The sequence below is a fragment of the Salvia splendens genome, chromosome 2 (assembly GCF_004379255.2).
Source record: "Salvia splendens isolate huo1 chromosome 2, SspV2, whole genome shotgun sequence".
Taxonomy (NCBI): Eukaryota; Viridiplantae; Streptophyta; class Magnoliopsida; order Lamiales; family Lamiaceae; genus Salvia; species Salvia splendens.
In genome coordinates, this window is record NC_056033.1 from 34,468,319 (window position 1) to 34,532,669 (window position 64,351).

The following is a 64,351-nucleotide window of genomic DNA, read 5'->3' on the forward strand; positions in this document are numbered from 1 at the left end:
GCTAATTGATTACTACAACTTTATATCGTCGTGTACAAAGTACCAAAGTGAGCATTTTTTAATTTGTATTCCTATTTTTTCCTTAATATTTTGCGGCCCAATACTCAAACTAAATGTACAAATAATAAATCGAATGTTTACGTAAACTAAATAAAAAGTGGTACAAATGGATACTAATCATATGAAGGATTTTGGTAGCACATTTAATCTTTTGATAAAAATTAAAAATTTTAATTAATATCCCATACTACTTTTTTTATCCACTTATTTTGTTTTTCCTATTGTTTTCTACTTTATTCTACCATATATATTTTTTTACAGGCGGAAAAAGTATTATATGAATTGTGTAGATGTATAGAGATTGGGTATGTAAATTGTACTACGTTCTCTTGTCTAATTTGTTCAAATAAGCATATGAGAATGCAACTAGCTGCCCAAATCTTTCTTTTCTAACACACACTTAGTTGTTGGATGTATTTTTATTTATAATAATCACAACAAAACGCATTATGCATTTATGCTTGAGCTACTTTCTGTGTCGCTTGTCTGCGTGGGCTTTGAAATGTGATGTTTTACTTTTTAATTGACCAACCATTTTTAAAAAATAGCAATTTTTGTTTTTAAAAACGTTGAAGCATGATGAAGATCACTTTATTGTTTATCTAGTTGAACCCAAAATATTTATTCCATTTTCAAATTCCTAATTAAATTGCTCTCGCAATATAGTACTAAGAGTTCCGCAACTTCTTTTAATTGATACTCTATATCATTAATTTTCATTGATAAATGATAATAATATGCTACAAATTAATTTCACCTAAACCAAAAAGTTTTAGGAGCAACCAAGCAAGCAAAATTGATAGAAGAGACAATCTGAAGCAGGAAAAATCGATACGAAACTGAAACTATTAGTAGAGTTAACAAAAAAAAAGACAAAATTTATCACTAGTTCCTAAGGCCGGAGTAGCAAATAGCAACTCAAAAGGAGATGGTGTTGGGTTGATTGTGTCGGATTAAATATTTTAGGGACCCATTAATTAGTCCCACCGTAATTAACCATGATGGGAATAGTCCAAATTGCTGATATTAAAGGCATCCCTATTAACTTAGCATGAGACAAAACGGTTAATTGCTTTTAAGAATCTTGGCTTAAATGTCCCACTTAATTGCATTTGTCCAGCAAGGGAACCATAATTTTATTTAAAAAAATAAAACAAAATGATCTTAAACAAGAAATTACGTTTATAATGCTACACTGTAAGATAAACTAAAAATAGCTAAAGAGAAAAGTACATACAACTGCACTCGTTGATAAAGACCTTTATTGAATGATTCTACTTTTATAGTAGTAGTTTCTTTTTACAAAAAAATTACACCGGCTTAAAAAACTAGAACCGGGCAAAGCAATCTGAGATTGTGAGTTCTGACAATTTTTTGGATTGTTTAGCTGCTTTCTCTTTATTTGTATAAACATGGATGATATGCAGTTGTTGAGTAGATCATCTAATAATCTTTGCTATTCCTTTCCTCCTTTACCCTCCTTAAACAGAGCTAAGGAATATGAACATATATCCCTTTGTACGGTTTCCTTGGCCTTTTCAAAGCTGGAATGCACGCTGTAGACCTCGTATACGAGCAGCGTGAGAGCTGAGAAGTAGCCGAATCGGAGAAACATGGATATGGAGGGGATCCAAGGGGACCCCCCAGTTCTCGGGCTTCCCGACCTGAGGAACCAACACCTGCAAGAGAGCAGCACAAACTCCGAGCATCACGAGCCTGGGCTTTCCGGATGCAAGTGAGTGAGAAGCATAACAGGAAAGACAGAGTCGGCCATGGATTCATCGTCCCTATGGCCACATAGCGCCGGTATATCACTGCATTCGCCACCATGTAGAACACGAACAGAGTCCCGATCGACACCAAATCCAGCAGGATATCTAGATCAGTGATTGCTGCTGTCAAGACCCCTGCAAACCATCTTATTTATCAGTTATACATCATAATAATCCTTTACAAATTCCTTTAAAAAATAGTCAAAAAGCCACTACTAAAAGGATCCCTCGGAATCTGCATTGATGATCATATTAATCAGCTAAATCATCATTCCAAAATGCCCACACCAATAGTTTCATCGAACCAAAACCAAGCAGTGGTCCCTAATTGCAAAGATGTGCAGTTGTCAACGTTTTTACTTTGCTAGTTTTCATAAGGTGATGACATTTATAGCAAATTTAATCTCCAGTTCCATATTTCAACATCAAACATGAGGCCCCACAAATACAAGCAATACAGTTTTCATTATCTGAAAAAAGCATAAATGCATCAAACCGAAAGCTTTTTCTAAGTGGGACCATCCTTTCTAAATGATTTAGGAAGTCTCCAAATCTTGGGGGAAAATGACGTAAATCTTGACCCAAAAAGAAAGAATTAACATCATTTGATTCGTCAATATGACATTCCTAGTTGGGAAGCCTGAGCCTCACAAAGCATGTGAGCATCAGCAACCATAAATTGTTTTGGCTTGTCTTATATTATCAGTAAGGTATGGGGCTTAAACCACAAGAAAACAAATCACATAGAGGGTATCGAACTTGGATGATGATGATGACACGTCCATTCCATATAGTGATAAAAACAGTTACAAAAAGAGAGAGGAGAGAGAGTACCGAGAAGGCAAGAGGCGTTGAGAGGGGTAGCATTGGAGCGGTGGACCTGCGCAAACCAGGAGGGGACCACGCAAGATCTCCTGATGACACACATGTAGCGAGCCTGGCCCAGCATCGCCACCAGGAGAGACGTCACTATCCCGAAACTGGCCCCCACCCCGATCACATTCCCCCGAAAACGGCGCTTCCGCATCGATTAGATCATATGGCAGAAGCGCCGACATCGATGCCGCCATCAAGCAGTATAATACCGTCACCATCATCACCAGGGGCGTAGCCACCTTATGAGGACATGGGGCAATTGTCCCTCCTCATCCACTCATTCTCTTATATATTTATACATAAATTTTTAATTATGTACTTTAACCATACTAAATGCCCCTTCTTAAATACCATTCTCTTATATATTTATACATAAATTTTTAATTATGTACTTTAACCACACTAAATGCCCCTTCTCAAATACATAAAATTTTCCTATGTATTATATTTTTACCCCTTCTCCAATAAAATCCTGGCTCCACCCCTGATCATCACCGACCCCGTCACCCCGATCGGAATGTTCCTCGCCGGATTCTCCACCTCCTCCGCCATCGTCGACACCGCGTCGTACCCGATGTAGCTCATGTACACCACCGCCGCCCTGTTGAACATTCCCGACGCTCCGAAGGGGAAGAAACCGCCTGCGCTTTTCGGATCGCTCGGCTCCGTGAAATTGACGAGCTTCCCTCTCCAGAACCCCATCGCGATCACGAACGCGATGAACAGAATGTGCAGCGCGGTGAGGGACATGTTCACCCACGAGCTCTGCTTCGTGCTGTAGCAGATCACGATTGTGACGAGCAGCACTACCACCACCGCGATCAGGTCGATCTCGTTGTATCCTCTCGGCAGGCTGTGGATTGTGAACCGCAGCTGCGCGTCCGCGGGGAGGCCTAACGCGGTGCCGAGGTAGGAAGTGAGGCCGCGGGTGACGGCGGCGTTGGAGAGGACGTAGTCGACGATGAGGTTGGAGCCGGTGAAGAAGGCGGGGAGCTCGCCGAAGGTGACGCGGATGTAGCTGAAGGAACCGCCGGCCACGGGCATGGCGACGGCGAACTTGGTGTAGCAGAAGGTGGAGAGGATGGCGCAGAGGCCGGCGATGGCGTAGGAGAGGACCACGGCGGGGCCGGCGCAGAGGCGGCTGGCGCGCAAGGTCGTGATGAATACGCCGGCGCCGACCATGCCGCCGACTCCGAAGCAGATGAGGTCGTGCCAGCCGAGCGAACGCTTCATTTCGGAGCGGAAGAGGGAGCGGTCATTTCTTGCGATGAAGTGGAGACGGAGCAGGCGCGGCGGCGGAGGCGGTTTGGGGTGTCGGAGAGGGCGTGGAGGTAGGATTTCAAGCTGGAGGACTGATGAGAACGGCTTGTCATTGCACTATGTTTTTAGCAGAATGTATTAGATTGTGTGTGTGAGTGTGTCTCTCTATATCATACTGTATATATAAAGAGAGATGGATGGAGAGAGAGAGACGAGGAGGAGAAGGTGCGAAAAGAAAAAGGGAAAAGGGAGAGATAGAAGAAGAGAAGATCAAACGGCAGCCAATTTTATTGTAGAAACCGGAATTATCAGGTGAAGCTTTTTCGGTATCACCTTTGACTTTATGGAATAAAGAGGATAAATTTTTTTTAATGAAATATGACCCGACTTTAATTTTATTACTTAATAACTAGTATCAGTATAAATTAATGACATGTACATTTAAAAAAAAGGGAAATAGTAAAATATTTATTGAGATACATCCAAATAAGGAAATATAAGATATTTAATGAGATCAATAAAAATAATTACTAAATAAAGGCAATGTGTCAACATGTCACTGTACAATAAATTCATGCTGATCCATAGGATTAAAATCAAGATTTTTATGCAATAATTCTGAAGAAGAGAGATAAGAGCATCCACAACGGTGGACGGCGGCCCCGCGTCCGTCCGTGCCAGCGGCGAGGACGCATACCGCCGCCGCGCTCGCGCCGTGCTAGCGAGCAGGCGACGTGGCGGCTTACGATTGGGCAACGGCATAGCCGTTGCCTTTGAATTATTATTTTTTATTTTAAAATTCGATTTTTAATTATATAAAATGATAAAAAATAAAAAAAAATATTTTTCAAATCCCAAAAATATGGCCGTTTTTTTTCACTTTTTCTGAATTTTTTTGAAATTTTTTTTATTTTTTTTCCCCCAAAATCATCTATAAATACACACATTCATCATCCATTTATCACATCAAATCATCTGTCATTCATAATTCTCATACAAACTATCAACACATTCATCCCTCACTCAAAACCTCAAATAGATTTCACCCATATTATGGCGGAAGCGGAGCGCGAAGAACAAGAATACTACGAACAATATCGTGCCGCTTACGAAGCATACGTCGCGGCGAATACCCCCGCTCCTCCTCCTCAACGAACCAGATCAAATCGCCGCTACATCCATCGTGACCGGGAGGGAGCCCACGAAAGGCTCGTTGCCGACTAGTCTACTTTGCCGACCAGCCGCGGTTTCCGGTAGATTACTTTAGGCGCCGTTTTCGCATGTCAAAGCGCTTGTTCATGCGAATTGTCAACACATTGTCCGCACGTGTTGAATTCTTCCAAACAGGTCCAGATGCAGCCGGCCGGCAAAGTATCACGCCGTTGCAGAAGTGTACGTGTGCCATCCGACAACTCGCTACTGGGCAAACGGCCGACATCTTTGACGAGTATTTGCATATCGGTGAGTCCACTGGAATCCTTTGTCTAAAGAATTTTTGCGAGGGCGTTCGTTCAGCTTTCGGGGATGAATTCCTTCGGGCACCCACCACCGATGATTGCCAACGGTTGCTTAGTCTTCACGAATCAGTCCATGGCTTTCCCGGAATGCTTGGCAGCATTGACTGCATGCATTGGAGGCGGAAGAATTGTCCGACTGCTTGGAGGGGGCAACACTTGAGCGGTCACAAAGGCGGCGGCCCAACGCTTATCCTTGAGGCGGTCGCCGACTACCGCCTATGGATTTGGCATGCATATTTCGGCGTTGCTGGATCCAACAACGACTTGAATGTGCTATATTCTTCACCACTCTTCAATGATGTGATGAATGGTGTAGCACCGGCGATCGACTTCACCATCAACGGAAATAGATACCACATGGGTTACTATCTCGCCGATGGTATCTACCCACGGTGGTCGACTTTCGTGAAGACGTTCAACAACCCCCACGACCCGAGACGGGTTCTTTTTGCGCAGCGTCAAGAGTCCACACGGAAAGACGTCGAAAGAGCTTTCGGAGTCCTTCAAGCCCGATTCAACATTGTTAAGTCCCCGACTCGGCTATGGTACGTGAATAATATCGCCGACATCATGTTCACGTGTATTATCTTACACAACATGATTATAGTCGACGAAGGGCCGAGGGCGGCTAGCTTCTACGACGAGGACGAAGCCGAAAGCTCAATAGCGAGGTTTCCCCCACGCCGAGGCGAGCATACGACGGTTGGCCAGAGAATCGAGACAAGGCACACAAGGCGCGATACCCGAATCCACAATCAACTACAAGAAGACCTAATTAAACACATGTGGGCGAAATTCGGCAACGCTTAGTAGTTTTTTTAATTTTTAGTATTTTAATTATGTAATTTTTAATTTTTAGGATTTTAATTATGTCGTTTTTATTTTATTTGTCATTTGTAATATTATTTAGGTTTTTTTAATGAATTTTAGTATTATTGAAATGTTTTTGTTTAATTGAATTTTAAATTAATTGTGCTCGTCCTTGCGGAAGAGCACAGCTGTGGGTGTTGTGCTCTTGCTAGAGAGCATGCAGAAAAAGTGGGGCTGGGCCCACAACCGTGCCGCTGGCAAGAGCACGGTTGTGGATGCTCTAAGAATAGTAGGAGGAGGAGATACGGAAAATAAATGGTACAAGGAAGAGATAGAAGAGAAGAACAACAGCAAATAAGTTTATGAGAGGAATTGGAAATATCAGATGAAGTTTTTTGGTATCGCCTTTTCGAGGTAGAGAGATTGTAGTCTTGTCTCATTTTAAGAAATTATTTGATTTTATAAAAAATAAAAAAGAGTAAAAAAGTTAATGAAGTATGATCTCTATAATAATAATGAATAAAATAATTCAATGAAATGTTAAATTCACTTACTAAAAAATAATAAAAATAAAGTGAAATATTTAGTTAAATTTATCCAAATAAATAAATATAAGACATTTAATGAGACCGCGTGAAGTAATTATTACCGGATAATGTCAATGTGCCAGCATGTCTCTGTCCAATAAATTCATGCTGACACGTAGGATTAAAATCAAAATATTTATGCAATTATTATGCTTTCAATGTGCTTTAAACTTAAACCTCGTATATAAGAGTATTCATTATAAGGCGAACGTCCTCAATAGCCCCGCCCCCTCTTTTGTCCACAACCCCAATTTTTTTGTCCGCCTAAAAAAAAGGTTTCCGCCACTATAGGTGACACTGCCAATAGCCCCGAAAATTTATAACCAATTTTCATTTTAATTTTTTCCTTTAGTTTACCGCCATATCCCGATTCGTGCGAGCCGGGTGATTCGTCGTCTCCACCGTGCATTTTTAGAGAGTGAAAGTGTAGATAGTGAATGAATGGAGAGTGTGTGAAAATGGTATAAATGGAGGGTGGAGAAGTGGTATTTATAGGGATATTTTCGAAAAAAAAATTGAAGGGGGGGACCGGCGCGCCTATAGGCACAGCAATGGGTGACCTCCGCATCCTCACACATCTCGCCGCTCGCCCTTCCGCCCCGTTTATTTTCCACTTCGGGGCGGACGTCGCCCCCACTATAAGCCGCCCCGCGATCCCCCCCCCCCGGGCAGAGGTCCCCAATCCGAACCGAACCGGACGAACCGGCCCGGAACCGTCACCGGCGGTTCCGAACCGTAATCGGAACCGTCTGCGGCGGTTCGAACCGGCACCGGAACCGCCGGTTCGGCGGTTCCCCGCACAATTTCAGGCCTACTCCTAGCCTTTTCAGAAACCGGGCCAGCGGCCGCCGGATTTGACCAAAACCATGGGCGGAAACCGCCGGTTTCCACCGGCAAAACTGCCGGTTCCGCCGAAAACCGGCTGTTCCGGCGGCAAACCGGCGGAAACCGCCGTTTCTTCCAAATTTTGAAAATTCAAACGGACGCCTAAACCGCCGGTTTCCGCCGAAAACCGGCGGTTCCGGCGGTTTCCGCCGTGTTTTTCAATTTGTTTTTTTTAAATCACAATTTTCCCCTATAAATACCCCCAATCCTCTTCATTTCTACTCACCCCATTCTTGTGTAACTGTGTTAATAAGAATTTCTCTCACAATCTCAATTTCTCTATTCTCCATTTGATAAGTATCTTATTGGTGAAAAAAGTGGGTATCTTTGGGGCAGATGGTACTGGAACACAAATTTATATATGGAATCTGGATGAATGAGGATCAGATTATAGTTTAAAATGGGAAGCTGGGTTCACTGGCGGGAGTTCGTTTCATCAGGCCATCAGGGTGGTATATTCATCTGAGTCCGACGATGAAACGAACTCCCGCCAGCGAACCCAGCTTCCCATTTTAAACTATAATCTGATCCTCATTCATCCAGATTTCATATATAAATTTGTGTTCCAGTACCATCTGCCCCAAAGATACCCACTTTTTCACCAATAAGATACTTATCAAATGAGGAATATCTTTTAATGATCTTCTAAGTCTTTTTTGTCAACACTTGTAAGTTGTAAATTTGTAATTGTTGTAACTTGTAATTGTTGTAACTTGTATTTAAATTTTTCGATTTGTAATTGTTGTAACTTGTATTTAAATTTTTCGATTTGTAATTGTTGTAACTTGTATTTAAATTTTTCGATTTGTAATTGTTGTAACTTGTAATTGTTGTAAGTAACTTGTATTTAAATTTTTCGATTTGTAATTGTTGTAACTTGTATTTAAATTTTTCGATTTGTAATTGTTGTAATTTATAATTTTAAAGTTAGTAATTTGTAATGTTAAGTAATAAGTTGTAATTTGTAATTTTAAGTTGTAATTTGTAAATTTTAAGTTGTAATTTGTAATTTTAAAGTTGTTTGTAGTTTGCAATTTTAAAGTTGTAATTTGTAATTTTAAAGTTGTTTGTAGTTTGCAATTTTAAAGTTGTAATTTGTAATTTTAAAGTTGTAATTTGTAATTTTAAAGTTGTAATTTGTAAATTTTAAGTTGTAATTTGTAATTTTAAAGTTGTAATTTGTATCAATAAAATTGCATTTGAACATCGCTTTATTCTATTTTTATTTATGCAAATATATCTACATATTTTACTTGAATTACAAATTTAAAATGCAAAAAAAAAAAACCGCCGAACCGGATGAACTGGCCCGGAACCGGGCAAACCTAGGCGGTTCCGCGGTTCACGTTTTTTTTCGGTTCCATTTTTTTTCGAACCGGAACCGGCGGTTCCGAACCGTGGTGATGTCTACCTCCGGGGGCTATAGCCGCGGCTATACTATAGTGGATACCCTAAAGTTTTTTCTTGTAATTTATATATATATATATATAGAGTTTTGATCTATGCAAACGCATTCTTAATACAAAAATGCAGAACCAAGCATACAAAAGTCATTTTTAGGTCATTGTAAGATTATTTTTACGTCATTATAGTAAGGATGACATGAAATGATCTTAACATGACCTCAAACTCAAAGTTTATAATATGACCTAAAACTGCTTTACAATGAGCCTCCGTGTTTTTGTTTAATTATTGACCATCGGATATCAAATCCCATGGTCAGGATTTGGTCTGGATTTTGTATTGAGATCAAGTTTTGTATTGATCATTTTCCTATATATATATATATATATATATATAGGGTAGTGATCTATGGCAAACACCCCTTAACCAAATAACTAGAGAACAAATCATAACCACAAGATCAAGAAAATCAAGGGCTAGTATTAATACATGTAATTTTCTAATTTAAGGAGAAATTAGTTCCCTCAATCATAAAGTTACTCCACAATAACAAGGCGGGGGTATAATTGTCACTTCACATACAAAATTGAAATGGCGTCGGTCGCTCAATTCCAGGCTCTCTTCGTCCCCTCAAACTCGATCAAAAAATCATCCTTGAATGGCGGAAACGCATTCTTCGGCTCATCAATCTCTTTGCGCTGTGAAATTCAGAAAATCAGACAGAGAAAGCAGCTGACGGTGGTCGTTGCCGTCGGAGATGTCTCAGCCGACGGGGCTGTGTATCTAATAGACGGCGCCGCCGCGGTTGGAGAGAGACTTTCACGGATTGGGAGAAGTGCGTGGAGGAAGGGGAGAAGAACAAAGAGGATATCGTGGAGAAATGCGTTCAGGCGACTTCGGCGTTGAGGAAGTGTATGGAGGCGCATTCCGATTACTATGCGCCGCTGCTCGATGCGGAGGAGGCGGTGATGAAGCAGATAGAGGAGGAAGAGAAATCAGATGATTTTGAGAAGAAGGAAGCACTTTGATTTTGACTCTGAGATTGATTTCGATTTTTAGCGTTTCGTGATAGGAAATTGCTCTATCTAGAATAAACAACATTGGATATTTGGGTGCGAAACTGTTGATTTTCACATTGATTTCTTAATCTTTGTGATGTTTTGTTGTTCAATGAAGTGCCTATTTCTTAAACAAGAGTGAAGTAAAATCTGAGTAAGAGTGATGTGTTTTGTGAACAAGAGTGAAGTAAAATCTGAGTAAGAGTGATGTGTTTTGTGAACAAGAGTGAAGTAAAATCTGAGTAAGAGTGATGTGTTTTGTGAACAAGAGTGAAGTAAAATCTGAGTAAGAGTGATGTGTTTTGTGAACAAGAGTGAAGTAAAATCTGAGTAAGAGTGATGTGTTTTGTGAACAAGAGTGAAGTAAAATCTAAGTAAGAGTGATGTGTTTTGTGAACAAGAGTGAAGTAAAATCTGAGTAAGAGTGATGTGTTTTGTGAACAAGAGTGACGTAAAATCTGAGTAAGAGTGATGTGTTTTGTAAACAAGAGTGAAGTAAAATCACAATAAGAGTGATGTGTTTTGTAAACAAGAGTGAAGTAAAATCACAATAAGAGTGACGTGTTTTGTAAACAAGAGTGAAGTAAAATTATGATAAGAATGACTTTTTTGTAAACAAGAGTGAAGTAAAATCACAATAAGAGTGATGTGTTTTATAAACAAGAGTGAAGTAAAATCACAATAAGAGTGATGTGTTTTGTAAACAAGATTGAAGTAAACCCATGCTAAGAGTGACATGTTTTGTAAACAAGAGTGAAGTAAAATCACAATAAGAGTGACGTGTTTTGTAAACAAGAGTGAAGTAAAATCATGCTAAGAGTGACGTGTTTTGTAAACAAGAGTGAAGTAAAATCACAATAAGAGTGATGTGTTTTGTAAACAAGAGTGAAATTAAAAAGTGAAGTGGAACTGTGTTGGCATGTGATTAACAAGCACACATTTTATTTCTAAAATAAGGAAATGCGGAGTAGTTAAAATGTGAAGTGGATCTTAGCAAAGATAAAATACGAGTAACTGTGCATTGTAAAATTAGTAGTAGTAGTAGTAATAATTTATCTAATTCACTATCAATATATACGTACAATTCCCACAAAGTTATTCGATTTAACCACATCAAAAGCAATCTCAGTTAATCTATTCCCACGGCCTCAACCGAATTTTTGTACTCCTATTTAAACTCTCTGGTGAGATTATCAAGTTTAAGAAATAATTAAGCAAATTCCCAATTAATTACAAAAATCGTGAATAGGAGGGAGTTGAATGATTGACACGAAATGGCTGCATTGGAATTTGAAGCCAACGTATCTAATTCAGCTTCAAAAGAAAATTTCTTATCCTATTAATCCTTCAAAGTACCGATCTCCGATCTCCACTGTGAATCGGCATCTTCTTCCACCGTCAAGATCTTCGCCGTAAAACACCAGATAGACTTCGCCGCCGTGAATCACCATATCTACAGAGAGAAGGAGCTTCATAGATGAGATTTCAGATCACTTTCTCTCCGGCTTGTTGATGAACTTGCTGCGTAATTTGATTTAAATTTCATAAGGTAATTTCCAAAAATACCCTTGCCCTATTTTATATTATTAAAATAAATAATATTTGTTCCATTAAGATGTGTGGCTGAGATTTGTTCTCTAGTTATACACTTAAGATTAGTTATATCTTGATCACTCCCCTATATATATATATATATATATATATATATATATATATATATATATATATATATATATATATATATATATATAAATTATTTAAAAAATAATATCGCACCCAATGCAAGTAGTTTGAAATATCAGATTGAGTTTGAAAGGGACAAGCTTGCTGTGTTTGCTGTGAAATGTGAATATATATACACTTTCTGGTATTAAGCATTATACACTTTCATGTGTTTGCAGTAACATGTGAATATATAAACCATGCCCTGATCTGCAATAACTGAAAAGTGTAGTAAAAACCTGTTTACTAATATTTTTAGGCCAGTTCTCAACAAATGCAAAGAGAAACAATTCCAAATACACCATTCTCCTAGCTCACAAGCTCTTTATAGCTCCTTTGAAATTTCAGATCTACCTTTGATATCAAGATTTTAGTTGTTTCTTACATAAACATTGTCGTCGCACTAGTGGATTTCAGAACAAATTATGGGATAATGTGACAGGAAACACAAAAGAAGGCTTGGCTTTCCTGCAAAATTGTGAGACATAATATCTGAAGAGAAGTCGAGTTAAACTGGAAGAAACTTGATCAAATATACATCCACATTGGAACAAGACTATGTATCATAAGTCCATGAGCAAAACCAACAAGTCATATAATTTCAGTACATGAGCCATAGCCTCAACATGATATGATCCAAGCAAACCAACATATTTATTTTCAACAAACAAACCAGGAGAATTGCTAGTGAACTGACATCCCATTTCAGCTCTACTTGTTGTCTTCGGCAGCCTTCAATTAAAACACAAATAAGTTCAATAAAATTTCCCTTTCTTAAAACATCAAACTGAAGCTAAAGACCAAGTGAATCCACTACGCTTTGCATATTCAACCTCAACTACAATTCTCTGATTCATTACTTGGATTCACGTTTAGAAAAAAGAAACCGAGGTTTAAAGTAGATCAGAACAAAAATTTCAATATGCTTAGTTTTATCAGTGATTACAGCCCGTTTCCAAATGCTTAGTTTGAAAAGAACTAAACAAATCCAAAGTGTAAATTATGTCTGACACAGGATCAATCATAAGAAAATTAGGTTATACTAATCCAGATTAAATAGAAAAAAAGAAAGAAATGCATTTTCCATTGAATTTGAAAAACAACAAGATGAAATTGGAGTTAGTATTTTCACCTTGTCGGATTTGCCCTTGTCAGCTTTCTCGAGCTCCGCCTTCTTCTTCTGCTTCTCCAACCTTTCCCTCTCCATTTTCTTCAATACAATTGAAAATAGATACACATCAATTATCACAATCTAGCTCGATCCAACAGAGAGAGATAAACCTGAATGTAAACGGTTTCCTTAGCGCGCTCTTCTTCACTGAGGACACGGCCTTTACCGTCACTAAAATAGCGAAGAGTGTAAGTAGATGATGCCAAGTTCCCCTCCATGATCCGAATTAATCCAGCGCGCGACGCGAGTGATGTCAACGCCATTGTTATCGTTGTTGTGGAAAGGAGGAATGGAGATACAATCACTGAATCAACTTACTTAACCCTACCCACTGTTTCCAATCACTTCGCCGCCTCGGGTCGGGTCAACATAATTAATTTTAAAATTAACTAATCTTAAACAATGCATTTCAAATCTATTTTATCAAAATTTATACTAGTTTTGTGGAAAAGGCTAAATTATCCTTCCTTTTACTGATAAGACTTAGTTTTCTAATACAGTACGAATTATTTTTACTCTTCTTCTAATATTATTATCAAAATTTTTAAAAAAATAAATATTATCAAATATTCTTGATTTAATTCTGTTTTTTAAGTTTTCTTTTAAATTAATAAATGTCAATTAAATAGTGAGAGTAAAATGTCTCTTTTATGTTTATTTTGAGATATAAATTTTAGGTGGCATATATTTTTAGGCGTTATATTCACATTCTTGTTTTTTCTAATGTCGCGTAGGTCGGATCGATCTCATCCAACTTAGCTCAGGTCCGGTTCACCAAAAAAATGAAGGGGGTTTCAAACCAAGAGCAATGGATGCCCAAACATTAGAAAACAATCAAAATAACACAATAGAGACAAGTTTTCAAAGAGGTTGTATGGAGTAATATACTTGAACTACATCTGGCAGGGGCCGCGCGCACGCAGGCCCCCTCTGGCACAAATTATGACGTAGGTTCGACCACTTGGGCCGACCTTAGGCGGGCGCCCCTCCTGAGTGCAATGGAGGTCGCCAACTTAGGCCATTGGTCTTATGGATCGCTCATCGACCCCGTCCAGGTAAGTATGTTTCTTCTTTTTCTTTCCTCAATTTATCTAACCTCTCTTCTCATACTTCATCCCATACCCTTCCGATGTGGGATATCTACTTTCTTTCCTGAGTTGATAACTCATTAATTGATTACTACTACTATGGTATAGTCCTAGTTTTTATAGAGGGGATTGAATAAGTGGAAGTGATGGAACTCATTTCAGCGATTAATTGCATTGTCGAATAAATTTATTGTTGGAATGGAGCAGAGTAAAATGAATCTGTTGGTCATAAAATGAAATTTGAAGAGTCGAAATTATTCGATTGGCTCTTCAACACATAAGAATAGAGTAGAAATTGAGTAATAAAAAATTAGACTATAATTGTTGTGGTTTTATTATAGACTAAATACCCTCCAAAAATGGCATATGCTACTTAAGAAGTGACAAACGCACGGTATTATTTAGTAAAAGATGAAAGAATACTTAACTATATGCTGGACGCGCAGCTGCATGAATTAGAAAAAATAGAAGTAACCCATATTTATATAGGTTGGCGAGTAGCCTTGTTCCATATCACAGCGATGTGGGATGACAAAATGTAATGTATTTGCTGCTTCTGTGTGAATTGGTAGACTGCTTGATCAAAATGATATTTCAGTTCTGCTTATCGCCACCATTAGGTCATTCAGTTCTGCGTATCGCCACTATTAGGCCATCCGCATCCTTGTCGCTTATTCGTCTTTTAACCGTCTCATCTCTCCACTATTCATGGGTCTCACTGTACTTTTCACCCCATCTCTTAACTAAGAGACAGGACCTGCATCCCTCCATCTCTTAACCGTCTTTTAACCATCTCATCCCTTAACTATTCATTCAATTTCATTTCTTATTTTTATTTCCAACAAATTCAATTAATAAACACACACTTCATTAAATAAAATAAAATTACAACTTACAATTCTAAAAAAAAAACACATAATTAAAACCCTAAAAAAAATAAAAAATACATAATTTAAAAATCTTCCGCTCACTCTCTCTAAATTCAAAATCTCAAAACTCAAAGAAGCAGAAAAAAGAGTTGTCTAATGACAATCATGTGCTGGTTGTCAAATTTTGCCCAAATGTGCTCCATTAGATCCTCCTGGAGTTGGGCGAGGGCGGTAGAATCACGTGTCCTTCCCGAACAGACAGCCGCTCTTGCAAAGACGGATGCACTCCACTGCGAGGCGGACTACATGCGGTAGAGCTTCCCGGGGTTTCAGGGTCGAACCAATTTCCCGCCTCAGGTCCTTCGTCTGCGACAATCATGTTGTGCAAGATTATGCACGTATACATGATGTTGACCATATTCTCCATAAACCACGTACGAGCCGTAGCTTTGATAATGTTAAATCGAGCTTGGAGAACCCCGAACGCTCTCTCCACATCCTTGCGAGCAACTTCTTGCTTCTGCGCAAAAGGAGCATGTTTTTTGTTCATCGGCCTGTTGAACGTCTTCACGAAGGTTGGCCACTTCGGATAGATGTCGTCGGCAAGATAGTACCCCATTTTATAGCGCTGGTTGTTAGCGGTGAAGTTGATGGTCGGCGCTTTACCATTCAAAACTTCGCTGAAGAGGTCGGATTGGTTGAGCACGTTGACGTCGTTGTTCGATCCGGGGACCCTGAAATATGCATGTCAAATCCATAGCCGGTAGTCTGCAACGGCCTCGAGTATAACGGTGGGGTGGGTGCCTTTGTGGCCGCTGGTGTATGACCCCCTCCACGCCACAGGACAATTCTTCCATTGCCAATGCATGTAATCGACGCTGTCAAGCATCCCGGGGAATCCGTGCACTTGTTCGTGAAGTCGGAGCAGAAACTGACAATCTGCGGTGCTTGGCTTCCGGAGAAATTCGTCGGTGAAGGCTGCCCGGACGCCTTTGTAGAAGTTCATCAAACACAGTCTCCCAGTGCTTTCCTCAATGTGCAGGTATTTGTCAAACAAATCCGCCGTTTGTCCAGTAGCAAGCTGACGGATTGCTGCAGTACATTTCTGGAGCGTCGTGTGACTGGGAAGGCCAACGGCGTCGAACCCTTCTTGGAAGTACTCTTCCCGGGCTGCCAATGTATTTGCGATATGCATAAATAGCGGTTTCCGCATGCGGAAACGGCGACGGAAGTAGGTCTCTCCCCATACCGGGTTCTCACAGAAGTAATCGCGAACCAACTTTGCGGTGGCTTCCTCCCGGTTACTATGGATGTAAATCCGGGATCGCCTTTGAGGCGCTGCGGCCTCCTCCTCCTCCCTACGTCGATCTTCTTCTAGCGATTCTTCTATTATTCGACGCATTTGCTCAAATGGATTCATGAATGAATTAAATTTGGGAGAAGAATAATGTTTTGAGATGAAGAATGTAGAGTGTTTGAGTGAGAATAGCGAGTTTTTTTATGGTGGATTAATTTGTGGGAATGATTTGATATTTATAGAAGTGATTGGGGGCTTAAAAAATACAAAAAAAATAAAAAATTTATAAAAAAAGGCTATAAACTACTATTATATTTTTGGGATTTTTTTTCGATAAAAAATAAAAAAAATACATTTTCAACGGAAATTAAAGACGACCACTCGCGGGCCGGCGAGTGGGCGTCACGGACGAACCAACGCTCGCCACGTGGCCAACGCGCATGGCGAGCTGTCTCGCGCGCTGCCTCTCCGCGGCGAGACAAGGGACGGGCTGGGGACGAGACGGAGCCCGCATCGCTATCTCGATGCGGTCTCGTGTCTCCGAGACGAGATAAAGCCCGCATCGAGACGCGATGCGGGTGCTCTTATGTTTCATCATATATCCCATCCCAGAAAGGAATAAAACATGAGAAACTCAGCTCTGCCAACTATCATCATCTGCCGCAGTTATGGGTGACTTTCGTTTCGATCATAACTTCAAGGTGGTTGTCTAGTATTGCTGTCATGATACATACACTAAAAAGTGCTGTTTTCTTTGCATCATCTTATCAGATGGAAAAGCATGCATCAGTATAACAGAGTTAAGAGTTACTCAGTTAATTATAAGCCTGATTTATTTGTGCTGTTTCATTTTTAAGTTAGTATTACAAGATTTTGATTCCAATCTCCCCCAAGAGTTCTTCTTTAGGGTTGTTTGTGAAGCATCCGTTGATGGTAGATGAGAAAGAATTTATATGTCTCTTCCATGTCTACAAATATTTTGCTGATAGATCTCAAAAATAGTAGTGAAGGAAAAAATTTTGATGGAAACATTTCAGAACCTGAGCATTTTTGTCACACCAACAAAAATTAATTACCTTGGAATAATCAGAACAATTCTACATTTCAAATTAAGCAAAACAGATTCAACCACATCCACCACGTCTCAAGAGAAGGGAATGTTAAAGTTATGTTTACATATTATAGATGCTGCAGCAATTTGTAGGAACTTTTGTGGGCCTGTCACGGTTACAATATAGCGACAGATCACAGTGCTAAGCTCCTTCAGCCAAGGTTCCCTTCGATGTGCTGATGTAGAGTACTGCAAAATGAAGCAATACTTTAGGATCAGGGAAAAAGATGAATGCATATGAACATCAGATATAAAGCCTATCTGCTAGTTGTTGCTTACCATTATTTCCACGAATGAAGGCATCTCCATATTTGTTCTTCAGCTGGCCATTCACGTACTCCTCTGTTTGTTCCATTGCAATATTCATGTATCCATCCAGACAAGCAAGGATACCTGGATGATAAAATTAAAAACGACGAAGAAGCTTGTGAGTTTTTGGGCATATTAAGCAAGAAGCAAATGAACTTGCTTCAGTTCAAAACCATCTTACAATCAAACACATTCATATACTGACTACTGAGCCAATTCAAGGTACAAGAATTATAAAGCGAGAACAAGTTTGCCAAATAACTTCAGATTATCATTCCACAGCAAACTACAAGCACCATATATAACTTCTCTTCCCTAAGTTTGGTGCAAGATATTATTTAGCCTGCCTTTTATTATATAAAATTACTTGAAGGATACAAAGCACCCACCATGAGCTTACTCCAAAACATAGAGCACCACCCATAGCATCACCACACCCCCCTCCTCTCACCCAGCACCAATTCATTCACCCTACCAATTCAGCCCACTTTGAGAGCAATCCAACAACCATATCACATGAACGGATATTCTGTTTAGGTGCATCAAGGCAGCCGGTCACATCACTTAAAGAGCATTGGCTTTCTATTTCCCCCCTAAATGAGTGGATCTCTAATTAACTATCAAACTTCATGAATTTGGACCAAATTTTAAACAGAACTAGGATCTCAAAGTCTTGGTTTTGGAAGTTACAAATTGTAAATAGCAAGCATAAACAATCAATGGCATGCATCCTAAAAGACTTACTAGAGCAGCCGGATTAAGGTACAAAAATAAAAAAGGCAAGAACATGTTTGCCAAATAACTTCAGATTATCATTCCAGCAAACTATATAGTAGTATATAAGTTCTCTTCCCTAAATCAGGTGCAAGATATTGTTTAGCCTGCCTTTTATTATAATAAAATTACTTGAAGGGTAGCAAGCACAGAGCCATGAGCTTACTCCAAAACACAGAGTAACACCTGTAGCATCAACCCTCTCTCTCTCTCTCTCTCTCTCCCTCTCTCCCTCTCTCAGATACACGTACACACATTCACCCCACCAACTCAATCCACTTTGAGAGTGATCCAACAATCATACCAAGGACCCGGTCAATTCACTTAAAGAGCATTGACTTTCTATTTTCCCCCCTAAATGAGTGGATCTCCAACAAACAACCAAACTTCAAGAATTTGGACTAAATTTTAAACAGAACTAGGCTCTCAAAGTCTTGATTTTTGAAGTCACAAATTGTAAATAGCAATGTAAACACTCAATGGCATGTCTACTGAAGACTTAATAGAGCATCCTAATTAAGCAATACAAGGATCGAGCACAAAAATAGTGAATATAAGCAAATACGTCAGAATGCAATTGGAGAGAGAAGGTTAATTGAGATGAAGTTCACCTCTGTAATCGACTCCGGAGTTCAATTTGACAACCACAGGTCGCCCACGTATAGATTTCAGAAAATCTGCAGGAGTTTTAGTGCCCGACAGCTTCTCCCCGGTACCGCTCATTTTTTTTTCAAATTAATGCAAAAACTGCTGCCCACAAACATCACATACACGATTAACATATCCTCAAAACGGAAATAAATGAACAATTCTTTGCTAAAATCTCGTGGAAACAAGAATTTCGAATATTTAGGTATATTTATCACCACAGCCTCAGTCGAATTAAAACAGTCTAAACAGAAATCTCGACTTTCTTTACAGAGAGTAAAGAAATCACCCAAATTATACACGGTTTTCTATACACAGACAATTTTGCATAAATCGTATGAACGGCGAACAAGAAACTCACCAAGAAAAACCTGCAGAGGAGAACGACGGAATTCGGTGCGGCCGGAGATTGCAGTTCAGATATAGAGGGAATAAATAGAGTACGAACTAGAAATAATTTTCCTCTTCCTTTTTCTTGCCTTAATTCTACTTCAAATTTCAACTAGGAATAATAAGACATGAATTCAGGGTTCTTTCATAAATAGGGTTTTGAATTTATGTTTGTTGGACTGGGCTTGATGAAACGGGTGGGCTCTGAAAATTTGCCATTTTTCACGCAATATAGGAGTTGTGGTATACTGCACTTTCTCTCTTTTTCTCTAATTATGTCAACTTTTTTAACAGAAAATATAATTATGTTAACTTTTATCTTTTCCAAAAATTTATACAAAAGGATTAAGGATCAAACTTTTACTTATTCCATTCCAATATAATTTCTCTCTTGCACACTTTCTCTATACTATTTGTAACGTAAATAATTGTGTTAATTTTTAAGAGTAAAACTTTACTTATTTTGAAATATTTCTATAAAGGGTAAAATTTTGACATATTGCAAAAATATGAAAGGATCAATTTTTTTTATTTGCTTGAAACAATTTAATTTTTAATATCACGAAAAGATGTCAATTTATATAAGATGTGATTAATGACAAATTTCATGATTTAAATATCTATTATCTTAAGAAAAAAAATAGTAGTATAAATATATATGATTTCTATAAAAACAATTGCAAAATTTTAATTATCGAATAAGTCACGCATAATAAAGTTTGTAGTAAAAGTATTTATTGCAAAAGTTTAGTTATCGGAAAAATCATGCATTATAATGTTGTATATTAGTTATAGTCAATTGACATTTTTAATAATATTAAAAATCAATTTATTTTAAATAAGTAAAAGTTCGATCATTTCATATAATACATTTTTGAAATAAATATAAATTTGACACAATTATACTTTTTGTTAATGATTATTTAGATTAAAAATAATTAAGAGAAATAAGGAGGAAAATAATACTCTACTAGAAAGATAAGAGAATATGTAGCTTGGCATGATGAGAGGAATTCATAAAGGTTCTACAATCTCAATCCGAGAATTTGCAGGTCGGGTTAAAGAAGGTAAAGTGGGGAACTGTTGTTCAGTTCACTTGCTATAAGCATTATTAACTTTTATTATCTTCAATGGATAAGCAAAAATGATATGCATTTAATTTTGTAGGTTACAATTTGCTAAGATATAGCCACTAAATTCAGGAACCATATGATTGGTCATCACATTGTGGACTCTGCATTCCACTAGGAGAACCTCAGAAAATATATATAGTTTATCAAGACTTTGACAGTGTATAGGAAGTAGTTTCTAAGTATCTCCATAGTTGCGTTGGTGGGGATTTCAACTGGAAGGAGATTATTCGGTTCGTTAAATAAGATAATAGTGAGATAAGCCAAAATGAGGTTTATCTAAGATTAAACTAGTCATAGGGTTGGAAGTGAGATGGATAATCATGAGATACAATGTAATTTAGATTTTGGTGAAGAGCTGCAGAGCTTCCTCTACTTCTCGACTTTCCCTATATTACTTCTTTTGAAATTCTCTCTCTCTCTCTAATACTGGCACCTGCTGTTTGGTGAAGAGCTGCATAGCTTGATTTTAAGGAGGCAAAACAGGTACATACAAGCTTAAATGCCATTATACATGGGAACATTGTTTTATGCTCATTAATATGTTGATTATAATATTCACACAAGTGTAACTCCTATGTTGCAGATTTGTTTAAGAATTCAGTTAGACTATCAATGTGATCATTTTGTATACTTGTCATGAATGCAGCCAAAAGAGTAGTTGATGAGAGGAGCTCTTGATGTTTTTAATATGATGAGGAGGAGAACATTGTTTTATGCTCTGATTATTGGTGTCTTTGAAAAGCGTCAGGTACATATTACTCATTGGCATGCATATTGGTTCTTTCAATATTCTCCGTCTTGTTGGTTTTAGTTTAAGCATATTAGGAGTATCGAACGTAGCCACACATGTTTGCATTTTGTTTAACTATATAGTATTCATAGATAGAGAAGGCCAAGGATATATTAGATGAGAAGTTGCTTTCTGGCATTAGTCTCAATTAGCACACACACATCCATCAGGCATGTTTACGCCTCGTTAGGCGATATTGGAAAAGCATTTGGGTAGTTTTCCAAATTACAAAACGAGGGACACGAGCTCGATGCTTACAATTACAAGGCCTTGCTCAAGGTGTGTTGTAAATCAAGCAGGATGCAAAGTGCTTTAGCAGCTTCAAAAGAGCTGAGAACTTAAAATATCCTCAACAATTTTTATCTTTAACATACTTAATCGATAGGTATACATTGTTTTATTACTTAGAATCCACTTCTTGCTTTGCTTTGCTTCTATCTCTAATACCTTGACATGGTGCATGTCGCCCGCAGGAGCAGCGCACATCGTATGTTACTGTGTGTTCGTATTTTATTTTTATTCTAGGGTACATTGTATGTTATTTGTAGAAATGAAAAGGACATGCAAGGTTGAGGTAGAGAGGCTCCTACCTAAAAGCCTTTGCATCGTTGACCTATTGATTTTGTCTTACACTAGTTGGTAGAAATTGATTAAGATTTATCAACGTAGATTAAACAAAGGTAATGGATTCAACTCTCTTGTAACTCCAACTTATGACATAATTCAACTGCTATAATTTTTATATCCATCATGTATTGTGAAAAATGCAATGCCACACTGATTTGACTTTTCGATAGTGGTTGACTTATGACAAAGCAAACATTTTGATTTGCCTTCCAAAAAAGTCACAGATCCCTTTTTAACTCAGTTTTTTAGAATTCCCTTACTAAGTTAGCTGTAACAAAAGTGTCCTTTGTTTAAATTTTAGAAAAAAAAACAACTGTGTTTGCTTGATAAAATTAACTTGGGATTACCCAAAATTGAATTGAATTAAGATAAATTTTGTCATGTAGAAAAGAGCAAAATTCATGATACATAGAGTACTATACTCCCTCCGTCCACGGAAAATAGGGCACTTTCATTTTCTGAACTCGTTTTGAAAAAATGATAATTATTATTTTCTCTCTTACTTTACTTTCTCTCCACTTTAACTATTTATTATCATTTTTTTCAAAACAAGTGCAGAAAATGAAAGTACCCTATTTTTCGTGGACGGAGAAGATATTATTTTAAGATTTATTACTAAGTTCTATCAACCTAAACAAACAACATTCATATATAAGACTCAATCTAATTTAACTCATTAAATCGAATTTAAGGGTAATGCAAACAAATATATATGAATGAATTCAGCATTCCACGCATTAATTCTAAATCAATCAAAGATAATAGGAGAAAATTATATTTTTTTAAGAGTAAAGGTCAAAATTGGTCCTAAATATGTAGCCAGAATACGAATTTGGTCCAAAACATTCACTTTTTGAAAATCGGGTCCTAAATATTTGAAATCGTTATTGAAGTGGCCCTAAACATTTGAAATCGTTGTCGAAGTGATCCTTTTTTACGGTTCCGTCAAAAACTAAAAGTCAACGCCTAATTAATAATTTTTTCAAACTTAATTAATATACTAATGCATAATTAATTAAACAAAATTAAATAAAAGATTAATAAAATGCTAAGAAATTCCTAAACCGACTATTTCTCCCTCTTCTTCCTTCTTTTCCATCTCTCCTTTGTTCTTCCTATATCGGAATCTCTCTCTTCTTCTCTCCAGCGCTCAACGTTGTCGCGTCTTTCTCTCTCTGCTTGCTCCTCCACAAATCGTCGTCATCGTGTGTTTCTCCACATTGCTGCTGCCTGAAATCAAAACCGTCGTCGTCCACCATTGTTGTCGCCATCAACCTCCATTCCGTTCGATCATCCTCATCTCCCTCTCAATTTTCTTTCTCTGCGGTCCAACGTTGTTATCTCCGCCGACGCGGTCGCTGTTGCCGGAAGATGATTTCGCTTTCGTCGCCTCTGCCTGCTCGTTGTCAGTCGAGCAGTATTGCTGCTCCATGACCTGCTGCTCTTGCCTCGGTCCAACCCATTGTCATCCTCTCTTCGTCTCCCAACTCAACCATCAATGCCCTATCTTCTCTCCCCCCTTCTCAATTAATCTTACTCAAATTCATATCTTTCTGTAATCAATCTCTGGAACCTCGACTGTCCATCGCTACTCAACAATTCAATCTCTCTCCCCTTTAAATTTCCGCCGCGGTGCTGGTTGATTTTGGCGAGTTGAGGATATGTAATTTGTGAGAGGTTTTGACTTTTCTCCAAATCCAGATCCATTTGAATTTCCGGACTTGGAATTAGTCCGTGATCTCCTCTCCACGTTCCATAGTGATAATCATGTGTTTCTCCTTTTAGGGGCTTGCTGATCTTGAGGCTGCGGGTGCTGGGGCTGATTTGGGGGCCGAGATAGGCGGCGGCGGCGTAGATTTCTGGGGCAGAGGACTCTATTTTGATTTTTTTAATTTAATTTTATTTTATTAAATTATTATGCATCATTATAATAATTAAGTTAAAAAATCATTAATTTGGTGCTGACCGTCAGAAATTAACGGTTCCGTCAATTTAGGACCACTTCGATAACGATTTCAAATGTTTTGGACCTGATTTTCAAAAAATTAATATTTTGGATCAAATTCGTATTCTGCCTCTATGTTTAGGACAAATTTAGACCTTTACTTTTTAAAAAAAAAAAGAAAATTACTAATTATGTCGCCAAGTAAGAAAGTAGTACTACTATTTTTGTTTATTAATTTGCAACTTCAATGCCGATATTCATTATTCATATCCAAACGATACGAGCACGATTTTCTAAAAAAAAAGACATTGCGTAAATCTCCATCATCATTGAAGTCACATATAAATTACTAAGAATTGCATATAAATCATTAATTAATTTGCATGTCTCACCGATCTTAATTCGGTGCATGCCTCCTATATCTCAATAAAACGCATTCAGACATTATGAATGGTGGGTATGTGTCAAAATCACTAATTTAATCCAAATATTAGTACAGCATAATTATGTACTAATATTAATTATTAGGATCAAGTACAGCAATGATATGAGGTCAACTCAGCATGTGCCTCTCATATTTAGCCCTAATCATAATAACTAGTGGAAGATGGGAGACAAAGCAGTTGAATCGCACCCCTTTTTTCATCTTCAACTCCAATTATTAAGATTGTAATCTCAATGTTCCAATACCCAAATCTTCAACCGCACGACCAAAACAAAATTACGACTATTATATTATTAGTAATGAAAATATTATATTAATGTGTTCGGAAGTTTCATTGGACAAAGATTTCAGAAATATTTAAAGTGCAATGAAAAGATTAGTAACTTATACTTAATCACTTGTTCTATCTAATTAAGGCTTAAAATGATTCCATGCATGCCACGTCAGTATTTAGTGTTTTTTGACCGGCCGAGGAAGGGACACCTGTCACTTCCATCAGTGATTTGAGAGAAATACATAAGGCTATAAATAAATAACTAAAAATCTTATAAAATCTTGGAATGCACAGATTGTCAACTTAAAAGCTGGTGAAAGTTTTATACACGAAAGGGTAGTGGAACCAAAATATTTAATATTATATGTGACTTTATTATTATTAGAAAGGTGAAATTGTAATTGTAGGCATGCATGTATATGCAGAAATGCCACATGCACTAATATTGCAGCACAACCTGCATTTTCATCAAAATGTGCAAGTCTACAATTTGGTATTTTGTAATCATTAATTCCTTTCATATTTGAAACACTTGCGTTTTCTTTTGAGAGTGTTTGGAGTTTTATGTTTTTTGTGTATTCGTTTAATCAATGTGTACGATGTTAGATAGGAATCCAAAATTTTCATCCATGTCACCCGACCCGACCCGACCCGACCGAATTGACCCAACTTTTAGTGCTTACATAATAAACCCTAAATTAAATACTTTAGGGTCATATTTGAACTCTTTCCAAAATAATAGTAGTACTACTTGATTTTAGTGCTATTGTTTGTTTTTTATGTGTTACAAAATGTAGTAGCAGTAGTAGTAGGATTTCATAATGGACACAACATGACTAGCTATAGTATAATTAGATATTTTAGCCACCAAAATTAGGTTGGGTACTTAATTATCCACATGTATCACATTTGCAACATTCTTAAAAGTGTTATCGCCATGATTGTATTATGAAAAACTCTTTCGAAATATACATTCTTGCATAGATCTCTTCCTTCAAAAACAATATCCCCGAAAATATAAAAATATTTGGAGTTGAACACCTTTTTCCATACATAAGAAACTGTTTAGTGTTTAATTAAACAAAATATTTCCCAAAACTTTCTGCGTTTGCCCTTTTTTGTAAAATTGTTGTAATCTTCCGTAAATTTTTAGGTCATTTCCTTGTTCGAACCAATATTCTTATATTAAAGAAAAATAAATACCATGGTCTATTTCCCAATTCCATGAGATTGATAAAAATCTATTTTCATCATTTTATTTTCTTCCATTTAGATTTGTAATTTTTGTTCTGGGAAGGGAATAATAAAGAAATAAAAGATCGATAAAACGCATTAAGGAATATTTAAATAGAAAGAAATTATTTTTCCTACAACTTCGAGTTTTTGACTATCAATAATCAAGTGGGTAAAAGTTAGCACTAACGAAAATGTACTATTGAGCTTATGCTATTTTTTCACACCTTTGTACTTGAATAAAAGGATAAAACAATATTGCGATCGAGCCAATAATTGAGTGGGATTATCCTAGTTCAGTTTTATTGATTTCTAATTCTTTTGTTATTTCTAGAGTGAATTTTCTGGATATCTGACAATTTCATATGAAGTATTCAGTTAATGGACATATCAATTATTGCCAGCCAATTCTGTCTGTGCCCCAACTTAATTATCCAAATAATTATTTGTCCCGAAAAGCATGCAACGTGCTGATATTTTTTTCTATAAGTTTCTATATAAATAGTAGACGTTCATTTGTTGATTAGGTCTGTTAATTAAGTTACAACTCTGTAGTAATTAATGATTTTCAATTAAAATTCACTAACTTATGACCGTTGAGAAAAAATGGCAGCGCGTGCTATATTACATGACATCGACAATTTATTTTTTAAAGTACTTTGGAACCTACTCAATAAATTAATGGGTTTTTTCGTGCATGCAATAATATTTTTGACTTTTATTACTTTATTGTAGTATATATGTTTCTCTTTCATATACTAAGAATATCCTTCTATATACTGAAAAACTGCCTAATGTTTGCCAAACCTAATGTGTGTTTCTTCTTTATAAAATAATTTTATGTCAATTATCCATACGTATTATTCATTTGAATATATATATATATATAGAGAGAGAGAGAGAGAGTCTACTACACACAGGAAAGACACTTAGATATTTTGAGGATCCAACTAATTAAAGCAATCGAACGAGGATAAAGTGCAACTCAGTTAGTAAGACATTCTCTTCCATTTAATAGGTCGGAGATTGAGTCATGACATGGTAGTCCGATGTGGAACCATTAGTGATCATTTAAAAAAATCTTAAAGCAATCGAACATTTATTTTGTTAAGTTTATTTAAGTTGATTTCTTCTATTTTCCATTTTCCGCAACTCATGTGTACATATATTAACATGAATCTTATAGTCACAAGCGAGTTCTTTGTATTCATCGGTTGCTTTTTAATAATATCTTTTTGTTTCAATTTGTTTGTGTAATGGTTTATGTGTGAATTTCAAATGTATTGATAGTGTATGACATTTTCGAATATACTAGTATATGATTAATTTAGTATGGGACATTTTAGATACGTTTCCGCTATCCCTATATAGGAGTATATAATCACATATTGTATACATTAATTTAATCAAATTAAAGGTTTAGCATCCTTATTAGGTAAACTATTAATAATATAGAGCAGAAAAACTCTTATGGTGCACACGACAATATTTAATTGAGAATAAAACACAGATAGGAACATCAAAAAGAAATTTAAAGCATTAAATGGAAGTCAGTTTAGGTCTCTATCAAAATTAACTATTGATACATCTTTTATTACATTGGCGGGGAGTAGTATGCATGTGTCTCTACATTCAAATCTTTCATACACCCATTCAATAAATCACATGATGTTTGCTCTTATTTAGCCTTCTCTACAAATTCAATTTTTTCATTTAATTTTTTTCAATGTCACCACATATCAATTTATTTGAAACATTCAAAGTTATAGATATAGAATTTGTAAGTGAACACATTGTCAATGTAGTTAGTCAAAAAAGCAAGAACAATTGTGCAGCTTGCGCTTCAATATGTTTCGGATCGGAGTAAGAAGAAATTAAAGAGGAGAGATAGAAACAAACCCAAAATCAATAAATGGTAGTACTAGTAATTTATATAGCTATCTGTATTACAATAAATTTAATTAGTTGTGTCTCATGTTTTAATGAATAAATTAATATATTGTGTATAAATACATAATCAAGGCATTGTAGTATAAAAAGATAAGATACCAAAGATCGAATTAAAAAAAAAAACAATAATGGAAAGTGTGCTGGTTGGATTTGTTGTGTAATGAAATGGCACTAAATATTTATTGGAAGCCTAATTAAATACACACATGATAGGCCTACCACCCCCATTTCCTTTCCACCTTCCCTCCACCGCAAATCCCCCAAGCTATTAATACCACAACCAAACCTATCATCCATTCTCCAACCTACATTCAACACAACACAACACAACACAACACAACAATCTCCCTTCATTCCCTCTCACAACTCACAACTCAACACACAAAAATGTCCAAGAAAATGAAAATGCCATCACTCCTCAAGTACAAAAACCCCAAGCAACCATGGCAATGGCCCTCTTGCAACATTAACCCGGCCACCCTTTCGTTCCGAGCAAGCAACGACGACATTTTCAAGACCGTAAACTCCGTCTTCCTCGACACCTCCGACACCCCCGACTCTTGGTTCACTAACTCCTCAGAGTGCGCCAGCACCACTTTCTCCACTGACGACCACTCTGAGGAAAACAACAACAACAACAACAACGACAAGGCGCTAGAGATGATCATCCGAGACGTGAGGAGGTCATCGGAGAGGCTCTTCTTCGAGCCAGGCGACACGAGCTCGATCCTCCTCGACAAGGAGCCGGAGACGACAAAGAAGGCCGCAGAGGCAGTGCTGCCGTTCGAGGAGAGCGTGGCGCTGGCGATGGAGTCGGAGGATCCTTACATGGATTTCAGGAAATCCATGCAGGAGATGGTGGAGAGCCATGGATTGGAGGAGTGGGACCGCTTGGAGGAGCTTCTTGGATGGTATTTGAGGATGAATTCCAAACAAAACCACGGATTTATCGTTGGCGCCTTCGTCGATCTCCTCGTCGGGACCGTCAAGGATCCTTCCACAGCCATTTATCGCTCCGATTCGACCTCCTATTCGTCTGCTGATTCTTGTTTCTCCTCCCCTCCTTCCCCTGTTTCTTGTCGGGATCGGGTTGAGGGAGGAGAAGATGCCATTAATGTACAATCTTAGCCTCTTAATTATGTATCTATTCCTCCCACATTCGGTGTCAATACTACAACTAGGCTATGAGAATCCATGGTTTTTTCCTCTCTCTCTCTCTCTCACACACACAAACACGCATATACACACAGATAATTACACACGAAATAAGTACTACTAATTGATAACATCGGGCGTAGTTTGTACTAAATTTATGAACCGTTAATGTTAACATGGAGTGTTTGGACACTTTACCATTTATGTATGTGTTATAGCATCAAATTTGCCTCTTTTTCTGTTATTTCACTACTTTCTCCTCTCGACTTACTTTTACAAGTAAGATTGAATGAGAGAGAGAGAGAGGCAAATGAAACAGGCTGGAGTGATGAAATAGTACAATTTCAATTTCCAACTTGATTGACATCGTACCAATTGGGGGACCATTTATTGTAATATTTTTAGGGCATTTGTCTCAAAATATACATTGTTTCCTTATAAATCTCCCTTGTCAGAAAACACAACACCAAACATACGCTTCAACAGATCTTTTGCTTCTTAACAAATCTAGATCGCCAAACCCACTATTCATTTTTCACTCAATAACAAGAATGAAATACTATTTTTATAGGTAAGAATAGAGAAAGGAAGTATATATACATAGTTCTTTCGTTAATTTTAATGGACTAATAACTAGTAAATCTAGCACCAATTATTGTACTACATCCTCTCTTCTATATGGCATCTACTTTTCATGCATCTCCACCTCTGCCTTTATATTTCACAAATGTCACGCCATTTTCATGCTACAGAGTGGAAGAACAAGAATTGCCACTCACGAAATTAATTTTGTATTCAATTTTTTTTTATTCTTTTAGAGCTACCATGTTAAAAATAAAAAAAATTATAATACCTCATGGCTTTCACAAATTGAGATACCAAAGCATCATTGGTGATTCTGTGTCAGTAACTTTTGATGAGGTCAATTTGTAAGAAATTGCATTTCATAAGTGGATAATGCCCAATTATTGACCTCATACTGTATCATTTTATTCTGCACGAAAAATATGTGCTAAACTTCCACAGCGTTATGGAAAAGGGTAAAAAATGGAGATCCAAATATATGGTTGTGATTGTGATTGTGATTGTGATTTTGATTATCACAGGCACGAAAAATTCGAGATCCAAAATGTGGTGCAATTACTATTCATTCACGAGCACTTATTTCACAATAGCCAATTGGCTAACAGCAGATAATTCAAACAGTAGAAATAAACTAACTACTCCTCTGCAACTTGACGCACACACTCCACCATACAACAGTGACATTTCAAATAAATTTCGATTCACTGACAAATACAGTAAACACTCATGAAATTAACACGCTTTCAAAAACTGGAACAACATTAAAGATTTAATTACAAAACTAATATGAATTGTGAATATTCATATATTTAGTTTAGTATTGCAAATGCAATCTTCAAGAAGCAATTTGTATCTGTAGTTTCCAAATTGAACAAGATTTCATTGGAGCTCAACTAATAGCACACCAGAGAAAAGCTCCATGGAGAGACCCCTAATGATCAATCCTCTCTAAATAAAACAAGAGACATGAGGCCCAAAACTGCTATGACCTGGACAACGAGAGGATGAACTCCACCTCTTGCCTCTTATCTTGATACCAAAATCAATATACTATTTGTCAAGCTTACTAGCCAAACTTATAGGGATAATAACGTTTAGGAAGTAAATGGCGTAGAGAGTAACAAGCTAATATCCATTACACAGCAACAAGTAAATGGCGTAGAGTAACAAACCTCATCTACACTAATTGTTTCTGATTTAAACCAATAGCTAGCAGCAATGTCAGGCGCAATCAGACTCAAAATTCGACACATACCTTTTGTGACCGATGAAGGCAAAGATTGAAATCCAAAACAGGTAACAGGAAGCAAACAAGTGAAAATAACAAGTACAAACACAAAAAAGGCACTGAGCCACAATGACTTACAAGCAGTCAAGTATTTTTTGAAAGCATTCCACTTGATAGCAGCACAGGCAGAATCGGCTCATCTTAGTCCGACTCATAAAACTCTCCTTCATCGGATGGCTCATCAAAGGATCGAATGTCAAGCTGGTAACGAAGAATTCCACCAATGCCACCAAATCCTCGGCAGAACTGTGATCCTTCCTGGGAGCGATTTGTCACAAATTCAAGGGAACAACCAAAGTTTCTATATTCATTTGCAAACCACTCCAGTAAGGGCATTTTGTCTTGAACCTCCAACTCTCCGGATGTTTCAGCATCCTGGAAGTTGCTCTGGTCACGCTCTTGTTCCTTGTTTAAGTATTTGATGACAATCTCATTGGTCACACTGTTTTTTAGTGTATAACGATTTATATCCAAGTTTTCCCACACTATCAACGTTTCAACAGCTCCCATCTCCAAAGCTTTTATAGTATCATCCACACCAAATACATATTTTCCAGTATCTTGACTGATTTCTTCAAAGAACTTCCCTATCAAGCGTTTTTCTTGTATGAACTTAACATTAGACAAAATCTCAGCAGATAGCTCAATGGCCTGATTGAAACCATTTTCTCCACCATAGGAAACATCTACCACATTCAGTATCTTGGCTTGGAGGCGAGGATCAAACATATCAGATTGACTCAGCTCAGTTTTGAAATCAGCTGACCCAGCAAGTATCAACCCTGACACATTCGGCTGACTTGTAGCAGGATTAATGAAGAATTGAGTGGCAAGCTCTGCAGTCTTCCTCACATAGTTGTGACGCTTCTCCATTCGAAGACGGGCAAATCGAAGAGCTGATTGTCCTCCTCTTCCATGTTTCTTTGGAAGATCAACGGAGAACTTGTGAAGCACTTCTCTTGTATTACCACTTAAGGTTCCGAAAAGGGTCCCATTACCATCCATGACGATAAACCCAAACTTTTCATCAGACTCCAAGAGTTGACTCAAAGGCTCTGTATGAAATTTATTGTCACAAAGGTAAAGAGAAGCATTTATGGCCTTAAAAGGTGCAAAGTCGAACGTGACCTTTTTCTCTTTTGCATCATCTGTGATTATAGTACCAGTATAGAGCACGAGGCCATTTGGTGGGACCTTGCTATACAACTTTAGCCTCTGCTGCGCAGAGGTGATTGCACCTAGCACTGATTGACGATTCACCCTGCTTTTAATATTAGACGCTGTTCCATACTCTTCTGCCAGCATTTTGGTGACCCGGGCTATTTGATCACCTGGGGGAATTATAAGGGATATCATGCTGGTACCATTTCCTTTAGCAGCTTCTAGAGCCTTAATCAATTTCTTTATTTTCCATATTTCAATATTCTTATCATTTTCCTGGCCTTCTGCCATCGTGACTTGTATAACCAGCTATTCACAAAATACCTAACAAAAAGTGTAGTAGGAGACAATTGTGAATTCATCTTCATAAGGATTGAAATCCAAAATAAAATAAATTAAGATAGTGCTCCAGAGTCCAGAGACACGTCACACATGAAGATTGTTCTCAGTCTAGCAGAATTTACCACATCAGATTGGAAAACTGTAAATTAGGACCTAGGTTGTCAGATGTTATGGGGGCTAGGCACAGTTCCACTCATTGAAGTGTACCTGATACGTGAATGGGAGATCAACCAAACCCTAGTTAAGTTGTTTTGCTTTTACAGTTTTACTTCACATTTTCGATGTGGGACAATAGATGTTGATATCTCAACATGGGGAACTTTTAATTGAAAATTCTTTCTGATTAAATATAGTATAAATCTACTGCTTAGTGGTAACACAGGCAGATTATCAGCCTCTTTTGTTGCAGAAACAATCAGAGTTTCACACATAACCCAGCCAGAAATCAGCATATATTCTTTGCTACAATCAAATGAAAGAATGCTTATAAACATGACAACGCAAGCTTCAAATTAATTTTGGGCAGCTATGGAAGGCAATGAAATCTGAATGCAGCAAACATGATCTATTCTTTGCTTTTACTGGACACTAATATAAAATGGTATTTTCATCTTGTACTCGATAATATTTCAGTTTGCTCTCTTCCAAGCCCCACGTATAAATTTCATTAAAGGACAACATTATAATTCTTTAATTATTTTAGAGTAAGCTTGTACATGTAAATTGTCATTAATAAACCTCTTTAAGTTACTCCTTGTCTTTAGTTCACTATTTCTTTCCTACTTAGTTCATCACCTTCTTCTCTTAGCATGACCAACAATGACATGATAGAGCTTCCAAAGACTCAAGGAGTATATCTAAAATGTCACTGACTGATTACAAAATCATAAAATCAATAAAAATCAGCAATTAATACTCTAAATTAAACCCATGGTGTACCCTCTATCAACCAATTAAGTCAAGAACAGTGAACAGCTTCATTGCAAAGCCAGATAAAGAACCGATTATAGATGTGAATGATCCGTCGGGATGGGAAGGCCTTTCAAAATGGAACTCAGTTTCAGAACTCCCTAGTCGTAACCAGTTTTACAAGCAATTGATGTTACAAATAATACTATCACTTGGATGTTAATCAAAAATGAACTTGGCTCAAGGAGGCTGAATCTCTTGGCTTGAAAGGTGTTGAAGCCAAACACCTGGGTTTCTATGAGTTTCAATAAACATACCATGTGCATATTTATTTACTTTTGCTACTTGAAAAACATAGGCATGCATTATTAGCACATACTTCTATACATATAGTGCACATATGTATGCTAGTGAACGAATGACGGAGAGTTGAAAGTAAAATAAAAGATTGCATTTTACCCTTGTTTTACAATAAATACACCCTTCCAAATGCAACAGAATACAATACAAACCACAAACCTCACATAGCAAAATCATCAACCACAACCACAAACATGTTAAAATAATAACCCATCTACAAAGTAAAAGGCTCTTTTCTCTATTTCTTTTACAAAGAATTAAAGCTTATTCGTACAGATTTAAACTCTCATCCATCATTAAATCATCGATTCTTCTAAGAAGTTTCTGAAATCGATCTTCCCCAGCATGATTTTAACAGGTTGAGGGATTTATTAATGACCAAGTCAAGACTCAACCATGGATCGGTATGAAGAAAAAGAAACATTTGAAATGAACTCAAACTAAATCAAGAAAACAACTAAGCAATTAAGTGAAGTAAATCCAGTATAACACCCAACCAATTTCAGAGAAATAATCAATACACACCTTTGAAAGCGAATACAGACACAAAAGGGTTTCGCAGAAAGTAGTCGGACCGCCCTGCAAAATTGCGCAATTTTATCGGATTGGAGATATACACGGATAAATCAAATAGATATAATTAAAAAAACAAACAAATCCCATGACTAAATTTCGATGAGATTTCACTCGGCTTTGACTGAACGCTGTTTGTACTCACTTGTCACTGCTGGCGGGGAGTGACAGCCAGGGGATTTTAGAACTTGTTTGGCACTGTACTAAATTTTGATATATATACATTTAAAGTATTATTATTTGACAAATATTTTTTAGGATTCTATTTTAGTACTTTTTCAATGTAGTATAAACCACTTATTGCATTCTTGTGTGCGTATATGTATTTTTGGGTTGTTTATGCATTAATTTTGTGTTTTTATTTTGCTTTTTAATTTTGTTGTAACTTATTTTATTAAGTCTATTGTAATATTATGATATTAGAAAGATGGAATTCAATTCAAGCTTGAACATGGTTAGAGCATCCACAATGGAGGCTAGCGGACCGGCTAGCCGATTCCCGGCGCTGGCCGGTCCGCTCGCCGAACCATTGCAGACGGCGAGCGACAAATCGGAGAGAAAATCGGCGAGCGCACGCCGATTTTCGGGCGCTGGCCGATGCGCTCGCCGATCGGCTGGCCGCCATTGCAGGCTCCCTATCGGCGAGCGATCAGCCAGCTCAAATTTTTTTTTAATTTTTCGAAACACTATATATACGCGATCTGTATGTCTATATTTCGATCTCAACTTTGAACCAGAAATAAGAAGAGGCTGAAGACGAAGAGTCGCGTCTCTTCGTTTTCAAATTATTGCAAATCCTTCAACTTTCGGAAATTACGTTCTAGATGAATTTTCTATACAACAACTTTAATGGAAATAAAAAATTTCCAAGCTGCCCCTTGAACCACGCAAGGGGCTGCCGCCCCTTCGACCCCGCTACTCGGGGGCGCTGCCCCCGAACCCCGTCTAATCATAACGAATTCAAATAAGTGTACATTCCTCACTTCCAACTTATTTGATGTCTCATTATAATCATATTGATCAATCAAGTTAATCCAATTACACTAAAATATCCAACAATTTGCACGTCATTTTCATTCGCACCACTTGTTTTAATTGAAAAGTTGTGGGCACAGAAGACTGCACGTCGTTAGATTTTTTTGAATTAATGTAAGTTTTTTAATTAATGTACTTTTTTTAATTAATGTACTTTTTTAAATTTCAATATTATTATTGAGTTTTCCCTTATCTGTGTCGTAAATTTAAATCCGTAATTTGTGTGATTGTTAATTATTTGTTTTTATAATTTTGTTTATTGTGACTAGGCTATTGATTGTCCAGTTGCTTGCCCTGATAATGTGGCAGAAGGAGTTTTTAATGTTACTGATGTGGCATGAGGAGTTTGTGGCTAGACTATGACTGGACTATTTCTATTGAAGATGCTCTGAGAGTACAATTGCATGACTTGACAGATCAAGGATAATCGATGCGGGAAAAGCTAAAGACACTAGAACAAAAAAAAGAGAGCCAAAAACACTAGAACATATTCTAATTCTTTTTAGTTATTGAATTTAAAGACCATTGTAATACTATTACTGTTGTGATAGATGGAACATAACCATATGCATATGCTTCATTTCTTGGTTGGATATCAATTTCCACAACACGTGCCATAATGCAAAACAATAGAACGACTCTGCTGGGGATCGAACCCAGAATCTCTGGTTCCGTAGACCAGCGCCTTATCCATTGGGCCACAGAGTCCTTATTGATGGCTATTCAACTAATTAACTATTAGACCAATTATCAAAAAAAAAAACAAAACTATTAGACCTATAAGCAAATCAGTTACTCGTAATAAGGTGTTAGTATTTGTTAAGTACCGATTCATCCAAAATTCATTTGATCAATTTGCTATTATTAAATTCGAAATACAGACTTTAGGATATTTTAAATTGGAAAGTCAAAATTTCTCAAATAAGCGCTATTTTCCAATTTCGAGAAAAATGAGTATATTATTGTTTTCATTTTAAACCTAAATTTTTTTTGTATTAGTTTCGTTTCATGTTTAGTAAGAGTATAACTTTCCCCTTTGGCATCAGCAACGCAACACCCTGCGTGGGCGTCGTGACGCTTAGAGGCATAATTTCTTAGTCGTTATTTTTAAAAAAACATTATTTGAGGATCATTTGAAAATAGTCATATTATTTCTTTTCTTTTATCTTTTTTAGGTCCCACTTCCTTTCCATAAGTACTACTCCATCTATCCCAATACGGATGAATCACTTTCATTTTAGTATGTCGCAATAAAGATAATTCACTTTCGCTTTTAGTATGTCGCAATAAAGATGAATCACTTTCGCTTTTAGTATGTCTGGAGTAGTAAAATTGACTCATTTCTTAAATAAAATATTTTTTTTTATCTTTTTTTGTTAAAATTGGGACTTCTCCTTGGCTAATATAATGTGTATGATTATCTTTACTTATGGGTTACAAGTACTTGGACTATCACATAACATGCGGGCAAGATGCTTAATTCAATTAAGCTGAGCCCATTCTAGAGAGGCCCACAAATAAATCCCACAGAGGCTCAACTACAAATGCACATGTGATCCCTAAAAGTTTGAGATATATTCCATCCGTCCCCAAAGAATATGTATTTTTCGGTCGGAACGAGTTTAATATAAAATTAGTAAAGGAAGAAAGAGGTAGAGAGAAAAAGTAAATAAATTATTCTTAGTGGATAATGAGTTCTACCTCATTGGAGAGAAAATACTTTCCAAAATTAGAAAATGCATATTCTTGTGGGACGCAATAAAAATGAAAGAGTGCATATTCTTGAGGGACGGATGGATAATTATCTTAAAGCTGTAGTTTTTTTTAACCATGTAAAACTTTTTTTTCAATTATCTATGCTCTAAAATTTTAATGAAACTCATATACTTTTTTTTGACTATTTGCAAATGTGAATTGGTAATATTATAAATTTAACTCTATACACGAGTTTCAATTAAAATGTATGTTTGTACCGTTTGATCATCTAAAATCTTGATCCAGTAAACAATCTTACACATGTAACCTTTTGTATTTTTACGAACATTATTAAAAGAAATAGAATAAAAATAATTTCATGTTCCGTACATTAACAATGAAGAAATAATTAAAGTCATGAAATGGCGAGCTAGACAAAATAATAAATGGATAAATGCATGGGAACTATATATATTCTTCTGGAAGACGGTCTAAAAATTTGGATTTCATGCAAATAAAAAATGGAAAAAAGAGAAGCTTGAAACCTTTTTGATCCTTTATTCCATCAATCAATATTGAGATTGCTTTATTCTTTGGCCTCTTTAAGAAAGACGATCGTAATAAGCTCGATAGCCTCACTAACAACACACACACACTTCCCAATCCCTTCAAACAGACACACAGTCTTCTCTCTTTTCAGTCTCTTGTGACTCTCTCTTTAACACTTCTTTTCTTTTCCTTTTTCTCTTTTTAAGGCTAAGTCCCCATTCATATAATTCATACTACTAATAAAGTTTTGTATTGCTCTTCACTCCTCATTACTCATCAAGTCATTAACTGCAATTTTGTTTCGACAAAATTGAATTGAATGATCTCAAGTGACCTTGTAATTAATTCATTATTTCTCCGTCAAATATTGTTCTTACTTTCCTCAAAAGATATGCAGTCTAACTTGATGTATATATATTGTTCATCAAGGCCACCTTTATCCCTTGCAAAGAGAAAAAAAGTTAGAGAGACAAGTTATCTTTGCCTCACATGGCCTCCACTTTTTACACTAACATTTATTTGCTCTTTAAAAATAAAAAACTTTAGCATACATACAAAACCAACAATAACAAGAAAGGCACAAACCCAATTCACGTACCCCTTTATCACCCTTATTAAAACCAGAGAGTTGGAAGCCACATATATCCTCATCACTTCCTCCCATTTCAAAACCACAACATTCTTCTTCTTCTTCTTCTTCTTCTTCTTCTTCTTCTTTTTCTTCTTCTTTCTTCTTCTCCTTCTTCTTCACACACCACACAACAAAATTATCAAAAAAATTGCAACAACATATTGTCATTTAAAGATTAGCAATAATAAAAAAAATGAGAAGCGGAGGTTACACCCTTCACCATTCTCTAACAGTTGAAGCCACGGCCATCGTGAAGCAAGCGGTGAGCCTAGCCAGGCGGCGCGGCCACGCCCAAGTGAGCCCCCTCCACGTGGCGAGCGCCATGCTGGCATCTCCGGCGGGCCTGCTGAAGCGGGCTTGCCTCCAATCCCACTCCCACCCATTGCAGTGCAAGGCCCTTGAGCTCTGCTTCAACGTGGCGCTGAACCGCCTGCCAAACTCGGCCTCAGCCCCGGTCCTCGGGCCCCACTCCCACCTCCCGTCCCTCTCCAACGCCCTCGTGGCGGCCTTCAAGCGCGCCCAGGCCCACCAGCGCCGCGGCTCCATCGAGAACCAGCAACAGCCCATCTTAGCCCTCAAAGTGGAGATCGAGCAGCTCGTCATCTCTATCCTCGACGACCCCAGCGTCAGCAGAGTCATGCGCGAGGCCGGCTTCTCCAGCACTCAGGTCAAGTCCAACGTCGAACACCACAAGTCCTCCTCCCAACCTCCTATTCCTCCTTCTCCTCCTCCCGCCGCGGCTACTAATACTACTACCACTCAATATCAATCAACAAAAATGTTGCTCCCTCCCGCGAATCTGAGCCAGTTCCGGGATCAGAGCGGGGGAGATGTGGGGAGTGTGGTGGAGGCGATGTCGGGAAACAGGACAAGAAACGTGGTGGTGGTGGGGGAGAGCGCGGAGGCGGGGGAGGGCGTGGTGAGGAAGGTGATGGAGAAGTTCGAGAGGAGGGAGGTGCCGCAGGAGATGAGGACGGTGCAGTTCATCAGCGTGCCGCTTCTCTCGCTCCGGGATATATCAAAGGAGGAGTTCGAGGCCAAGCTGGGGGAGCTGAGGTCGCTGGTGAAGTCGTACGTCGGGAGGGGAGTGGTTCTGTATCTTGGCGATCTCGACTGGGTGTCCGACTTCTGGTGCAAGTGCGAGTACGACGCCAGGAGCAACGTGTTCTACAGCCCCGTGGAGTACATGATCATGGAGCTCAGCAGGTTGGTCTGTGGGAGCGGCGGAGACCGTCTCTGGCTGATGGGAGTCGCCACTTTTCAGACCTACGCCAAGTGCACCGCTGGCCGCCCTTCGCTCCAGACGCTGTGGTCGCTTCATCCCCTCACGCTGCCGCTCCAAACCACCTCCTTGGCTCTCGGTCTCAGCCTTGACAGTGGCATGCATGATCAAATAAGCAACGTCGATGATGAAAACTGCAGTTGGAGGTTGGGAATGAAGAAGCACTTGGTTTGCTGCTGGGATTGCGAACACAGTTTCAACAAAGAGGCGCAAGCTGTAATCGGTGACGCCAGTTCAACGCTGCCGTCATGGCTCCAGCAGTACAAGGATGAGAAGAGAAAGGAATTAATTAGTTTCAATCAGGTTAGATTTCTACTTTTTTCAATTACTCCTATTATTATTATTATTATGTAGAATATAGAATAATCCTGATGATACTGCTTTTGTTGTATAGGAATCTGACAAAGTAAAGGATCTTTGCAAGAAATGGAACTCAATATGCAGCTCAGTTCACAAGAAACCCCATTTCCTCGAGAAACTGATGAATCTATCGTCGTCGTTGTCTCCCTCCTCATCCGCCTCCGCATCATCAACCGATCACAAAGAGCGGAACCTTCTCAACTGGCCGGGGATATTGGATTGCGACGCAGAAGTTTCCAAGCCACCAACAGCCGTGAAACCGGAACTCCTATCAAACCCTAATTCGAGCCCCAATTCAGCTTCCTCAAGCGAAGCAAGCCAAGACATGAAGCCCCTTCACAAATTCGACGAGCTCAATTCGGAAAATCACAGGATTCTCACAGCTGCATTAGAGAAGAAAGTGCAATGGCAGAAGCACATCGTCCCCGAGATCGCGACGGCGATCCTTCGGTGCCGGTCGGGGACGACGAAGAAAGGCGAGGGCAGGAGAGAGAGCTGGTTAGCTTTCATAGGAGGCGACGACAACGGCAAGGAGCTGATGGCGAAGGAGATCGCTAAGGTGGTGTTCGGATCTGAAGACGACTTCTTGGCCTTGGGAATCAGCCGTTTCTCGTCGAAGAGAGACGAATCGACGACGGAGGAGGTGGCGAGCGGCGAGAAGAGGGGGAGAGACGAGCAAGGAGGGAGCGTGTACGACAGATTTGCCGAAGCGGTTGGCGATAATCCGAGGCGGGTGTTGTACGTGGAAGATGTTGATGAGATGGATTACGGCAGTGTGAAGGGGTTCGAGCGAGCCATCAGAGACGGCGGCGTTTTGGTTGAGGATGAGTTTTTGCCGCTCAAGGATGCTATCGTCGTATTCAGCTTGGCGGCGGCGGCGGCGGCGCATTCAACTCCCGGTGAGAGAGAGAAGGGTGAAGAACAAAAGCAATGTGGGGCGTTGGATTTGAATATTGCGACGGAAGATGGGAGGAGGATTGTGGATTCGGTTGACATGCAAGTGGTGTTCACAATGTAAATTAGGTGAGAGAGAGCATGCACTGTAATTGCACTCTCTCTCTTCAACTTTTTCCTATCTGTGGGGGTGATTTTTTGTTGTATTTTTGTCACTGAAAGTTTTTACTTGGGTAAGGGTATTGATCTTTGACACATGGGGTTGAGGGTTAAGTTGAAATTGTAATGTTGATTAACTATTAATTAAAAATTAATATGTGCACTACTTCTTTCTTTGCACCTATTTATTCCCGACCGATCAACCATCAACTATTTCGATTGCATCTCCACATAGTATATGCTTTTAGTGACGTGAAAACATTCAAAAAATTTGACACATGTATATATCATATATGCTTTTATTTTACATATAAAATTGTAAATGAACTTTGTTACTAAAAAAATACTACTCCCTCGAATATCACTAAATTCTCTAACACGCATAATACTTATTATCCCATCTACCTGCGTCACTTTGACTAGTTTTAAGAAATGTGCAGAAAAATAGGTAAAAAAAATTTAATCGCGTGCGAGTCTCATTTTTATATACTAATAAAATATGAGTGTAGGTATGCTCCACTTACTAAAAATGGGAAAAAAGTAGATGATATTTTGATCATGGACCAACTAAAATGACAAATGTGGACATTATTTAATGGATGGAGTATAAGATGTCCTAATTTTATTAACAACATTTTTGTTAGTCCCTATATAATTCTAAAAAATGTTGGCTAACATTCTTGGAACATTTTGTTGGGCCACGAGAATACAAACTTAAACTTCAATTTTTACTACCCAATAATCTAAGTACTAGTACCTTAAAAAATACTCCCTCCGTCTCTAATAATTCATCACCATTTGACCCGATATGGGTTTTAAAAAATGTGTGGGTTGAAAAAGTTGGTGGCATGTGAGTCTTACTTTTAGTTTTATAGTAATATTTAAGTGTGAATGAGTTAGTGGAATGTAGGGTCTGCTAAAAAAATGGTAAAAGTGAAATGTGAAATTTTTTTAGAAAAGGAGGGAATATAATCTACGGAAAAAATATTTAGCGAAAGCTCACATGATATTTCAACTAAAATCTCTATTTAAACGAAGAAGTAGAAAAAACCGCCATAACTTGTGAAAGGGTGCCAATGAAGCAAATAAAAGGTGATAATATCCCTTTTTCAATAACAAAGATAATTAAAGAAGAAAGTCACGATTTAATTGATAGCATTCATGTACAGTTGTTTTTAAGTTCACACTTAAAATGACACCAATATTGAAATCAGAGCTAGAATTCGATCTTTGAGTCACAAAAATTAAAGAGGATCTCCACTTTGGAGTACCCAAAATTAAAGAAGATCTAGATAATGAACCCTAAACTTTAATTTTAAAACCAACAAAAGAGATGCTAATCAGTTCAAATGATGAACATCATCGCAAAGATTAAAACACAAAAAAGCGTGGGGGCCATCGAACTTTCTTCTTTTTTCTTTAATTTATATTTTTTACAAATTATTTCTTCTTCTTCTTCTTTTAGGCAGATTGCGTGATTCAAACATTTGTAGTTCATATTGTATGTTTGGAATTTGGAATTTGTAATATACTCATGCATAAACAAAATATATTATTTGTATTGAATTTATCATTAGTAGAATTTATATATAGTAGTACTACTATTCTCATATGATAGGCTCATTAAATTTGAAAATGTGATAGCATTAGGTTTTCTAGCTCTAATTTCTGAAATCCAGCTAGAAAATGTCACCCATTTATAGTACTCTAGTTAAAATTTTAAAATAAAACAGGTTACAGGAGTATCATTAAATTTGAATAAATTGCATTTCCTGATATAATACGACAAAGATTGGGGTATAAGTATATACTATTCTATGATTATTTACTCGATGCCAGAACAAAATTAGCTCCAATGATGCAACATCTTTTCTGCGAGGTGTAGTCAGCGTCTAATTTTTTATTTTTTTTTACCTCGTGTCATAGTGTCTTTCATGTTTATTTACCTATCAGTATATATATAGTTCATTCATACATACACTAAATTATCAGTTCAATAAAATGCCAATTTTTTTTATAAAAGCATATGGTTTCATTGTTTTGAAGAAAGTCCCTTCATTCAGTGAGTCAATCAGTTGTGCTGCTTGTGATTTCATGATTTGTACGTTTTAAATGTGACCAAATATTATAATCAATCATTTCCTGACACGAATATCCTTTTACTTAAGTAGAGAGTAATTAACAGTTAATGCAACAAGATTCATCTCAAAATCCAACTTCCATAAATTATTGGAAGCTTTGCGGCGATTGACGCTTGTGTATGTATGTCATCAGCCAACATTACCTCGAGCTTTGCTCCCATTATTGGTTAGGCCATCCACAACGCTGTTCCTATACCGTTCCTATACCGTTCCTTAAACCACTATTTGAGGGCCCCACTGTACTTTTTTACTCCATTCCTTAACTAAGGAACGGAACCTGCAACCCTCCGTTCCTTAAATTACTATTCATTCAATTTCATTTTTTTATTTCCAACCCGATTCAATTTAAATAAACACACTTTAAAAAACAAACACACTTTATTAAAAAACACACAACATTAAAAAAAATTACAACTTAAACGTAAAAAAATAAAAAGCACACAATTATTCGCGTCGAACCCTTCCCGGGCTGCCAAAGTATTCGCGATGTGGAGAAATAACGGTTTCCCCATGCGGAAACGGCGACGGAAGTACGTATCTCCCCAAACCGGGTTATCGCAGAAGTAGTCGCGTACTAACCTTGCGGCGGCTTCCTCCCGGTTACGATGGATGTACGTACGGGAGCGTCGTTGGGGCGGCGCGGCTTCTTCCGCCTCCCGTCGTCGATCTTCTTCAAGTGATTGTTCCAATATTTGACGCATTTGTTCATAAGGATCCATTAGTTTGATTAAATTTGGAAGAAGGAAAATATAGTTGATTTGAGATGAAAATTGGGGTGGAAATAGAGAGGAATAGATGTGTGTTTGTGATTGAAATGAGTATGAAATAGGAGTATTTATAGAGTAAATAAATAAAATAAAAAATAAAAAAATAATAAAAAACGGATATAAAAAAAACGGTCTCATTACCGTTGCAAAAAATTTTTTTTTTTATTAAATTCGAATTTAAAAAAAAAATGAATTATTGCGTCACCGGACGAAGCCCACTCGCGGGGCAGCGAGTGGGCTTCACGCGTCGAATGAGAGGCCGCCACGTCACCTCGGCGCGTGGCGGAACGTTCCGTTCCGCGTTCCTCCGGAACGGAACGCGGCACGGCATAGGAATGGCGACGGCACGGAACGGCGACGGAACGCACCCCGCAACGCGTGCCGCCGCGGAACCGTTCCGCCGGAACGGCATAGGAACCGCAACGGCACAGCGTTGCGGGTGCCCTTATGCACTGAATCACATATCATCAACATTTCGAGACTGAGAATTAGTACTAACTCAAATTTATTCTTCTAAGTATTCATTAATCAATCTTAAATTATGAATATGTTCATATTATAATTGGTTTTTGATAAGGCCTATTTCAAGCATCGGTTTATGGATAAAATGTGTGCTATTTGATCGGTTTATCGTGCAAAACAAGTGTTAATGGTGCAGAAATGCCGCTTGACCAAGGTAGCAAGGCTGAACTGATCAAGTAAGTACAAAAAGCGATAAAAGGCTAAAAATCGGGGGGAGCTGATCAAGGGGGAGTAATCAAGTAGTTAGGCGGGGACCGCTATCTTCTAGAAGAAGAACACGTGAGGAAATGAGCTGGATGAGGCGCACCATTCTGTTATCAAGGACGACGTTCTAGAAGGGGACACGTGCTGGCATATGAGACGCAAGGACGGGGCTGAGTCACGAATTTGTTACTGAAAAGCGTCGTCATTCTAGAAGGGAAGAACGTAGCAATCAATGAGTCGCTCACTCTCAGCATAAGTGAATATTCCCTGCCAAGATTGTTATCCAGCTGGAGGTCGAAGTCGAGCCTATAAATAGATGATGTGCCACCACAAGAAGGAATCCGATCTTTTAGTTTCCGCCTAGTTTAGCTTAGTTTAGTTCTCTAGCTTTGTCCAGTTCTCTAGAATAGCTTAGCTTAGATAAAGTAATGAGTAGTTAGAAAGGGGAATTAAAGAAGCGCTGCGGAATACTTGTTATCTGTCGGTGTATTCCTAAATTACCCGCCGAGATTCTTCTCGGTTTTACTTGCTTTCTTATTTTCCGAAGTATTAGCTTAGTTTCAATTTCACGCTGTACTGCTCTCAGTTTAGTTTAATCAAAGTTATTACGTTTTCATCCTCGCATTTACTGTTACGTTCTCACCTGCAATTCACTTGACCCAGTAGTTAAATTTACCTTGATCAAGTTAGCAAGTTTAATTTTGCCTAGAGTAAAAACAGTAGTTAAAAACTCCCAAGTTAAAGCGTGGCACCAGCCAACCCCCTGTTTACTACACACACTCTCGACATACCAACTTCTTTGTGGGATCGACCCCGAACTTGCCGCTTTACTGTTAAAGTAGTGCAAAATTGGGATTTTACCAATTACATTGGTAGGAAACGAGTGAGAGCGAGTTTGACTCGATCAAGTGGCAACGACATTTGCTAACTGATCCAATGGGTTCAGTTGTTTTCAATATAACTTGGTCCGAATTCGCCCCCCTCTCGAGGCCTTCCAAAATGGCCCCGTTGCCGGGGAAGCATGGTGTTACTTTATGTTTGTGCGTAGTGCGTAGGTGTATATAGTCTTATTTCCTTGTTTTCTCATTTTGTTTTTCACTGTTGATGAGAAGGTGCCAACGCGGTGGACACTGGAATCATCCCTTTCTATACAGAGAGACTAACGCTCATTGGAGAGTCCAGGAAGCCGGCGTGGTCACCACTCGTTAAGAGCAGCATTAGAAGCCGCGGCAGCCGCTGAACAGAACACACAACCACCACCAGCAGAGATGGCCCTTGTCGCTGACGACTCCGGGATTGGCTCTCTGCACGCTCATAATGAGAAGGAGCCCACACATGCCATTGCCGCTACTCCTGGGATGCGGACCATCATGATCAAACGGGAGTACTGGCCGTTTTATCCCACTTTTACGGTCTTTCGAAGGAGTGTCCGTACGCCTTTCTAGAGGAGTTCTGCCAGTACTGTGATATTCAGCCCGTGCCGGCTGGATCCACATCCGAAGATTACAGGCTCAAAGCTATTCCCTTCGTTTTGAAGGGCGATGCGGGTGTCTGGCTGTCAAGGCTGCCAGAAGGATCCATCAGAACCTGGGCTGAATTCCGCATGATATTCCTAGATCGCTATTTCCCAGCATCGAAGACTAGTGCCCTGAAAAGGGAGATTACAGAGGCTAGACAGGAGTACGATGAACCCCTTGGCCAGTACTGAGGAGAAAGAAATCTACTCTGTTTTCTACAGTGGAAGGGGACTTCTCGAAAACCGCATTTAGCCAAGCCAAAAATATCCTGGAGGGGCTTATTGAGGCCAAGCGGTCGTATAAGACATCCCGAGGGCAGTATAGGAGAGGGGCAGTGCACGTAGCAGAGGCGCGTAACGATGAAAAGTTGGAGGCTCGATTTGAGCAGATGGAAAAGAAACTGTTAGAGGCAGTAGAGAAAGCCAGACCACCTCCACCAAAAGAAACGCAGTATGTACCGCAACCGTCCCCACCAGAAGAGCATCACTACTACTATTGCGAGTTCCCCCCTGAGGCAGAACCGCAGGCCCAAGTAAATGCCGTGGGCCACTGGAACGCAAATGGCAACTGGATCCAGGGGAAGCAGAGAGATGCTCCATGGAGGGATCACCCAAATTTCAGTTGGACTGATCAGAATTAGAGCCAACCATCGCAACCTTCTGGAGGGCAGCCCAATTGTCCAGCTCGAATCCAGGAAAGGCCAAACACTTGAGGGAACAAAATGCAGGGAGGTCAGGCAGGATGGTCAAATGGACCTCAAGGGAACTGGTCAAGTGGAGGACAGTCTAACTGGTCAAGTCGACAACAGGAAGGAGAATGGGGTACCAACACCAAGGCCCTCAGTTTAGCAACCAGGGAAGACAGTCAAATAATCAACTTGTGAACTATGTCCCGCAGTACCAAAGAGGGAACCAACAGAATCATCCCCCCAGAACCAGCCAGAGCAGTATGGACCTTCCGGTTACTATCAGCAAGGCTATGGAGGAGGTCGATTTAATTAGAGATATAACAAACAGCAATTTGAAGGTCCAGGAGATGTGATGATCTCGCATCAGCCCCAAGATGCAATGCGAGAAATACAAGAGACTCAGAAAGAGCAGAGGGCTGCACTCGAGATGCTTACAAAGCAGTTATCTTAGGTAGCCATGTCTTTGGGCGAGCTGAGAGGGAATGAAGGAAAGCTTCCGGCCACAGTGCAGCAACCTACAGGACGAGAGATTGTCAATACAGTCTCTCTGAAATCGGAAACAGTTTGTCAAAGTTCATCTACGAGTTTTCCAGCACCTAGACTCGATCATAACGAAAGTTTTGAGCCCATCGCCTTTAATCAAGTCGTACAAGAAGAAGAGTCTAGCACCCGTGAATAGGTTGCTGAGAAGAGGAGTATGGTCGAAGCGGAAAATGAGACCGGTGTAATCCAATCTAGAGATCTTCCACCCAAGAAAGTTGACCCAGGGGTGTTTAGGCTTCCAATCTCCATCAGAGACGTTCTAATGGAGCAAGCAATGTGCGACCTAGGGGCTTCCATCAATATTATGCCGTATTCTATATACGAGAAGCTGGAAGATGCTAAGCTTATCAAAATTGATATGGAGATACAGCTAGCAGACTGGTCTTGCATCTACCCCGAGGGAGTTCTGGAAGATGAAATTGTCAAAGTGAACAAATTCATGTACCCCCGCCGACTTCTTCGTCATAAAGACGACAGAGCCGGGAGCGGAGGAGTCTGTTGGCATCCTTTTGGGAAGGCCATTCTTATCCACAGCCAGCACAGTCATCGACGTCTGTCAAGGGACGATGAAGCTGAGTTTTAATGGAGAACAGCTTACATTCGAAATTGATAAAGCTGTGAGGAAGCCACAGGACAGCGAGAGCATTCAAACAGTAGACGCTATCAGCCCTCGAAAACAAAAGTATCCGGAAAAGAAATCCTTCAAAAAACCACCCTCTGGTTCCACTGAAGGTAAACAGCTCAAGAGAGAGGCAGCGGAATGGTTTGATACGGCGATGACTAGAGGAATGGACGATCAAGCCATTAGAGTTTTTCCAGCCATCACAACCAGCCGAGTCAAGAGAGATTACCCAACCAGGAAGAGTCGAAAAACCACCTGACCAAGCCATCCCACTGAAAAGAATGCTGAAGGAAGATCCCTCGCCTACAAGGTAACTATTTTCCGTACCAGCATCGCCGATGACTCTCAAGAACCTTACCAACCAGGCCAGTCAAAAACCAGTCAAATCAAACCTGCAAGAACAAGGATGACAGATGATAGAAGAACTGAGACAGAGCCAAGGGGTAGTCAAGTGGAAAACGCATGCGTTGATAGAAATTTACCCAGAGCTGTACATGCATCCCATGATAAAAAAGGGAGGGACGCCCCACTTTGATCGACAATGCAGATTTAGCCCCGCCCTGAGATTGGAAAAGTTCATGGTAGGGGAAGAAGAGTAACTCTTCCAGTGTCAACCGAAACTGACACCCAAAAGGCGGAATTCGAACTGGGCAGACCCTTGAATAATCAAGGCAATGCACACGCAGGCAGTAAAACTCCCATGCTCTACCGACCAGGAGAAGGTCAGAACCTTTCTGAGACGCGCCAGGATCTATAGGAGATTCATCAAGAATTTCGCAAAGATAGCCCAGCCTCTGACGAAGCTTTTCCAGAACGACATGAAAATTGAATTCTATGATGCCTGCAAGACCGCGTTCACATTTCTGAAGTACCGATTTGTAAGTTCTCTGATTATACGCGTCCTCGACTGGAATCACCCCTTTGAGTTGATGTGCAATGCTAGCGACTATGCTGTGAGAGCAGTGTTTTGTTAGAAAATCAAAGGAAAGAGTTACGTCGTCTTCTACGCGTCAAAAACATTGAACCAGGCACAAAGGAGCTATGATGTGACCGAAAGGGAAATGCTATCGGTAGTCCTCACCTTTGAGAAGTTCAGACCATACCTGTTTGGGTCCAAGGTGATAGTTTATACAGACCATGCGGCCGTCGAACACATCTTAGCAAAAAAAGAATCAAAGCCGCGGAAGATCAGATGGGCACTCCTTCTACAGAAGTTTGATTGGGAAGCAGTGGCTAAGAAAGGATGTGAGGACAGAGTGGCTGATCACCTGAGCCGAGTTTTGCGATAAGATAACGGTGAAGGCATTCCAGACGTTTTTCCTGAAAAGTACCTGCACCTGATCAAGTCAACATCCAAAAAATAGTGGATCTACCAGGCAGGGAGAATTGCTCAACCCGAACAAAAAATTAAGGGACAACACAAGCGGGAAGCGCCATGGTTCGCAGACAGGGCCGACTACTTGGTGGCTAGCGAGTTGCCCGGAAGAGACGGAATGGAGATAATTTGTAGTGGATGACAGTCCACTACTTATGCCTAACTCGCACAAGTGAACAGGTAAAAGGAGTGATCGGGTGTTCATGGGTAGTCTGCTTGATCAAACAACAAATTCTGAATCTCTTAAACTGATCAAGTGACATCCCAGGGGGACCCGGTCAAGTCCTAGTTAGTGTAAATAGTTTTTCGTATGCTGATTTCCCGGTTTTTCATTCTTCATGCTACTTATGTTCCAGCTCTCTCTCTCTCTCTCTCCTTCAAACCATATTTGAAAAACTTATAAGCCTATAAATTTTATGCTAAAATTAAAAGTAAGATATTTTGCCTTTGAACACTCACTTCATCATTATGTGTCTCAAAAGAGCTATAAATGTGTGTGTAGCTTTTGTATGTGTGACAAAAGGGGTGGGGAGTAGCATTAGCATGGAGACAAAGTTTCCACACATTGATCTTTTGCAGTCTTTATTTAGGAAAAGAAAAGTGAGAAATGGTTCTTTTAAATAGGGTCACCATCTAATGCTTTCATAAAGCTTTTCCCTTTTCTTTCTATTGCAAGTGATTTTTGCATGAAAGTAAGGGTTGCCTCGGATCTCCAACCCTCCTTCCATCCATCAATTACCCCATTATATACTACTTTGAATCTCTCTCTCTCTCTCTCTAGTATAACCTCACAAACAATGATGAATGCCTTGGATCCCACAAATCATATCAGCATTACTATACATTTTTGTGGATAAAAGCTTAAAGAAAAGGATAAAGAAACAATCCATTTATTCCTGATCAAGGTAGGGCTGATGACCTTCTGGTCAAAAAAGAGTATTTCAAACACATAAAAGGTATCAAGAATGTTTTTTCCCCTTTTTCTTTTTTCAATTCTTTTTCAAATTTGGGATTTTGGATATAGTTTGATGATACTGTTCCCAATGATTGTTTGGTCATTCTAGCTTGTCCAGCAGGAGAAGATGGGATGTGGGGTAGAGAGATAGAGATAGAGATAGAGAAAGAGGCATGTACATCCCATATATACACAAGTATAAGGAGCCAATTAATCCCATGCATAAGGAAAACTTGAAGATTAAAAAAAAACTACTACTAAAAACACACTTTACACTGTTTCTAGCAGTGAAACTGAGCAAAATGTAACAAACACAGAAAATATCATACAAAATACTTTTGAGAGAAGAAAATTTCACAAGATTATGTATATATCATCAATTCTAGGAGATGTATCAATGCAGCAGAATTTCTCAGAAACAGAGTATCCCAGGTGTATGCTTAGTTAAATTAGGCAGATCATGGATCTTTCCCAAACCTCATTAGAGCATGAGTTGCCAGCATGGACGCTCGTCGTGTAGCCTCGATGACATGGCCCACGAGCGGTGCCTTAACCGTCTCTCGGTCCCACAAGGGCTTCTTGTCCCACCTGTCACACGCACACCCTCAGTCAGGCAAGGCATTAATTGAATTTGGACATGTCACTAACTAGTTAATTAATATATGAACAAATATATACCGATCTTGATGTGCAACGACTTTGCCATCCTCTGTGTCCAGCTTGATGAGGGATATCATATTTATGTCTTTACCCAGGAACTTGTAATATTGTTTGTTGTGTATTAGTATCTGCATTACAAACTCAATCAACATTTATATCACTAAAAAAAGGTTGATTTAGTATGTATTTTGTTTCTTTCTACCTCTGTCATTCCGGGTGAAGTCTCCTTCTCTGTGATAGTATAGTCCACTATTCTTGACTCGCTGAAGATCTGAAGCAACATGAAGTATAAATTTCAGCACCTATTAATGACATATATTGGCATTCAAATGAGAAAGAGGAAGATAGCTGTAGCAAGGATTAGTTCCAATTCATGTGTGCTACCAATTTTTCAATTTGGAGAACATAGGCAATAGAGTACATACTTATTCAATCTTGCTTCTAATGTTACTTAACAATCTGAGAAATGGTTATAGATATGAATCTACTATAGTTGAGAAAGATAGGACTCAAAAATCATTTAAGCAAAGACAAAAAAAAAGAAGAAAAAGTTGCTCACAAATTGAGAATGTGAGGGAGTATATCATCCGAAACAGATTTTGATGGTTTCTCCTCACTAACTTCCTTCCTCACTTGATCCGTCACGCCCTCTTCACCACACACACACACACACACACACACAGAGGTTGAGATTAAAAGGAGCTTCAAACGACTTGGTTTACTACCTTGCGACGACAAAGGATTTGCTTGGAGCTTTAGGATGATGATGATGAAGACCATGGGCATGGTGTAACAACATCTCTATGCTTCTACTACTGCCACGTGGCAAATTCCTGGCCATTTGGACACACCCTTTTTTTATATGCGAAATTGCATCTCTCTCACCTTACTTGCCTTATAAAAACTTCATCCTTTTTGTCAAGATATTAACAACATTTCAACATCTAACCGTTTTTATTACTAGTAGTATCAACATTTTCTTTTCATGTAGTATTAGTAACCTAATATATTCAAATACTTTTCCGGTTCAACAATATCTAGACTTTTCTTGGTATAATGGAATAGATTATTATAGAAATAAAATTATAATCTTTTGGCATTTCCCTAACTTTTCATTTCATCCTCTCATTCATTCCATCATACAAAGCAGCAAATGAATAAAATAGAAATAAGAATCATATTTCATTTAATCATACCAAAAAAAGAGTTAATGATTTTCTCAGTTAGGAAGTTCAAATTAGTAGAAGTTTTATTTTCGTAGCAAGGATAATTTGTTCTTCAGTATATATTGGTTGCTATTAGAATACTTGTAGACATCAAGCTACAAGTTGAGGCAATTACTACAAAATAGCAAGATTCAATCGGAAATGCATGGCATACACCTTAAAAGAAAATTATCCACCAAAAAAAATGATTATCAAACTACTTGGCTATACAAGAATACAACACAAACAGTTGCCGGTTCTGTTTAATGATGATGCACATACTTATTGACACTTTACAAAACAAATGCTTTCAAATCAGCCCCTAAATTTACTCTTATTTGTCTTCAAACAAGGTACCAAAACAATATCCTACATCAGCAACAATACGCCTTATCAATGACTCACAAAGCCCCCATTGTGGAAGAGTGGAGATGAAAACGATCTAACGCCTAGGCTCGTTCAAGGTCTTGCCCTCGAAAAATTCACCCAGCATGTGCTCAAGATCCTCAGGTGTGTATCTGATGTATTTCTGGGGATTCTTACCATTCTCAACCATAGGTCTGTTCAATATAAAAAAAGGCATCTCAGTAACACAAGAATCATTCTTCATGGCTAATGGAGCATAATTTTGATATTCGATCCTGATATCATCAATAAATTATTGAAAGAAAGCCAAGCACCCACCCAAACCGTTTAATGAAAGATCGGTAAGCTGGAAGCAACACTTCAGCAACGGCAAGCCTCAAAGATTCTCGAAGCTCGGTGTCTGGAACTGTCCATTGAGATTGTCTTTGATGAAGCTCTTCAAATTGCATGTTGAATGTCTTTAATCTAGAGGAATCACAGTAATAATTAGTCAAATGACTAACCAGTCAACTATAATCAAAGTATCTCTAGAAATAACTAAAAGCACCTGTCCTTGATAATTGCTCTAGAGACTCCACTACTATTTCCTCCATCGACACCAACCGAGCTACCACCTCCTGATGATGTCAGGCCTTGAGCAGAGAGACACTGTAGAATCTGCACAAGATGGGTTGTAATTTCAGATAGAAGCCTCTGGAAAAATTTGTGAATTCTAAAAGCATGAATCATGATAGTTCATCAAGTACTTATAGTGCAGGATACTCCCATAAGAAATGCTCTGGTATGCTACTTGTGATAATGACAAGTAAACTTTTAGTTACACAACATAATCTGCTTACAAATATGGAAAAAACTTTGAACAATTTCCCCTTGAGTCAACTTAAAAAATAAAATAATACTCGGAGGTATACCAAAACCGAAACTATTCCGCATTATACAAGTAGCGCAGTTCTATTACTACAACAAGAATATTTCGTATCATATCACACGTGAAGCTATGTGGAGCGACCACATGTATGCGGACACACAGGGTGAAGATGCAAACACATACATGCCAGATTTGAGAGGGTGCAGACTCAAATTTGAATACAAGAATAATCAGACAAATGTTAACACGAATTCAAAAGCAAATAAATGTAATTTAATATGAAGGCTCTTTACACCCAATTTGTTCTATTTTGGGGGATTTTTCTGCCCTGCACCAACTACACGGCTACACCTACCATACCAATCAAAATCAACCCATACCAATACCATCAACATGTACCACCCCACTTCTTTAAGAAATGGGTCTATTTACTACAAAATTTCTATAGGTTGTTTGTTCCAGATAAGTATGATTAATAGCTAAATGTAATATCCAGTTTATGACTACTATCAACTAGAATACTCGATTGCATAGGGTTATTCTAGGTGAATTGGCTAGGCCCGGAGCTGCAGTAACGTTACAGATAACCCTTTATTTCTCAGCTAATGTGTCTCTCGCAGGGGGAGAAAGAAAAAAGAAAGAGAATAACCTTTGCCCAAGCGATCCTCTTATATTGGTTTGCATGTTGTTGCACAACTCTCCTATGTCTCTGAACCCAATCATCCCCTAACAAATCTTTGGCTTCAGACCTATCAGTAACCAGATAAAAAATAAACATTTTTACCAATCACAAGCAGCATATAATAGTAGGTTATATCTAAATACAATTCTGATATTTACAAACCTGCGTACAGATCTGACCATATAGTGGATATTATTCATCAGAAACAAATGAGTCAGAGAGGTATCTCTATATTGCTTAGATTTCCCATCCAAATTGGTTTGGAGAGCCTGCATGATTCGCATTGTCACAGCAGCAAGCTGAGAATTTGAGTCATCTTTATTTTCAAATTCTTGGAAAAGTTGCTTCAGTGTTGATTGGTAGCTGAAAAATGAAATAATAAGTATACACTCATGGCATCATCAGTGTCCATTATCTCTATAGGAAAGAAACAATAAACTTTAGTCTTAGTAGATACAAAAGGCATACTATAAACACTATGGTAAAGATAGATGACTTACTCAAACAAGAATTTCACATAGTTAATCACATAGCTTGTCAGAGGGTGGACAGTCCCATCAGCAACAGCAGTTTTAGTAGCATCCTTTTCCACTGCTTCTTCAAAGTCACCAAAGGTCTCCTGTGCTGTTCGAGCAAGCCTTTTTGTCAACCCCAAGGCAGAGTCCCTAATTTCAGTGCAAGCTTTACCTCTAAAAAGTGCTCCAATCTGCCGCAACGATTGATCATTTTCCAGAATCAGGGCAAACATGTTTTACAGTGGTTGTTCTAATGAAATTTATCAATACCTCAGAGTGAAGCTCTCTCATGATTTCATACATATCTAAAAGAACAAATAGCTTTTCAGGGGATCGCTTGCTTTTGGCGATGGCATCTCCAAAGCTAAGTAGTATAGCAACACTCCCAGCAGTAACTTCAGCAAAGCACTGATCCATGAGAGGATCAAAGCCTTCAAAAATTTGATCACAGACTTTACGCTCTCCAGCAAACAGCAACTTAACCTGTATAAGGATGATTGTATTAGGTGTTAAGATGAGATCCAGCGATTATACACATGAGCATTATTCACAATAAAATAAGTGTCATTAACAGAATGGCTTACAGCTATCCGCATAAAATGTATCCAATTCCCAATCTTAGCTTCCAAAACTTCCCATTGCATCTTTTGCACATCTTCTTTGCTGAGCTTTTCCACTCCCAATTTGCGCAGACTTTCTTCTAAAACTACAGAACGGATATCTCTACATAGCATAATGCAAATTCATCATAAAGAGGGAAACATGAGTTAGATACAGTTAATCTAATTTGATATTCGAAGCATGTAACTAAGCTGCTTGCTATCCCAAAAATATTTGCAGGTTGAGTGCAAAACCTACATGAGAAAAAACTTACTGAGTACAAAATAATTCTGTTATACTGTATATTATTTATATCCAACAAATAACAATATCAAAATTTTTGGACCCTTAGAACAATTTATATCTCTGAAGTTCACTCTACTGGAAAAGTTATCTTCAACAAAAACTTAAAAAGAAATAACAAAACAAAATAAATTACCAACACCCCAGCTACCAAGCAGAAAATGAGATAGTTACCTATATATTTTCTGTAACTGCTGTCGATTCCCAGCTTGTACCATCTGCAATGCTAAATCATGCAACAGAGGTAAAATTCGAGGTGGAATTAAAGCTGGTGTAGTATATACGAAATTTTCAGATGTATTATTTTGATGATCATGGTGGCTATTTGATGATGGAGTCTTGCCACTAGAATGTCCAGGCGATTCTGATGGTCGCATAGAATTGGGAAGGCACTCAAAAAGTCTTTCAGGTTCAACAGGTTTGCTGGAAAATATAAAATTTCTTAGATGGAAGTATAGAACGCATAAATACAACATGGCCATGAATAGTTAAATATAATGAGTGTACAAACAAACAGCAAAACAAAAAATCATGAAACTGTAGAACAAGAGAACGACAGGTTCCACCTATTGAGTTATTAGTGATTTAGTGGAGAGCATAATCTCAATCGTGTAGAAAATAAGGATTAGCCTCAATGATCTGTGCATGAAAGGCTGACGGAAACTGAACGTTTATGGTATAATTCTTCTAGATGATTAACTTATTTGTCTACTTCAGGATTATAATTATACCATATGTGTCCATTTTACTTTTAAGAAGTTATGTTGGGTATTACATAACTAATTTAGATTTGATGAATAATACAGATTTGTGGATCAGATGATATTAATTCTAATACAAAGTTCTAATTTATGTGGTGGAGTGAGCTTAGTTTTGTGTTTATTTAAGATCAAGCAAATATTTATATTACATACTGATCCCTTTTACAGAGATTTGGTACCAGACTAAGTCAAATGCAATTACCACCATAATATTTCTGTGATTCCGTGGTTTCTGCCAACCCAAAGTTTGTATCAAGAAAAGCAAAAGAACATTAAAACATTAATACTAAGTGTTTAGTGACATAAGAGGAAGAACTAACCTGTAAGATGATAAAAGTTGTTTGAACTCCTCTTCCAGCTTTGATATAGCCTTGGCAAGTAAATTATTTGTGTGGTTGAGCACACCATCGCTGCTCTTAAAACTTTTGTTGCTGTTGAAAAACTGGATGTTGTTCCTTAATTGCTGAATAGCTTGAAGATAACTCTCCAGGTCCTCATGTGGTCCCTTCAATATTTTAGCCTCAGCCTGATACAAAAAGAAATATAGATATGACAAAAACATTTTTAAAAAGTGTAGAGAAATGATAATTGGGGTTGACAAAAGCAAAAAAAGATATTTCCAACATCTACAAGTATATATTGTATATCCTGTTGGATTTTCAAGTAACAAGCTTCCCTATTGGACCTACTTAAGATATTGGTGCAACATAATCTGGATAACTTTCTCTCAAAAATTACATATCCTGAAAACTGATTTATACTTCCTCCATCCCATAAAATAGTCTTCTTTTTCCATTTTGATTCGTCCCATAAAATTAGTCCACTTCTATATTTGGCAAGTTTTTCTCTCCTATGATGTGAGTCATATTCTCCCCTAACAATACTTCAATCACTTTTCTTTCTACCGCTCTCCTATTTTACCAATTTTGCATTAAAACTCGTGTTGTTCCCAAAGTCCCTATTTTTATGGGACGGGGGGAGTCTTCTTTGATGTTCACCCTTAGTCAGGGAAATTAAGGATACATCATATGTTCTTCTATTCTATGATATCCATTCCATATGATATCAACTTGTTTTGCGGCTCAACGCCTCAACCTCTTGCCTTCATTCAGCAAGTGATGTACAAATTACAATATTAATCAAAATGTGAATCAAAGGGAGGCTATACCACAATCATAGCAAGAGCAAGAAACTAATGGACTTTATTTTTCATAACCACAACATTAATAATCAATAATATACTTAATACATAACAATGGCAATGTTGGTTGGGAAAGCATATAAACGCTATTCCAAAGACAATGACAAGTCTCCTCAGAAGAAAGAGTCTTACCTGGCGAGAAAGATCAAACTGTGACAAGATGACCTCAGCGGCCTTCAAGGTTTTATCAATGTTCTCATGAGCTCTCCGAATAGCATGTGTTCTAAGCTACAGAAAAGGTAGTGCAAAGAAACTGGTAAATAATGAAATCTCTAACAGAGAATTTACTTACACGCTCCAAATATTTCTAGGGAAAAAGGCTTCCCCCAAATATGTCCTTTGTAAGTATTAAGAAACAATACAAGAGCCAACAACAACCATAAGTAAACATTATAACTTGCATCTATTTGCACTATAAAGCAAGACAAGACAAAGCAAACTGTGATCTGGAAGATATTAGGAAACAGCATTGGAATAACGATGTGGTACTAAAATTTCAGGAAAATTAGTGACAGTGAACTTAGAAGCCATTATATTTTCTATAGCAGAGTCATCCACAAAATAACAAAGGTTCATTGATTTTTAAGTAAATCTATTTTCTAGTGACATAGTAATGTATTTATAGACATCCCAGTCAGCGAGAAGAAACATTCAATTTTTAATGCAAGCGAAAGCACAGTAACACTGAATAATAAGAAACCAAGTTTAAGATGATTAAAATTTCACCTAAGGTGAAGATTCTACAATTCCCTTTAAAATCTTAGCTCAACACAATTACCATATATAAAGTATATAAAATAACTGATCTTAGCCTACAAAGCAACTGAGTGCACATTGATATTGCTAAACCCAGCAAGCATAGATCAAAACTTGAGTGGTTAAAGTCCCCATGTTTAAACAAGCATGAAAAACTTGACCTGCCAAAGGTAAGCATATTCAAATTATACGTAACTTCAAACAGAAGAGCACATTTGCTAATTGATCCGTTTATTTATCATTAAACAAATATTAAAAAAATGTGAAACGATAAACTAGATCTTCTGTCTAGTTCACTAGCAGTCCAATCATCATTCCCAACCAAATAAGAAATGGTACTTCTTCACCGAACTAAAGAGCAAGGGAAATAACAGAAACAAAGCGGATGAATAGCGCATTTCTCCAACCAATTGAAAGGATCAAATGTTCCATCCACATCTCACAAATTAACTTGCCGAATCACGTATGGAGCATGATACCGATCATTAATAGCGCAAAAGATCCGACGAATTAGAGAAAGATGAGGCATACTTGAGTTGGACGCATGGCGGTTTCGAGAGCGGATAGGCGGTGGTCAAAAGACCCCAAAATAGTCACCATATTATCAGTGAAGGACTGGCTCTTCACCAGAGCCTCCCTCATCTGTGCTGCTCGGTCGCTCAGTGTGTCTGCCACAACTCCGCCGCCACCTGCCCCGCTTCTTCTCGGCGGAATCCCCATTTTTTTGTCAGGCTGAATTTCTGTTCGGTTGTGAGAGAAGTCTAGAGAGAGACTGGGTAGGGAAAACACGCAGAAGCGAGTCAAAATTCAATGGGCAAAAAAGGGATTTTGTGTCCGGCAAAAATTATTTTGACTAATTGCATAAGGTACCCCGTATTTGTGTATATTTGTGTTTGGGGCATCACATATATTGAAGTTGAAGGAACTAAATCTTATTGTGATTAACTAGAAATTAGTAGTAGTATTTTTTTGGAATTTTGTTAAATTATATACTAATAATTAGATGAGAATATGATCATAACCTTGTTTTATGTGGTCATAAATGTATACTACTCTCCATTCATCCTCGAAGTAAATAGAGGGGGCTACCATGAAAAATATACGTCTGGGTCCATGGTAACTGGTCGTCGGAAAGGGGCGACCGCACCCTCATTCCCCTCCCTGGATCTTCCATTTTTAGTTTGTCTCATTCAATATATCCACTTTCTATATTTAGAAATAAATCTCGTTCTCTTCTCTTCTTATTAAAATATTCAGTATAGTTTCTATCTACTTACTTCACCTAACAATTCTTTCTAAAATCTTATGTCACTTATGAATGTGGATATCTTAATAGGAAAGAGGGAGAACTAGTTAAGAATTGATTACCTCAAAAGATGCTACCAATTTTTCAAAAAATATGAAAATATATTTATCACGAATTAAATGAAATTAAAAAATATGTAAACATAATGAAAAAATTATTGAAAAATCATGTATATAAACTTCGAAGGTAGACCTTGTATTGATAAGATTGTAATGATTTAAAGAAAATATTTCTACTTCTACATGTATCAATCTATCAATATACTCTAATGAAATGAAATGAGGGAAACAAAGAGAAATATTTTGTGTGTATACGATATACACACATAATAAATAAAATAAATTGTTTCACACATCTTCAACACTCAACAATCTCATGTTTTTGGTCAACCTTAATATTGTACAACTACTCCAAAGATATGAAAAATTAATCGTGGCATTCACAACATTCTGTCGACTCCCTTTAGGAACAACAGGTAAAATTTGTCTAAAGTCACCACCAAAAACTACATTTTTCCACCAAGCGGTTTGTCCATATTGGACTCACTACACACACGAAGAATATCTCTAAAAGTCATATCCACGGCTTCTATGCAATGTTTATGACTCATCGGTGCTTCATCCCATATGATAAGCTTGGACCTTATGATAAGCTCAGCAAGACCCGTCCCTTGTTTTTATATTGCACACTGAATCTCCATTCATGTTGATAGGAATCTTAAACCGTGAGTGGGCGGTTCTACCTCCAAGTAACAATAGAGATGATATGCCACTGGACGCAACATTTAATACAATACCTCCCTGCGAACGAATTCCTGCTGACAAAGACTTCCATATGAATGTTTTACCAGTACCTCCATAACCATAAACAAAATACATTCTTCCTTCACTTGAATTGACAGACGAGTCCAGAGCCTTTGTCCTAGCGGCAAGGAGCTTAGACATTATTGCATGAGGTGCCGAGTTTGAGCCCTCACATCAGTTGTAATTTCCTCCTATCTATAGTATAGTAGTTTATTTGTAATTTCCTCTCTTATATAGGAGTTAATTTTTTTAAAAAAATTGACAGACGACATTATCGTATCATGAACACTATGTTGCTCATCTATGAACTTCGAAAGATATTCCAAATGTTCTCTCCCTAAAGTTTCACGATCATAACACAACTCATCGCTGACCAATGTATTCTAAGATGTTTCAAAATACTGGGATTCTGGATACGGCATACCATGGTAATCTCGCAAACTTTCACCAACATTCGTCAACAGTTTCTCAATCTCAGCCAACACATAAATTTTAATTTCTTCATCATTCAGCACCAAACCTGGCGTAATAAATATAAGTATATTATTAGGGCGACAAAACATATTTACTAAATTTAAAAAATACAAAAATATGATGTCAAATAAACATTACCGGGTTGATTCCTCAATTTTCTTTGGTTATAAACAATGTCATCGGATAAATGTTTCCAACACTTTTGCCAAACCACATCCGGACGGGAAACAGATTCTGATGACAACATACTCACAAATAGCAATCTCAATGAACAAGCAGAGAATAAAAAAGAAGCCTCAATAATTCCATCAATATACTCTTTATCATCATCCAAAACTCCAATAGCAAAGCATGCATCGCGAAATGTATCATACTGAACACCATTAACAAACCTAAGATCTTCAAAGCATGTAGCTCCTTTAACGACATTCAACAAACATCTTAAGTAATACATATCACCAGAACCAGAGGCAACATAAAACAACCTCTCAATCGAATAATGTTGCTTTCTAGGTTGCCAATGATTTTTCTTCCACACAAACTTGCTCGGAAATTCCCCATATGTCAAATTTCTTCCTTCATAATATATATCTTATTTGCCTCCATCCAACCTAAGAACTTACTCTCATGAATGGTCCTCCGACTCATAACATTATCTAATGAATCAGTTTCATCAAAAATGATATGTTGTTCATTAGGAAGATGAAAACTCAACCGTCCAACTGAAGGATCCTTGTACTGAATTTCAAACCCAAAAATTCTCCAACCAGCTTCGCAGGATGATGCATATCTATAATCATAATACAAACTTACTTTATCAAGATTTCGTTCAACACCAGATTGGAAAAAAGATGTTGTCACCCTATCATAACCCTTATGTACATATTTGAACAAATACTTGATTGACCGGGACTGATTGCACCACTCAACATTAATATGACCACCATACTTCATAAGGAGAAAACAATTATGAGGAACAACATATCTGTTATCCAAAGGTACACCATTCTTCACCACAAATCGACCATTATCTCTACGCCTATAAACTGGATAACCATCATCATCAACCGTTGTATCAGAAACAAATTTCTTGGGATAATACTTAGTACAACGTCTAGTCCGTCATGCATGCAAGGGGACGATTTTCTCACAACACCACATGGCTCATGCATCATTAATTCTTTCACACACTCATGATAATACGGATCAATCAATGGATCTAGAATTTCAGCATATATAATTTCATCAATGCGTCGGGAATGAGGTTGTTTATCTTCATTACTTAAAAACAGCAAAATATGTGCATGTGACAATCCACGCTTTTGAAACTCAATGGTGTAAATAACTGCATCACAACTTATAAAAAAATATGGTCATGTTTAAAAATAAAATGGAAAATAAACCTGCTTTAACTGCTTCAAAAAATTTTATACCCTTTACATCCCTTATGAAACCATCCAATTTCACTTTAAACATCCTACTGACGATATCAGGACGATCATCAGATTTTAAACCCCTGGACCCAACAAACCTACTAATCTCAGGCCATTTAGGATTGCACGTAAATGTTATAAAGAGGTTAGGATAGCCAATCCATCTACAAATAGCCATCGCATCTTGGTAATTCTGAATCATATATCGGGCACCACCAACAAAACTGGAAGGCAAGATTATTCATTTTCTATGCCTGGAACTATCAGTTTCACCACGTAGAACAGCCTCCTCCAAGCCGCTATAAATTTCAGCTCGCAATTTCTTCTGTTGTGTTCGTACATACGTCAAACGACCAGACTCAATCATAGTGTACGCATCAACAATAAATTGTTGAAACAATCGCCTCACATACAAAATAATAGAACACTCAGAAACTCTATCATGCATGCGATACGAATAAAACTCTTTAGGGCTAACTCTTTTTCTGTTGCTCAATGAGGAAGTGGCAGAATCACAAAAATCTATAAATTCAGTATAACCATCCTCCCCATAAGGGAACAACAACGGATATTGCAATGAAAGATAAGAAGGATGAAGTTCACTGGTGCGTTGCAGTTTGCCTGACTGTTTTTCAACAATAATGTCTCTATCACCTAACGCATGATCAAAATCCCCTACCACAAGCATGGCCACCTCAGATACAGAAGGCAGGTTATAAGTCCTTTCATCACGACCTCTTTTACCAAGCAACCTCAATTTAACATTTGGTGGATTCTGTTGTTTGATCATTTCTCTAGCCAACCGAAATGACTTTACCAACACATAATACTCATCCAACATAAATTGTAGGTCACATACAATCTCAGAGTGAAGATTATTAACAACATTCCTCTCCCTACAAAAATAACAAATATATTATATAAATTATAAAAAAATCAACTGAATTTTAAGAGTAAAATCACACACACATATATATGAATACATACCTCACAGACCCCATCCTATAATTGATCTCATTATCAGTGTCATAAATATACAACTGAGCAAACTTGGGACGTGCACCATCCGGCGGTAGCAAACTATCAATTAAGTGGTAATTTTGACCATGTAAACAGAAAACGGGTGGAGAACGACCGGTGTTCATACTATTATCAATTTTACATCCCAGAGAAGTAAAACAAAACATAGAATTATATGAACGAATATTTTTCAAGAAGTGAACACTTTTGGCATCGTTAGAGAACATCAGACGCAATAAAACTTCAGGAGGTGTTATCATGAAGGAAATCTCAATATTCCCATTCATACAACAAAGGGAATATCTTGGAACCTTGGGTTTATTAGGTTTGCCAAGACGTTCTTCATATCAAAACATCGCACCACAATGCGAACAGGAGAACAAAGCATCATCAAGATCCCAATAATCTACATATAGAAAAATTAAGTAATTTAATTAATTTGTAATAAAAATAATATTTTATTAAAAAATTAAACTAATTAATAAAAGGGAACATTCTATTATTCTAACATGATAAAAAATTGATACAACACAATCTAATTAATAATAGAAATATACCTCCAGATTGAAACAAAGATGACGATACAACAATGCTCCCTTCCGTAATAGATGTACCAAGTTCATCACCAATAACATCATTTATAATTATAGGATTCTCAACAGGGGCGGACCCATATATACTTAGGGTGGGGCTAAAGCCCTTATCGAAATGATTTTTTATTCTTTTTTCTTTTATAAATATTTAAAATTTATCTAAATTTAAGGCAAATTAGTATATAAAAGCCCTTATAAATAAGCTAAAACACCCAAAAATATACTTTAAAACAAAATTTAGAAATCATAGCCCTTATCGTTATTTATTTTTGCGTCCGCCCCTGGTTCTCAATAGATCCACCAAGAAAGGCTTCAATTGCGTAAAATTCGTATAACTCAAATAGTCAAAACTTGGCAACAAAGGAAAGAAAGAACGACTAAATTGATTTTAGCAGCTACCGCGAAATTACTAAGGTAAATAAGTATTAGAGTAAGATCATGGAGCATTATTATTGGATTATTTGGCATTAGTTTATCGCAATGCCCTT

The 64,351-nt window shown here is 37.9% G+C and overlaps 7 protein-coding genes, 2 non-coding genes and 1 pseudogene across 12 annotated transcripts; 2 read left to right on the forward strand and 8 right to left on the reverse strand.

Moving 5' to 3' along the window:
* Window positions 1-1,516: 1,516 nt before the first annotated feature.
* On the reverse strand, window positions 1,517-4,081 carry LOC121778943 (annotated as a pseudogene).
* An 8,378-nt stretch (window positions 4,082-12,459) lies between these two features.
* On the reverse strand, window positions 12,460-13,426 carry LOC121765187 (uncharacterized protein At2g27730, mitochondrial-like). Its single transcript, XM_042161244.1, has 3 exons — window positions 13,233-13,426; window positions 13,084-13,161; window positions 12,460-12,683 (listed from the first exon to the last, which is right to left on the reverse strand). Exons 1-3 carry the CDS (start codon window positions 13,383-13,385, stop codon window positions 12,663-12,665), a joined length of 252 nt encoding a protein of 83 aa, XP_042017178.1. The 5' UTR covers window positions 13,386-13,426; the 3' UTR covers window positions 12,460-12,662.
* A 598-nt stretch (window positions 13,427-14,024) lies between these two features.
* Window positions 14,025-14,185, reverse strand: LOC121793236. Its single transcript, XR_006049070.1, has one exon. It is a non-coding gene; the product is annotated as a U1 spliceosomal RNA (small nuclear RNA).
* Window positions 14,186-17,423: 3,238 nt separating this feature from the next.
* Window positions 17,424-19,745, reverse strand: LOC121768106 (sm-like protein LSM36B). Of its 2 annotated transcripts, none has more exons than XM_042164487.1 (4): window positions 19,580-19,745; window positions 19,182-19,320; window positions 17,767-17,880; window positions 17,424-17,676 (listed from the first exon to the last, which is right to left on the reverse strand). In XM_042164487.1, the coding sequence occupies exons 2-4, from the start codon at window positions 19,291-19,293 to the stop codon at window positions 17,630-17,632; spliced, it is 273 nt and encodes a 90-aa protein (XP_042020421.1). In that variant the 5' UTR covers window positions 19,294-19,320; window positions 19,580-19,745; the 3' UTR covers window positions 17,424-17,629. The 2 variants fall into 2 exon arrangements, with proteins under 2 accessions (XP_042020421.1, XP_042020412.1); XM_042164478.1 differs by having other exon boundaries at window positions 19,182-19,317; window positions 19,580-19,742.
* An 8,496-nt stretch (window positions 19,746-28,241) lies between these two features.
* LOC121769984 (transcription repressor OFP13-like) lies at window positions 28,242-29,211 on the forward strand. Its single transcript, XM_042166774.1, has one exon. It carries the CDS (start codon window positions 28,393-28,395, stop codon window positions 29,131-29,133), a length of 741 nt encoding a protein of 246 aa, XP_042022708.1. The 5' UTR covers window positions 28,242-28,392; the 3' UTR covers window positions 29,134-29,211.
* A 1,645-nt stretch (window positions 29,212-30,856) lies between these two features.
* Window positions 30,857-34,563, reverse strand: LOC121792361 (eukaryotic peptide chain release factor subunit 1-3-like). 2 transcript variants are annotated; one of them, XM_042190268.1, is made up of 3 exons: window positions 34,524-34,563; window positions 34,331-34,384; window positions 30,857-32,518 (listed from the first exon to the last, which is right to left on the reverse strand). In XM_042190268.1, the coding sequence occupies exon 3, from the start codon at window positions 32,483-32,485 to the stop codon at window positions 31,175-31,177; it is 1,311 nt and encodes a 436-aa protein (XP_042046202.1). In that variant the 5' UTR covers window positions 32,486-32,518; window positions 34,331-34,384; window positions 34,524-34,563; the 3' UTR covers window positions 30,857-31,174. The 2 variants fall into 2 exon arrangements, with proteins under 2 accessions (XP_042046202.1, XP_042046201.1); XM_042190267.1 differs by lacking the exon at window positions 34,524-34,563 and having other exon boundaries at window positions 34,331-34,516.
* A 1,485-nt stretch (window positions 34,564-36,048) lies between these two features.
* TRNAR-ACG lies at window positions 36,049-36,121 on the reverse strand. The gene has a single exon. It is a non-coding gene; the product is annotated as a tRNA-Arg (tRNA).
* Window positions 36,122-38,287: 2,166 nt separating this feature from the next.
* Window positions 38,288-41,157, forward strand: LOC121765194 (protein SMAX1-LIKE 3-like). The gene is made up of 2 exons (XM_042161246.1): window positions 38,288-39,873; window positions 39,965-41,157. The coding sequence occupies exons 1-2, from the start codon at window positions 38,482-38,484 to the stop codon at window positions 40,946-40,948; spliced, it is 2,376 nt and encodes a 791-aa protein (XP_042017180.1). The 5' UTR covers window positions 38,288-38,481; the 3' UTR covers window positions 40,949-41,157.
* A 9,314-nt stretch (window positions 41,158-50,471) lies between these two features.
* LOC121770375 lies at window positions 50,472-51,851 on the reverse strand. Of its 2 annotated transcripts, none has more exons than XM_042167120.1 (4): window positions 51,703-51,851; window positions 51,180-51,248; window positions 50,996-51,105; window positions 50,472-50,905 (listed from the first exon to the last, which is right to left on the reverse strand). In XM_042167120.1, exons 2-4 carry the CDS (start codon window positions 51,186-51,188, stop codon window positions 50,776-50,778), a joined length of 249 nt encoding a protein of 82 aa, XP_042023054.1. In that variant the 5' UTR covers window positions 51,189-51,248; window positions 51,703-51,851; the 3' UTR covers window positions 50,472-50,775. The 2 variants fall into 2 exon arrangements, with proteins under 2 accessions (XP_042023054.1, XP_042023048.1); XM_042167114.1 differs by having other exon boundaries at window positions 51,537-51,846.
* Window positions 51,852-52,314: 463 nt separating this feature from the next.
* Window positions 52,315-59,019, reverse strand: LOC121792362 (exocyst complex component EXO70A1-like). The gene is made up of 12 exons (XM_042190269.1): window positions 58,766-59,019; window positions 57,611-57,706; window positions 56,598-56,803; window positions 55,691-55,939; window positions 55,198-55,336; window positions 54,884-55,096; window positions 54,599-54,804; window positions 54,261-54,461; window positions 54,066-54,165; window positions 53,096-53,205; window positions 52,867-53,013; window positions 52,315-52,742 (listed from the first exon to the last, which is right to left on the reverse strand). The coding sequence occupies exons 1-12, from the start codon at window positions 58,952-58,954 to the stop codon at window positions 52,625-52,627; spliced, it is 1,974 nt and encodes a 657-aa protein (XP_042046203.1). The 5' UTR covers window positions 58,955-59,019; the 3' UTR covers window positions 52,315-52,624.
* Window positions 59,020-64,351: the final 5,332 nt, after the last annotated feature.

Excerpts from the sequence above, each read along its gene's own strand:
- LOC121765194 (XM_042161246.1), top strand. The coding sequence starts at position 38,482 with ATGAGAAGCGGAGGTTACACCCTTCACCATTCTCTAACAGTTGAAGCC. Across the intron at positions 39,874-39,964 it reads AATTAATTAGTTTCAATCAG|GAATCTGACAAAGTAAAGGA; the intron begins GTTAGATTTCTA and ends TTTGTTGTATAG.
- LOC121792362 (XM_042190269.1), bottom strand. The coding sequence starts at position 58,954 with ATGGGGATTCCGCCGAGAAGAAGCGGGGCAGGTGGCGGCGGAGTTGTG. Across the intron at positions 57,707-58,765 it reads CCGCCATGCGTCCAACTCAA|CTTAGAACACATGCTATTCG; the intron begins GTATGCCTCATC and ends CCTTTTCTGTAG. Across the intron at positions 56,804-57,610 it reads AGTTTGATCTTTCTCGCCAG|GCTGAGGCTAAAATATTGAA; the intron begins GTAAGACTCTTT and ends TTTTTGTATCAG.
- LOC121768106 (XM_042164487.1), bottom strand. The coding sequence starts at position 19,293 with ATGAGCGGTACCGGGGAGAAGCTGTCGGGCACTAAAACTCCTGCAGAT. Across the intron at positions 17,881-19,181 it reads CTCCGGAGTCGATTACAGAG|GTATCCTTGCTTGTCTGGAT; the intron begins GTGAACTTCATC and ends TTTATCATCCAG. Across the intron at positions 17,677-17,766 it reads CTTCATTCGTGGAAATAATG|TACTCTACATCAGCACATCG; the intron begins GTAAGCAACAAC and ends TTCATTTTGCAG.
- LOC121769984 (XM_042166774.1), top strand. The coding sequence starts at position 28,393 with ATGTCCAAGAAAATGAAAATGCCATCACTCCTCAAGTACAAAAACCCC.
- LOC121792361 (XM_042190268.1), bottom strand. The coding sequence starts at position 32,485 with ATGGCAGAAGGCCAGGAAAATGATAAGAATATTGAAATATGGAAAATA.
- LOC121765187 (XM_042161244.1), bottom strand. The coding sequence starts at position 13,385 with ATGGCGTTGACATCACTCGCGTCGCGCGCTGGATTAATTCGGATCATG. Across the intron at positions 13,162-13,232 it reads AGGAAACCGTTTACATTCAG|AAAATGGAGAGGGAAAGGTT; the intron begins GTTTATCTCTCT and ends ATTGTATTGAAG. Across the intron at positions 12,684-13,083 it reads ACAAGGGCAAATCCGACAAG|GCTGCCGAAGACAACAAGTA; the intron begins GTGAAAATACTA and ends TTTTAATTGAAG.
- LOC121770375 (XM_042167120.1), bottom strand. Across the intron at positions 50,906-50,995 it reads GTCGTTGCACATCAAGATCG|GTGGGACAAGAAGCCCTTGT; the intron begins GTATATATTTGT and ends TGCGTGTGACAG.